The 72089-nt window shown below is 39.8% G+C and overlaps 3 protein-coding genes across 3 annotated transcripts in view; all 3 read right to left on the minus strand.

Moving 5' to 3' along the window:
- Positions 1-1298: 1298 nt before the first annotated feature.
- Positions 1299-8514, minus strand: LOC137919517 (calpain-C-like). The gene is made up of 11 exons (XM_068762613.1): positions 8178-8514; positions 6791-6860; positions 5704-5815; positions 5109-5249; positions 4620-4791; positions 4104-4169; positions 3908-4002; positions 3567-3790; positions 2996-3224; positions 2298-2899; positions 1299-1554 (listed from the first exon to the last, which is right to left on the minus strand). The coding sequence occupies exons 1-11, from the start codon at positions 8313-8315 to the stop codon at positions 1523-1525; spliced, it is 1881 nt and encodes a 626-aa protein (XP_068618714.1). The 5' UTR covers positions 8316-8514; the 3' UTR covers positions 1299-1522.
- A 4187-nt stretch (positions 8515-12701) lies between these two features.
- LOC137922698 (nephrin-like) lies at positions 12702-36399 on the minus strand. The gene is made up of 14 exons (XM_068765768.1): positions 36280-36399; positions 30486-30606; positions 29717-29870; positions 23436-23608; positions 22949-23062; positions 21404-21604; positions 20699-20853; positions 19600-19741; positions 18427-18578; positions 16514-16727; positions 15899-16114; positions 14768-14935; positions 13735-13826; positions 12702-13188 (listed from the first exon to the last, which is right to left on the minus strand). Exons 1-14 carry the CDS (start codon positions 36397-36399, stop codon positions 13111-13113), a joined length of 2100 nt encoding a protein of 699 aa, XP_068621869.1. The 3' UTR covers positions 12702-13110.
- A 12167-nt stretch (positions 36400-48566) lies between these two features.
- The window catches only part of LOC137922876 (roquin-1-like), a 24417-nt gene continuing 894 nt past the window's right edge, over positions 48567-72089 (minus strand). Inside the window, exons 2-16 of the mRNA XM_068766009.1 lie at positions 68855-69017; positions 68436-68628; positions 67654-67817; positions 66751-66888; positions 66496-66603; positions 66065-66398; positions 63276-63431; positions 62161-62284; positions 55354-56258; positions 54375-54483; positions 53624-54069; positions 52832-52929; positions 51838-51897; positions 50835-51317; positions 48567-50655 (exon numbers count right to left, since the gene is read on the minus strand). Coding sequence (XP_068622110.1) covers positions 50599-50655; positions 50835-51317; positions 51838-51897; positions 52832-52929; positions 53624-54069; positions 54375-54483; positions 55354-56258; positions 62161-62284; positions 63276-63431; positions 66065-66398; positions 66496-66603; positions 66751-66888; positions 67654-67817; positions 68436-68628; positions 68855-69016 — 3537 coding nt within the window. The 5' untranslated portion in view covers position 69017 and the 3' untranslated portion in view covers positions 48567-50598. The remainder of the gene's footprint in view (positions 50656-50834; positions 51318-51837; positions 51898-52831; positions 52930-53623; positions 54070-54374; positions 54484-55353; positions 56259-62160; positions 62285-63275; positions 63432-66064; positions 66399-66495; positions 66604-66750; positions 66889-67653; positions 67818-68435; positions 68629-68854; positions 69018-72089) is intronic.

Here is a 72089-nt window from a genome sequence, read left to right on the forward strand (position 1 = left end):
ATTTAAATACATTTTTCTTCTATTGCCAAATTGCTGTTTTCTTTTCACCTTACCATCAACAGTAAAAATACGGTACAAGTCTTTATTGCTAATGAACCACGACGCGCCCGTGATCCTACACATGAACCTGTCCTGTACGACCTGGACTCTGTGGATGACGCGGGCATTGGCACGAGCGAAGCACTTGTATGTGTAACGACGTATCTGGTTACAGCTTTGTATCACTTTATTTGACAGTGACATTTTAGCAATGGACAGAGTCTGCTGATGTCGAAGACTGCATTTTGTTGAAGGTAAGTTTGTCATCCAGGATGACACCGGTGCAATGGTATTGAGTCACCCTTGGTACTGGACAGCGCATGAGCTGGAACAGGGGAGCGGTTGCACCGCATTCGTAGGATTTAGTCTGGAGGCATTCAGTCATGGTGCCGGTGGTGACAATGGAAGTGTAAATGCAGGTATCGTATCGTCAACCAGGTATCGTCTGTGTAGAGTGTGTTCTGTGCTATGGTGCACTTGATGGCTGGATGGTGGCTTTAACGCGAAAACAAAATTCCTCGGGAATTGAGCGCCATCGCCTCTATGAATCTCCAATTTTGTGTAAGAATTAATGTTTTGTAGATTTATTTCAGGTAAAATAAGTTTCAGGAGACTAATGGGCCAATAGAACGCGAGGTTATGGTTATGCAGTGCTTCAAGAAAACTATGACAGTTGTTTGGAGAAGAATCCGTTGGTCATGGCTACGTTAAAGAGAAGAACTAGGACCAGGATTATTAGTTTTGCCATGGGAGTCCGACGTTTCTCATTTTCGTTGAACGTGACCGGATCTATGGGTTCTAGGAAGTGCTTCTGGGAGCGTCTTTCGCCTTCATGGTTCACCTTTAGGTGATTTGAATTCTCGGGGATATTATTGCTCTTTTAAAACCTCGGCTCCGCACTCCTAGTCCAGTAAGACCGGAGTGGGATTATTTAGGTGCACGATCTGAATAGGATAGCCCGCACTATAGATAAGAACAAGATTGTGTGGTATACTTACCCGCTAAAAACAATTCACTTGTTATTCTCTGCGGTGATGAGGGGCGATGAGAAGGTTAACATGGTCAGTCCGAGTGGAGGCACACGCTGCCTCCGCCGATACCATTATACTACTATGGTGGTGTTTGTGAAGCTAATCACAATTTATGGCCCTTATATTCAAATGCATTGGCTTTTTAAAAATAAAACAATAATATTTAATCACTTTATTTAACATACAGAATTTGTAAGATCTCTACGGATTTTTGTTCTTGCCTATTATTAGATATTATGACTATATTACCACAACTGCTGGTACAAAAAAAATATAATTTTATCGGTGGAACTTCCACAAAAATCATTGCGTAACAAAAGTAAACAAAACAAAGCTTAAAGTATTTAACACGTTTGAACAAATGTAGCACAAAAAGAGTTCAAAACTCTCTGAACACGCTATCGACGGCCCCGTGTCGACGCCGGGCCGAGCGCAGCGCGCGGCGCGGCCGGTCACAGCCAGAGGTCGTCGTTCTCCTGGAACGCTGTGAAGTTCAAGCGAATCATTTGAGACACCATCTGCATGCACTGATCTACGTAAAATGCTAAAGTTATAGCGAATGAATTGACTCTCTAGCATTATTATATTGTACGGGATAGTGCGTTATATGAGGACGGAGGTCAAGTTCGCCACTTAAGTCCTTTATAATAATAATAAAAGATGTTTACGACAACAATACAAGTAAATATGAAATCTATTGGTCGCGCGTGAGGACCTCGACCAGCGCCACCGAGAGTGCCGAAGTCCGAATCGTCAGGCTGCTGTCGCCGGCTAATATTACCATCTCTTTAGTAAAGCCTTGACGCTCATACGTTCATTGTTGAAACGTGACAGATTTATAATGAGCGCTCTTATAAGCAAAGGGAATCCTGAACCGCGCACTATTTACTCAATAAAAATGTTGCATGTAAATGCAACACCAAAATTAAATAAGCTTTACTCGGAAAAATTCATTCTTTATGGTTAAATTTACAACGTTCCAGAATTTAATATTGAAATTTATTATGGTGATCCCTTAATAAAGAAAAATAGAGATATTTATTTAGCAGTCGCATAGCGTTAGATGTAACAGGACCGAAAATAATTGCATACGAGTCTGGTATAGGATTATACATCGTTATTTCCTAAATGTAATTAAATAAAATGGACTAGACGCTAGTGATTAGAAAATGTGGCGGCGCATGGCTGGCTCCGGCACAGTCTGCGGGAAACAATCGCACAGCTCACCGCGGGTCCGGTGCAGCAGCATGAGCGCAGAGACGAAGTCACCGAAGCGCAGCGTGCCGTTGGGGCGCATGTAGCGCAGCACGAGCGTGGCGAGCGCGCGCTCGTGCAACGTGACGCCCAGCCGCATCAGCGCCGCGCGCAGCCGCTCGACGCGCAGCACGCCCGGCGTGCCCGGCGTGAGTTCGCGGAACACGTACAGCCAGAGCCGCAACGTGCAGAGCAGGCTCAGAAAGTCGGAAATCTCCAAGCGCCCGCGGTGGTCTCTCTCCATGGTGAGCATAATTTCGCGGCACGTGCTCATGGACGCGCAGCCCTTTACGTAGTCGTTGGGCAGGCAGTTCCACAAGATCTCCTGCAGCTCGAACAGGCCGACAGTTTTGTGTTCGTCCGCAAAGTTCAGAAAATAGGATTTGTACTGGGGGAAGCTGGTCATCTCTGAAGACGGGTATTGCCAAATGAGGGAAGTCTGCACGGAGACCACGTAGTCCAGCGCGACCATCTCCGCCGGCTCTGCAGCCAGCACGCTCAACGCGAAGTTCGCCTCGACCCGCGCGCGGTCCGTGGTCGGCACCAGCAGGTACGCGCCGGAGCAGAGGCTCATCCTGCGATCACATCTCAATATGTATCACATATCACATATCACTATACATATGGCAATCTCTAATACTATTTGCATTTATTAAAGAAGAGCAACCTACCGGGCGGTTATGTGACGCACGTTGGTGTAGTTGGACTCGAAGACGATGGACAACTTTCGGAGCTCAGAATTCTTCGCCGGGGCATTAAGCTTCTCCGGTAGGTGGTACAGCGTGAACCCGATCACCTTTGGCCACGTAGGATGGTGCTGCCTCAACGATATTACTACCTCCTCCGAGGCCAACTCCTCTTTCAACTCGAACTGGATTTGCGGATTTATGTGAAAGAATTCTGTTACAAAAAATTAATACTTTAAAAAGTTTACCGTAAATTCGGAAGTAGTCAAAAAGAGATCAAATATTCCGAAAACAAAAGACCTGCTTAACATCAATCAAATGCATATTTCTGGCTATAGATGGATGAGTGTATGGATCGATGGTATTATTTAAGAAGAAAGATAAAAAGAAGGCAAATTCCTTTCGTCTATTAGCCATGGACTGTAAATCGTTGCGATAAAGGAATCCGTCCGGGCACTGGGACCCGCACTGGGCCTTGTCGTACGATTTTCCTCTCTTCTGAAGAGAATGTTGCAAATTGAAAAATAACTGTAGGGGGTGCAGCTTGACGACTCACCCCCGTCCGTGGAGCTCGCTTTGGTCGCCCATCCGCCTGCGTTCACGCCTTTCGTCCACCTGCCGTTGTACGTGCAAACCTTCCATGGAATGTGTTTCGGGGATGATTCCGTCAAGTGAACCATTTCCATATGCGTGAACACGTCTACGACATCCGAGAACAGCATCCAAAACCCATTCAAGTGCGTCGGCAGGAGACGCTTCAAGGTCCGTAAGCTCCACCATCTGGGAAGCAGGTGAAGGAACGCTGAGCTTCGGTCCGACAGCGCCCGCGACGTCGGACGGCGTCCCGCGCAAGTTAGCAATGACACATTATAAAGACAGAGGGCACGTAGCACTTACTTTTTTTCATCAACAATAAGGTGATTAAATCTCATACTGTCTGTAGCTAAATGTCCGAATAGTACGAAATATTCAGACTTTCCACGACACGTCACCTGGAGAATATAACAAGGTTCATTCAAAGGTCAAATCGTTTGTAGCTTAAACAGAGAGACAGATACTAACGAAGGGTTTTTGAGTAAACGTGGTTCATTACCTCTTGTACGTCAAGCACTAAATAATTCATAAAAGGTTCTATTCGTCCACAGTAGCCGGTCACCGCCTGGAACAAAGGCTCATCTCAATATAGCAGCAGTGACTTAGTTACTTTGTTTTAGACTTGTATCGACATTGCGTTGGAATCGCGCGCCGGACACTGCGCTACGTATACTACGCTCGCGTCGGGAGTGCAGGCCGTTTCCGTCAGAGCCGTCCGATCAGAGGGCGTCGGACACAGCCGCGCACAAGCGCACGAGCACACAGCCGCGCACAAGCGTTCCTTTGGTAACTGTAAACGCGAACAAACTATACGACCGGATCAAGTGACAATACTCCGTCCGAATATCAGGTGTACATTCAAATGAAAATAGTCTTTAAGATGCCGTTACCATTTTCAATTTAACCGAAAAGCTGTCTGCACGGCTCCCGGTGCGCAAACGTGAATGTTACGTGTTACTAAAAGAGCAAGCTTGAATATTCTGAAATATAAAAAGGCTGGAATATTACTTTTTACCTGGCGCCTGGAACGCACCAACGTGACCAGAGTGTTGTATCGCGAAATGTGAAGGAATTCCGCGACGCCCGCGACCTGCCCCAGCGGCAGCGTCTCCGGGATGCCGCCGGTAAGTTCCGCGAGGCCGTCCATACTGTTGGCGTACCTTAGCGCGTCGTACGAGCCGTGCAACCTGCAACGCACGCGCTTTGTAAATACCAGCCTGAAACCTCTTTTTTATTCTTCGAGCTATCAATTTGGTTAGGCAGAAACAGCCCCACAAGGCAGCGCCGTCAACAAACCGAAACACGAGACATTTTCCTCCTCGATGAATGTTGTTTTGATATTTGGGTTTCAGTTCGAATGGCATCGAAACTAAGGCTTAAGCGTCACTATAGAGTAGAGGCCTGTAAGGGACACCGGTGTACTTTGACAAATAAGTCTAGCAATGCCAAAGAGTCCACGCCAAGAGACACTTGGCGCCGTAGGGAATTTAATGTTTTAACTCACTTGGCCAAGGCTTTCTCGAGCAGCGACACCCAGAGCTCATGAGTATTCGTTGAACGCAAGAAGCAAGGCAGGCCTTGGGCGGTGGGCAGCCGGTCGTCCACCGCCACCTCGGTCCACTGTTCGCACCACCAGATTTTGAATCTGAAATGTAATTAAAACTTCAGGGCCATTTCAGACGAAACATAGGAACATTTTGTTGTCCGGACATTTGGTTCTACTCTTGTCCTCCAATTTGTTTCGTTTTCTTATCGGGTACATTAGTATTGTTACTTTTTATATTTCTTGTTTCTTTCCTATTTTAACACCATTATTTTTTTTATCTAATAGATTCAGGCGTTATTCTGCGGAAGTCCATCCTAAGTAAGAAAAGGACTAATATATAGCTGCTTCCGCTATGCAGCGGTAGTCGTGCAATGTAGTGCACCGCCCGCCAGCCCGCTGATAAATGCGTATGCGGCAAACAATGCGAAACATAACTACCACCATTAATTCACTCACTCAAGTGTGACCTGGCGGGCTTTTTTAATTATTTTTTTGGTTTTAATGTGTAACTTGCTTGGAGCCTCAAAATAAATAAATAGCTGCAAGTGAGCACCTGTACACTGCGGTCGCGTTAGCGTTCTCCTCTTGCTCTGCAGACACGACCCTTTGTAACATATCTTTTTTATGGAATAGGACACCGATAGTTGACGGCAGCCACTCTGCGCCTGCGAACAACAAGTTTGCACTGAATAAAGATTTCAATTAAAACCAAATAAATGTAAATAACATTCGGTGTTTGGGCTGCGCCCGCTCATCACTTCAGCCGTCAGGACATGCGCTGTTAGACCTGGGCCCCTGTCGCAGATTTCTAATGACGCCGGTTGGAGTAGTGCGCTTGTCACTCTCCCTCTCCCTCTTGTGAGTAAAGGTTCTTCGCAGCGCTTGCAAGCATTTGTAATTCATCAATTCACTTGTTATTCACATTGTCTCTATTATTAAACTTATCTGTTCTTATAGCTCTAGCGGGCAAAGAGTACGTGAGTAATTGAAAATGCATGCACTTTCTTATGGATCTGAAGCCGTACGAATACACACTCATACATTTGTTTAGCAGCTTTTTTTAGCATTTGTTTAGCATTTGTTTAGCAGCTCAGCAATTAGCTTTGGTGCAAGTGTCAAAAGTATACGCCGAGACGCACAGCACACATTCATTACACTCGTAATATCACGTCCGATTGTAATTTGGCATTGCATATTGAATTATACACGTGTACCACATATTAAGCAATTTGTGTTTTATTTATTTGTCAACCTCTAATGCATTCAATAAATAATTAAAGCTAAAATAAAGACATTAACACGTGCACGTAAAAATATATAAAAACTTCGCAAGCTAACTTTTATGATTTGCCGGCGCGCCGGACACCGATGTTATTTAGTATACCAAGAATTAAGCATCGATTCATAAATAGTACGTTGTTTTAAAAAACAATTCCCTTGACCATCTACGCGTCTTTTGTTACTGAAAAATGATTGTAAGACGCTACAAGACACAGCAGGTAGTGATGCATTAAAACTTGTTCGCCAGGCAACACAGTTGAAAGACACATGTCGTGTACATTATAACTTCAATTTAAAACGCGGCCAAGCTAAATAATTATATTATAATTTAATAAAGCAGGACAGACAAAGGATTATACCTAGTGTGCCGGGCTCCAATTTCAAAGAATTATTCTTCATGTCTATTAAGATAGGATGTGTGTATAACTCCTGGAAACAAAAAAAAAACATGAAAATAATTATAACACAATTTAAAATATTACATAAATGTGTCATAAATTTTGCACATCGACCATTGGAAAGAGACAATCGGCTAATTTCGGCTTCGTAGAGCGTTATCTCTGTCGCACGGCTGACAAAATGTGACATGGTAGTGTTAACATTTATCACCGGGTACTATAGAACAGGACTTTGGTTAATTATTTTAAATTAAAAAAAATTTAATTATTTTTTTTTTGTTAGACCCCTTCCTTTCTATTTCAGATATATTTTCGGGATTAAAATGCGGATGAGCCGGGCCAAAGTAGTTTTTTTTTGTAAAGTAATTGACAAATTCAATATTACTAACGCTTGTCTTGTCAATTGCATTTCGAATATATTTTGAAAAACATTCGTCAAATTTCATATTTCATTATTTATTTTAATCTCGTGCCCTGCGTTTTGTTCACAACGCAAAAACAAAATAGATAATGTTAGCAAATATTTTCTAAACATCTTCATGGCTCATTATAATTCGAATATCAATTTAATGTTTTGTGATTTTCATTTAGAAACAAGGTGTCATTTTAAGAAAACTTCCATTTTATTTCACGGAATCAACTTTACAAGTCGACGAATTTTTAAATAACGTTTCTCGAGTGTTTTTATTAATATAAACAGCTTAAACTGATAGAAAGACTAGTGATCGTTGTGTTTAAATGCGTTAAATGTAGGCTAGTAAATATTATTTACATGTGGGTACATTAACATTATTATACGAACGACGGCGTCCCTGCTCGTGAGATATTTATCAAAACGTCGGTACACTGACAAAATGTTCAAATGAGATGATTCGACGGATTTTAATACACAATTTTGAAACAGTGTTGGTTTATTTCTACTATAGATTTAGTAATGGTAGTGATTATCAAGTAATATTATTTGCGCGGGGTATATATTAACAATACACACATTATGGCATCAACGCCAGGTCGCACTGCAAGTTCGCACGGTCTCGCTCTGTTAACAAAGTCGCCTTAGAACTTATACGCGAGTAGTTTCTCTGAATTAGAAAATTGAAAACTTTCCACGAGCGACATCTCTAATGACAGTCTGTTACTTTGCTAAAGTAAGAATACGTTTATAGTTTCACCGGGCCCGGAGACGCTTACACTAAACCTGTTTTACTTCGACCTATTGATGCCGTTGACGGTAGAAACACAGCGCGGACAAATGAATATTAGTACGCGGCCCTCCTAATCGATTGCAACTAGAACATTTCACGCGCGTCCTTCGAGTGACTTGAGGGAATAGAAAAAGCCAACTCACCGACGGTCTCTTCCATTCGTATACAACGTCCCTCAATTGGTTGGTGGAAATGGAGTTATTTGTTGCTGGGAAGTCCGGATCCGCCCAAGGCACCCGGCTCAGCTGATATTTTTCCAATATTCGCGTGTGCACAGACATTTCGCACCGGCTAAAGCAAAAAATGAATAAAAGTCAGTCTCTCTCGTGAAATAGAAAATTCTAGTACGTTATACACCGGCGACCAAATAACTGTGAACTGTTATGGAGTAGCGCACGCGCACGCGCACGTCCCACACTCTCGCAAGATCCACTTTCACTGCGTTCGGTACGGAAGCCGTTCAGTCCGTGCGCTCTGCGCCTCGTCCGCTCGCTCGAATGCAATCCCCGAGTGCGCGGAGGCGGCGCGCGGCGCGGGGGGTCGCGCGGGAAGACCAATTGTGCTCGAATAAACAAGGCGAACACAACATGCAATAAGATAAAAAAATTATATATTTTATTCTTTAATATATAAATATAAGAACATAATAATGTTTATGCAGTGGCGTACCTAGGGGGGGGGCGGTAGTTGCGGTCCGCACCGGGCGGCACTTAGCTAGGGGCGGCATTTTTTATATTTACTTATAGTTGTAAAAAGCAACTTTTTTATTTCAAATTTATTTTCTTTCTTGAATAATAAATGATTATTATAAGTTTAATATTTGATTTATATAAATTATGATTAAATTTATGATTTCGAATATTATTCCTCGGTGTATATAAATGCATTTTAGTGTAAATTTTGGATTCTAATTCAAGAACAAGATAATAATTTTATTTTATTGTATTCATTAAAATTCGTTGAATTCGTAAAAGGATCTTTACGACTTTGTTCGGCAATTTTTCCTAACTAAATTTTTTTGATGTCAGTTTATAAATGTCATTTCTTTTGAAAAGTTTATATGATTACTTTGAAGTGATATATCAATATTTTTTTAAATCAAAAACCACTATTTGATTGGCATATAATAGAAAGGGCGGCAAACTGGAGATCGCCCCGGGCGGCAAAAGTTCTAGGTACGCCACTGTGTTTATGTAATGTAAAGTTAACTTTGTCTACCTTCAAACATTCATAAATATTGCAGACTGTATTGAAAACTGTTAACAGTAGGTGGTCGCTGGACGCGGGCGGCGCAAGACCGAGATCGCGGCGATCTTTGGTGGGAGGACTATGCTTTTATGTTGATGATACGCTCCAATAGGCAGCAATAACTTGTAGGCAGATTTGTACATGTTATACAAAAATTATATATCATAAATGTACATACCTATACGCACATATCTCTACAACCTAGGTACATATGTGTGTTTTTATATACGCTTTGTCTATACTTTATTTATACTTCTACTGTTTCCATACTATGGTTGTCTGTAAGAGATTGCCTCGTGTGATAAGACCGCTCTTTGTACATTTTGTTTACTATTACAAAACTACTTACATTTTTCCTAGTGTGTACCATGAAGAGTGTTAAATAAAATAATGCACATTATTATACTATAACATAAGCTGCATACATATATATACGAAAAGAAGAATAAAGGCCTTGTGAAAGATTGTTATCTATTTCTCTAGGAATCATAAAGTTAGCAAGTATTTTGTAGGGACTATTTCAATACACTGTCATCTAATGTCTCTAAATTCTTACGTAATGAATATAAGAAGTTCAATAAACAAAAACTTCGTTTCGGTGAACAGCAACGATTCTAATTGTCAGTGGTTTCGAAAAACTTCTAGCTGCTGGCCTCGCCTTTAGAGCTTCTTTAGAAGTAGGCTTTCGAATCCAAATACAAAAGTACGTTGAAAATAAACAAACAAATATCGGCGCCGCCAGCGCGCCGGTGTCCGTCAGGATTTTCATTTATAACAAATATAACGTCTTCCCTCAACGAAGCTAGTTATAAAACAGCAGATGGCTTATTACAGAATAATGTGCAAAGTAGACAACAAGTCGTCTCTATTTTGACGTGCCTTGTAAGAAACCCAACTTATGAACGCAAGGGACATCGAATGGTGATAGCGTCGGTTCTGGATTAGGCTCCGAGGATCGCTGCTCACCAGAGCACCAGCTCAAACTCACCCTCTCCACAACAATTAATGTATAACAATCAGTATATTTAACAACACCATCTCGCCGACATAAGTTTCGATGTTATTACTGAATGATTGTATTTTATATTAATATTGACTCCCCCGTTTGTTATCAATTCAGACATGCCTCGGATGTTCCTTGTACGAAAACTATACGATTTTCTATAAGAGCTGTAATGAATATGAGACGTGATCGCTAACGGTGGGCTTTATGAGAAGGCTCAAGATCACCAGAGAGCGATAGAGTTTCGCTGCGAGATTGAATCAGAAATAAGATCGTCCGCAGAAGAACATAAGTCACTGACGTAACTCGAAGAATTACTAGTCTGAAATAGCACGCGGGGCACATCCTTCGCGCAACCGATGGACGTTAGAGCCTTAACGTGCGGCGACTGCGATCGCGTAGGTAGGCTTCGCACTATAAAGACCGACGATATAGTTAACGTCGGAGGAAGTCGATGGTTGCAGGCAGCGTAATACAGATTACCGTGGCGATCTATGGGGGAGGCAGGTGCTTAACAGTGTCTGTCTATCGACTGAAAATTAAAGTAAGAAGACACGGTTTGTTTCTTCTACTACAGGGCTTCTTCAACTATGGGCCGCGTAGCAAAATTCTGACAAATATTTATAAATACCATTTTATAACATCACTAGATTTGGCGGAATATAGTAGACTTGCAGCGTCTAGAACTAATATAAACAAAATTTTATAATTTTTTGTGCAATTTTTGATTTTAGATTTTTGTATGTTTCGAAACGAATTCTAAAACTATATGTTTTCATATGTATATGTATATCGTTACCTAATAAAAAAAAACATCGAAAAATATTCATTTATTTTTCTTTTATATTTGTATGGGGTCGTCAAGAAACACGCAATCATAAATGGGGTCGTGAATGACAAAAGTTTAAGAAGCCCTGTTCTACTATAATAAATTAAATATAGCTAAATGTACGCCAGTTTAATCACAAACGTCTGAATTACACAGTTCGCAAATATGCGACAACATTGTCTTTCTTCCTCCCTAAAATAAAACAATCAGAGGCGACTGTAACAGAAGCCCCGTGTCCGGGTCCCGTAGCGTCCTCTATTGCAACGCGCGCGCCTCGTCATTCCGTCGCTGATGGTTTGCTGCTCGCAAGTAGATTCGGTATATCGTTCGGATTCGGTATATCGTTCGGATTCGGTTGTCACTTGTGTTGCAGCTTACTGTACTGTACCGTTCATCATATACTGACGTTGAAACATTTATTCCAAAGATCAAATAAACCACGTAAAGCGTTATCAATGATGAAATCATTTATTTTACTTAAATTAAACTACAATATATATAAAGCGTATATACATAGAACAATGTTTACTCATAGAAAAGGTAGTTTACTAGGAAATATATGAGGTGTATCAATTGTGCGGCGGATAAAATATTTAATAAATGTGAGGAGACGCGAGGCACGAGGCACCTGCGAGTGATGCGACGACAAGACTTGGCGAGCAGATCACCTGTCGTCCTTGCTTTCGATGGAAGCGACGACACTGAAAACCTGTAATGTGTACTAAACAAATGTTTTGTAGAGAACCTCAGGCAGTCGTATAATCCGGTTGCGCGCCGTCGACCGCTGGCAGCGCCGCGGCGCGGGGCTGCTGCTGCAGCGCCATGCCGGTGACGCCACGTGCTCCGTTATTTTGAACGCATAACACAGCATAACATTAATATGACCGCGAGGCTGCCGTTCAGCGAGTGACCACGCTTCCAGGAGAAAGGTTATCGTTTGTGCACTGCGGCGTTTTATATAATTAAACTAGATGGCGCTGCACCACTTCATGCAACAACGTTATATCGAGTATTAATTACTCGAATCGACTGTACGGTCTTGTGTTTGAAAATTAAATTATTGAAAATTTATAAACGATTTATGTAAGAAGCGAATAAGTTTTCTGATGCATGATTTGTGCAGCTTGCCGCCATTTTGTTTTGGCTGTGTTTATTAAAAGATTTTTTTTCTTCTGTAAAATGAGGTCTAAGGCCGTTTTTAACGTTTTTTATCAACTTTCGATCATTTGTAATAATGACATGTTTACCTCACGAGAAGAATGTCAGAAGAACCCAATTAGAAAGAGCCCAGGTTTTATTTGGGCTCCCCTATAACGCCAGCTCACATCTTACACGGGTAGCATGCACACCAAATGAGAGAGCGCACGACACTCGGGATCGTTTTCTTGTTCAAACTAGTGCTGGCCGAGAGCGGAGCGCCGTCCCGTACAAGTCTCAACATAATTTTGGTCGCACGACGTCCACCTGCTGACTTGGGCCACTCCACAGATTTTCAATATGACCGCTATCATACAAATACATACGCAAGTTAAAAATAACGAAGGTTGTCAGGAATTAAAATAAAAACGACTTTAATAATATGCTTTATATTGATACAACGGCTACATACATGCGTGTGTACTCCATTAATCTAAGTAACATAGTGTCGGCAACGATAGTGCGCGGCGTGCGACGCAGCCGGAGGCTAAGCCGCTTCGAACCGAATTAAGGCCATTCCTTACAACTCTAATTACATTAAACAATTACAAAATTACTCAGCTATTGGTCCGCGACAATTTTTGTTATCCTCGACGTCCTCCCTGCGAGCGGTTGACAAGTAAACATGTTAGGGGCGCGCGTCGCGGCTACGCCAGAGCTCTTATTAAATAAGACAATATACAAATGTTGGTTGGCGGCGCGCGACAAATTTCAAGGTGCCGCGCGAGTGAAGCCGCGTGCGGTGCGCGAGGTGCACTAGGGGCACGCAGCCGGTGCGGGCGCTGCGCGGGCTCCGCTCTTAGACGAAGTAGGCGCGGCGCACGGGCGGCTGGTCCACCAACACGCGGCACCCGCCCGCCGGCGACGGCGTGTACTGCTGCAAGTGCAAACACCGCTGTACGACCATCGCATCTTAACAACGCAACAAACGCAACGCCCCCGCTTACAACATAGACAATCACAATGCCAATGCACAAATTGACTCTCCTACTAATTGTTGTAATTCCCTCTTCGTTCTTCCGTTGCATTACCAGAGCATAAAGTGTATATTACAAAATTCCCTTAAAGCCCATATTTTCATTTAAAATTGCTTTAAGAACATTTAGTTATTTTATACTAAGTAAATAGGGACAGTTTTAATTATCCCAAAATCATAAGCATTTTTGAACCTTCGACCTTTTTTGGTTAGTCACCTGTCGTTCCTCTATTTAAACCGATTAGATGTTTAAACCTAAAATTTGTAGCGTGTCACAACAACCAGTGTACTCTGGGCGCGGTGCTGGTCTACGGCCGATGTCTTCTCAGAATTGTATCCTGACAGTGGTACAACTATTCAAAGCTCAAATATACAAAATCTAGTGCCTCGCGAATTGCTGTAGTAATACAACTAGGCATGTGGAGAGAGAACTAAGAGCGAGCTCACGTTGGGGCAGGAGGCGAGCTGGTTCACGGTGATGTTGGTGGTGGCCAGCGCACGCTCCTCGCGCTCGAAGTCGGGCTCGCGGTGGAACGCACCTGTCAACGTCACCAATATTTAATTTAAAACACCGACTGCAATATTATTTTTATATCGCATTCTATATAGGAGAATAATAGTTCCAGGTTGCCCTTCTGCAAACACAAGACGGTCAATTTCAATAGTCTGGTGGCTTTGGTCAACCTCGCAGGGAAGGCACCGGTGCCCCTCCGCACAATGCCTAAGCATCACACACGAGGACTCAGTCTCGGCGACCTCGGCGGGGACCATCCGCCGGCAGTGAGGTCCCGCCGCCGACCAAAGAACGGAGACGAGTCCCGTTTTCACACATCACACTTTCACAATATTTTCCACTTTGTATGTATCGCAGCGATCACTAGCAAATGTCAAGAGTATCAAAAGGATCCAATTTGAACAAAACTAGAAGCAAATGTACTCCCTGTAACGGTACCCGCTGTAGATTACATATACGCTTCTACGAGAGTTCCAAAGACATCCTCATTTGAACAGGGCCCACGACGAGGTCGGTCGGATTTGTTTCGCGATCACCTGCCCATTGTCCGGGCACCAGGTACAGGTACAAGGTGGTCAGTCTGCGGGCGCACAGTGACCTCGTGATACGTTGCAATGTTCTAAGCATTAATCACCATCGCCAGTGAAATGAAGGAAATCAGACGCAAACACTGTGAGGCAGCAAAACCGAGCAACTGCTACCGGCACTGTATTCAAAAGCACCACAAACGCACACGGCGCTGCATTCACTTTAACAAAACTATTTACTGTAAAGTAATATATATAATATAATTTTTCTTTTGATAAACCTTTGAAAATGATTCCCGATAACACATCGAAGCGTCGCCGGCTTAGAGTTAGCAAGTTACTCCACTACACTGGACCTTCCCAATCGAAGCAATTCCACCTGTTCAAATGTTAGACGCACCCACTTCCTTAAGACTGCATACAGGTCTAATAGACTCACCGTCCGAGCACGGCACCACGTCCGGACTGTCGTAGCCGTGGTGATCACTGGGTTTGGAGCAGCGCGTCCAGAACAATGCCGCCAACACAATCACCAAAACCAGCAGGAACCCGGAGGTCGCCTCCAGACCCTGGTGCAACATTGACTTCCCGACGTGTTCCTTGATCGCTGCAGACAGATATATCATTTTTATACATACTAAAACATGTTTGTGTTCAGGGTGATTGATTTATCATTGATTGTAGGTGTAAAATCTTTGAACAGGTGAATGACTATATCATTTGCTTGTTTCGGAAATTATAAATAACATAATAATAATACAATAATAAAAAGAATTTTCAATATTCAGATTAATACATGTTAAAATAAGCCATCGCTCTGTGGCTTTAAACAGAAAAAATAAACTTTTGTACCATGTTTCATATTCAGAGACAACTCTTCATACAGGGTGCTTTTCGCTGAAAAATGAACTATTCTCGTATATCCACACCCCTGAAGCTTTTACACGTGTAACCATTAGTAGAAATAATTTTTTTCTTTTTTAAAATTCGAAAATCGTCAATATAAATTTCAAAAATAGAACTCTGCCATTTTAAATACATTAACTCTGTCACGTTTACAAAAACGGCTGCGAGTTAGAAGTTCGTTTAATAAATACTGAGACAAGAATTTCTTATTTAAACTAAGAGAAGAAATCTAGGGTATTTTAATTATATTACTTTGTTTCTGGTCGCGCGGGCTATTGTGCTGCATTTGTTCTCGAAACCACACTAACAGCGGAGTGGCATGCTGGAAATAGTTTGCATGTATTCTAAATTTTTGTTCAGCAGAAAACTTTCAAGAGTCAATTCTCATATAAAATCTTTTCATTAATGGCCATTACACTGCTTATCATGAAAATTGACACCTCTATATACTTCTTTACGTGAGCGACGAGCCCGTATACCCTTATTGATGTCACGCGACACCAGATTGCGTTGCATCCCATGAACTACACTGCTCTGACCACAATACCAATAATGTTCAAGCAATAAATTCTTACAGGGGAGCCTTCTGGCGGGAGTATAGTTGAATCATAAAACTTTAATTTCGGCTTGCAATAGTTAACGGGTGCGCTTATGGTGGACTCACCGGAGACGTTGGAGGAGCCGATTGTCTGCAGGTGTATAGTCTTGGGCTGAGAGCGGCCGCGGCTGCTGCTCGAGTACAGGATGGCCGTGAGGTTTCCGTCGGGCACAGCATCGTGCAGCTGGAACACGCCGGCAACGCTGCTCAGATTGTGCAACAGCGCGCCCTCGCTGCTGAACAGCTCCAGGTGCACCACCTGCGGCCGCCCGCCGTCCCATCCTGAACAATTACATAAACATGAAATTATAGTAGTAATAATTCAGGCATTAGTAGATAGGGGCCAGTTTACCAACATTATAAAATGTGTCTCAACCACCAACTAATACATCTAAGATTTAATTTCCTGTACACCCAACCATAAGTATGTTGAACTCCTGCAGCCAGGTGGCACCAGCCATTCTCTGATTGAATATCTCCATCATAACTAGCAATAGGGGATGAGAGCAGTGTTTCCATCGTCGGGTCTCCTTCATCGCAAAAGCAATTGCATGCGGTGTGCTCTATAACCACTGAGCTGACCGGAGCCTGGCTCCACGTTGGAGAACAGACAACAGTACGGCATGCACTCACGAGGACAAGCGGGGACAGATGCTTGCTGCGGTAGAGTTAGTAGCTTACCTTTGAGGCACTCGATGCGCAGGGTACGAGGGTGGGGGCGCAGCATGCCGCAGTCTGGCGGGTAGGGAACGCCGCCCGGCGTCACCACGAACACACACGGCTTGTCTTGCTCCCCGAAGTCGTTGGAAGCTCGGCAGTACAGCATCCCAAAGTCCCCGCTCCTAGGCAACCACGTCAGCGTCGAGTAGTAGCGATGTTGATGCCCTGGGACTTTCTGTGGAGACGAATCAGAACACTCAAATAAATCTCTAGGATCTCTGTAACGTTGCATGTTGGCGTTCCGTATGTCTAAATTAATTTTAACTCAAAAAAATAAAAATGAGAGAAATGCCACATAATTTGCAATACAGAAAAAAATACTTGAACATTTGAAGGGGCACATCTCAAGTGGCGTGGGGTTGTGGAAGCGTACTATCGGCCCCTTGTTTTTATAACAGACACTCCGATGAACCTGCCTGCGCACCGGCGAGGTGACGTCTCACGACCCGACGCACTCTGTTCGAGTCGGTTACGTTCACCAGCTATGCGACGTCTCACGCGCCGGGGCCAATTCGAATTTACGTTATAAATTCTCGTCTCGCTTCTTCAACTTCATTCTCGGAGCATCTTCAATTCACGAAACATATTCACGCCGCAATCTTTATATCACCTCACAACCCAATGGGGTAAATATTGAACAAATATTATACAACATTAATATTAAGTAGCGTTTGCTGTAAGTTAGAGCTCAACATTTTGTTTGTGTTCATAGTTCCATTATTATGTATTCTTTATCATCTTTCCAATTTGTTTTTTTTTAACTCCTCTCTTTTCGTTTTATAATGCTTTGAATTTTGTTACTCCATTCTTACAGTAAACAATCACATATGCTTGCAGCTTCTTCCCATCCTTCATCGCAAGCCATCTCAGTGTATACTATCAACGGAACAAATTGCACATATATTTATATTATAACTGCGACATCTATTCACAGGTGCGAGTTTTATAATTAAAATGACCTTCGGTCATTGAGGTAGCATCTATTCGTACCTCGCACTGTCACGAACACTCCCTGTCTACTATCTGTGCGCCCTGCTCTGACCTGCTGCCGCTTGACCAGTCGTTCTGATTTCTGTTGTTGCTGATTTTGCTGTTTCTTTTTTACCTTATCACTCACAGCAGGAACTGGTACATGTTTACTATAAAACTGCTTCAGCTAATTATACATCGAGTTTACATGAGTGTCATGTTACAAATAGTCATGCTTTGATACACGGCTTACTAAGGAATACACAACATTTTTTTATTAATTTCATAGTAATTTAAATTTCTTAATTATAACATAACAGTGCCTCCACATACATAAGCCAGCCTTGGGTTTTAACCCTTAAAGGAAACCTGGCAAGCAAATTTAGCACCGCAGTATACTGACAGAAATAAAACATATTGATCAGTCAAGGAAGCAGGTGAAGCCCAAGACAGATCGACAAAAACATGTGTAACTTGGAGATAATTAAACCTTTGACAAACCGAAGCTTGGCAAATGTTATTTACAGCATAGGAAAAAGAAGTGCCTGCATTCCTAATGCTCGGGAGTTTTAAATGAAAATTTCAACTTACTTTTATACCCAAATTTGATGAAGTGAAAGTCAATTCCTAAAAAGACCACAACAAACTCAGTTACATTTTATGTTATGTTTTAAATGAAACTCTGTGTCAACCTAAGCAGCAGTCAAGCCTTGTTTTGAGTTATTCTGTTTTTAAAAACAAGGTTCTACTAGAGAGAAAGTTGGCTCAATGGAAATATGAAAAATAAATATCATATCATGTTAAACAATTAAATATTAGTTACATGATTGACTCTAATCCTACAAAGCTTATTCTTCAAGGAGTTCACTCAAAACTTTAAAAAACATATCATTTAATTTCATTACCTTAACACTGGTGTACAGAGATCTGGAATCAGCAAAGGTCCAGCTGAACTGCAAGGGTTCTGGTGAAGCTTCAACAACGCAGGTCAAAGTTTCTGCTTCCCGCTGGATAGCGCCAACCTTCTCGTCCCGAGATGACAAACAAAGTGGTCGGTCTGCATACAGGAAACAAAATATTCCATCAAGTCAATAAATACTTCAAATACAGTACCAGATAAACTTTCTTCAAAGTCATTAGTATGTAGTGAATCAAAACTGAAAGGATTTGTAGGAGTCACAATATATGGTGATGGTAATTATTCACAGTGACAACTAATGTGAGTACAGTATTTTATATGTAAACAGATTTTTGTTTATCATATTCCAAAAAATCATTATGTACTGCTGGTTTTTTTATGACGATTTTTTTCAAATCGGAGCAAGTTTTAAGCCAAAATAGTTTAGGTACAAGTTAAAAAAGTCTGTTGCAATGGCGCTTAATGAAATACATCATATAAAAAGGATATCAGTTGAAAGGGGAATATGTATTGTACTGGAGCTTAAATCTGGTGAAGAAAAAGAGATGTCCACTGCACCCAAATTTCTACTATGGTTGATGGTTGAGGTTGATAAAATCTCGGCCAAAAGCATTGCATTACTATATTACATAACCCCACAATAAGTGGTTGCAGTTAAAATCACCCAAATTAAAAAAAGATCATCGCATTGATTGAGTCTGAAAAAGAGGAGAGTGGTATCTGGGAATAGGTAGCTGAGGATCCAACTAAAGTAGCTGTATCAATGTAACCAGTGACATTTTTTTACGATGAAGGATGCAACTGTTACATTGGATCAGATGGTACTTATTAAACTATTTCCAAGTGATCAGGTTGATAAGTATACCTTGAAGTAAACTTTAATATGGAGAGACCATGACGAATAACTCAATTCTCTCCAAAAGTAGTACACAACTATGAGTTGTACAGAAATTTTAAGTTAGATTTTTGTTAGGAAATAATAGTAAATATAAAGAAATATTAGTTTTTAAAACAGTGAAATAATTAATTTTCGTCATCAATTTCTCTCGTGCATGTATGTGTGAACTTGAATAAACCCTAGATAACAGACACACTTGATATCTCTCTGGTTATTGATGATCACAATTGAAAAATACCCAAAAGAAGGAAATTGACTTACATCCAACATTCAAGGTGACCCTGTCTTCAAACACAGAGGGCAGGTGGGAGTTGTGCGCTCGGCACACAAGGTCATGTGCATTGTCCCGCAGTGATGGTACCAGTGTCAGTGAAGACACCGTGTAGTTGCCATCGTGCAGCTCCTGAATGAACAATATCATAAGCTCTCGATTATTGTCAACCATCCATTTTTTAAACATTTGAAATTTTACAGTACAGTCTTCTCACTTTTAAGCAGTCACTTTTGTAAACCCAGCTCTAAAGTCTGTACTTACAGTGTAGAATGTTTTTATAGGTGAACAATTATCTTCTCTTTTAACCAAACATCGCGTTGTCACATTCGCCGACTGCTGCCAAGGATGTCACACAAACTTACTGCTAATCATTACACATAACGCTCAAAGTCTGCCGAGTGTAATGGGTAAAAAAATGTGTATACATATCTACAAACAAGTTCAAACGTATCTGTAGTTCAACGTCCCTTTTTAATTTTAAACGTATTTGCATTCGCTTGAACCACATTTGACATTTTCACATTTCGTTTGACAGACGTCAGTGCTTTTGTCAAAAAAGTCAATATCGGCTAGAAATTCTTTCTTACGAATATTTCTAAACAGTATGTCAAATTATTACACTTTCAATTTTCTTAAATTGTTTTAAAATTGATATTATGTAATGGACCTTTTATCCTTGCATTTTTGAATGTTTTGTACTTAGTAAACTCCTAATAAACAAAATAATATTCATGTACCACGTTAATCTTATTTATTTGTTAGATTAATATTCATTTGATTTGTATTTTATAAAATTATATTTCAGAATAAACAAGCTAACTGAAGAATTATATCAATACGTTTATTATTAATTATAGGAATTACATTTGTATGTTGATTTATTATATATTTTTTGTAATAACTTCGAGGTATTTTATCTTAAAATCCCTATTGAAGTCCAATTGTACAGAATGACATTATTTTCTTAATGAAAAGTCTTAATAATGATATTCTTTTGTATTTATTCCAATCGATTAATTGGTATTTGTGACCCACTCCGTAACTTATTACATTAAACTGAAGCAATGTGCGTGTGTGTGGTGGCACCTTGTGGACGGTCGACCGGAGAAGATTGTTGCCCAAGTGCCAGGTGATGGCGGGCGGCGGCACGCAGCCCACGACTACGCAGTCCACCACGCGCGGCTGCCCCGCCTCGAAGTCGTAGTTGTTGTTCAGCCGAATTTCCACCGATAGGGGCGGCACTGAGCACAAACAAAACGCATAATTTAACGTCCGTGTTCTTTCCAGAGTAGCTTCTTTGATCAAAACCATGTTACTTCTTTGTTAAATAATTTAAGTTTACTCGTTGTTTTAAAATTTTATTTCGTAAAGTGTCGAAAAGAACTACTTCACAGTCCATTCGCTTTAAGACTCATGTAGGTTATTTTTTGTGAAACTTTCATTTGTGAACATCGGAAAGATTTTCTAAAGTCGTGTATTTGTTTCGTGGTTCATCATTTATGGGGATATACCATAATCGCCAGGCATGGCACGCTTGGCGGCGTTAAGGTGCGTAAGGAACGCTGCTGAGGGCGAGGTAAGCCAACGACTAAATTGACCGATGACGCAGTTGAGAGCGCGTGCACGTTGCACCGCTCGTCGCGGCGATCTTTGAGGGCGGCCGTTTATTGGCTCGTATGACGATGATGATGAAAACTTGTTTAACTCTATGTGTGCATCGATTGCAGCTGCTGCGCGGTTGGCAGCTGATGGTGTATGGTGTATGCTGGTTGGTTTTGCAGTTGCACTCACGGTACATCTTGACGACGAGGCTGGCCGCGAGCGGCTCGGTCACGTCCGCGTTCTGCGCGAGGCACTCGTAGTGCGCGTCGAGGTCGCTGCGCGTGGCGTTGCGCAGGAGCACCTCGGCGCGCAGCAGGCCCGGGCGAGCGCTGTGCGCGCGCTCGAGCACCACTCCGTTGCGCCGCCAGTACACCAGCGTTTCCGGTTGTTCTTCACCAACACAAACACCCATTGGTTGTTCATTCAAAGTCACATTCAGAATATCTTTATACGAGCAGCAATAGATTTTAACATTATAAAAAGGTAGTTAGGTCCACTTCGAAATGAATTCGTTAGCAATCAAATTGCCCCTCTGTGGGTCGTGGGCCCCACGTTGAGAAACACAGGTGTAGACAGGCCGTCAGTAAGCTACAGCCAGCTCGGAAGACTGATCTACTGAGCTAAAAACAACAACAGCAGCTCTTTTTAAATAAAATGTTTAATGTTGATGTATTCATTATAACATCAACCATTTGAATAAGTACAACAAATCAAGTACAACACATTTCTATCAACTGAAAACTCTTGAATAGTATAATAAGATTTATTAATAAATATATATTACAGTTCAGTTATTATTTAAAACTTAGAAAAGTAAGGTTATCTTGTGAAAAATTATTATAAATGCGTACACTGAAACCCATGAAAGATTTGTTAACTTTTTAAGACGAATATTATGTGTCAACATTTTTTATGTTTTAAATTTAAGCATCTAAATTATGTTATGAAAAATGTTTTAAGAAACAATTGTCAGTTTACTAATTTCTGTTTTACCTCTGAAACAACAATGAGATAATCGACTTGTAATGCGGACTAAATGAAAACCCGGGTGATTTACGTAACTTTGGTCACCGATGCACTTCGCCTGCGGACAGTAGATGCGTCAATTTCATCGCCCACTTTATTTTTAATTTAAATTGTACATTCGTAAATAGCTATTAACAAATGGTCGCGAAATAAAAAGACCAAATAAAATATATGCTAAAAAATTGACGAGTAAATGGCTTGTTCTTTCATAACCAAAATTGTTGCAAGTCCTTCTGTACCCATACCGTAGAGTATAACTTAGGTGGAACCAGACTGCTTCATATAACATGGCTTCCTAAGGCCACCCACAATGTTTCGATTGTTCATATTTAGGTAATATAAGATGTTTTACTGACAGGACTTTTACAGCTTCGTCGAACTTTAAACTATGATGATATCGAATTTGGTTTCTGATTAGACGTGACCCACTCTTAGCAGAAGTATACAATATACAATGACCCCAGTGCTTGGATGTATATAGCACTTTTGCTACGGAAACAGTACCACCTCTTGTTTATGCGCGCGACGGGAGGGGGTGGAGTACATGTCACTTGGCTCCTTACTTCGTCATCGAAGCTCCCAGAGGTAATGCTCATGCCCTTTATTTTCTTCTGCTTCCCACCTCGCAGCCTTATGGCACGGTACAGAGGTTTCCGTGGGACTACGGTTTAAGCTAAGTAAGATTTAAAGTTAAAATAAGTTTGTTACCGTCATCGACTTCGCAGACGAGCGAGAGGTTCGAGCCCAGGCTGAGCGGCGCCACGTGCCCCTGCTCGAGCAGCTCGCCGGCGTCGCTGTATATTTTGGGTGTTCCTGGAGAATCTGTAAATTACCTCAAAGTTAATTTCAAACCCAGACGAGGACAAGGAAAATAACAAAGTTGAGCGCATTCGTTTTATAATTCAGAGGTCACACTTTCTTTCTCATAGACCACTCACACACACAATTTGACTGGGCCCGGTAACTTGACGATCAAATTAAATCTTTCTTGATCTGAGGAAGGTGCCACAACTAACTCACAAGAGTTCCTATACCGTGTTCACTTTAAAAATTGTTCTAAACATAGTAGTTACAAGAAGCCACTTCGAAGTTGTGTGATTATTCAAAATTCTATACACTGCCCAAGTTTTCATTTACAAGTTTTAATATATATAGTATATATGTTACAAAGTGCACTATATAAATAGGTACGTACCGACTAGCCTCACATTGATGACGTAGTCCTGCGAAGGCGACTCCTGGTAGTGGACGCGGCATCTGTAAATGCCGCCGTCGCGGTCGGACACGCGCTTCAGCAACAGGGAGGTGTCGTCGTGACAGGAGTCGGAGTCGCACGAGGTGCCGTACGTGCGGTCGTGGTTCACTGACCTGCAAGGAGACAAGCTAGAGCCGCGCCTTGCCACGATAGGAACGTTGTCACTGTACTTGTCGTCATGTGTATAACATAATGCTTGTCGAGTTTCTCATCGAACAGCCATTAAAAGCAGTGACTTACCAATTGAATTTGTTTTGTGAAATTATTTAATATCCAAAATATTTTCTCGTCTGATAGCCTTCAGTGATTTTCGATGAAAGTCTAGCAGGAATGTGTTACCCGTGACTCTTGGCACAGGAAGCTCGTATTCGCTTAAAGAACTGAGCGCACGACGGGGCGCTTGGAGAGGGAAGCATCAACGCGCTCGAATCGGAAGCGAGGCGACCCGCAGACCGATGAGAGTGGCCGAGTGGCCGAGTGGCAGGTGCAGTCGAGCGGGTTGGCAAGTTTTAGTGGCACCACCACACCGTCCGCTGGCGCCTCAAGGCTCCGGAGTAGGGACACGACGCCGGACATGATGATGATGCAGATATTCAGCGCACATCATTTTGAATGCATGAACTTCTCATATACATATTTAATGATAATATTTTCCGCCTTGGATGATCAAGTGGCGAATGCCGAAAGAGCCTAATTTTATAGAAATTTTACTTAAACTGAGCTCCGCCGTGAACAACAGCACGCGCAATATTACAATTATTCAATTGTGAACACTTTCACAAATATTACTAACCCTGGCATTATTAGTCAGGATGATTACGAACTTTTTAAATTTATCACAGCACTTATATCACGGAGTATATAAGTGACTCCTGTAGACACGGGGAAGGTTTTCCTAAACGGGTAATATAATTATTTCAGCCAGAGGACGCTCTGTCCCGGATGCAGGCGTCTGCTATAAACTTCCAATAGGACTGGTTAGATGCCTGCATCCAGAAATGTTGATACTTTCTTCACTAAACTTTTTCGCTCAAAAGTTTTAAGTCGTCACGTTATTTGCAAGATGTAACTTAAACGACGCAAAGTAATATTAAGTGAATAACCGTTGCATCCTCGCGCCGGTGAGTATCTGCAGCATTGGTCGAGTTGGCGGCGAGCCATGTAAAGTGTCATGTGTAGCATCAGTAGACCACTGTAACCGAGATCACCTTTGACGTCGGTGCGCGCTGGTGCCGCACGCTGGTGCCGCGCGCTGGTGTCGCGCGCTGGTGTCGCGCGCTGGTGCCGCGCGTGCACGTGCAACACTACGTCCCAGCAATAGCATCTGACTTCCTTTCGCCTCATTCAAGTGCCGATATCGATGTACAGTTACGAAATTGTAACAGTTAATGCGAGATCATTACACATCACATATATTTTTGACCGACGTTGGAAGCGACCCCACAACACACCCCGCTCAGTTTGTTCTAGGCTGTGCTCAGTTCAAGGAACTCCGGTAGACGAATGTAATCTATAGCCGATACCCTTACACGGGATCACAATTTGATTCTAATTTTTTTTTCGTGCTGGACCTTTCTGGCATTGCTCCTGACATCCACCGGTGATGACCATGAATTATTCAAAGTGCACAAAAAACAATTCAAGTTTTTTCGAATAAAATTCTTGAGTTGTGCTTGTTTTAAAGTGTCGAGCTGCGTGCAGCGCAGGCGACAGGTTCGATCGCTAGCTCAAGTGTCACTTATTATATCCTATGTCAAATAACCCTGAATAACATTTTTAATCTCATACTTTAAAAATGCCTTTGTTTATAGTACCAATTACAAATCGACTCTAGTCGATTTACGTACATTCAAAAAGCAAATTTAATTTACTACTGTTATGTACGTAAGTAATTGTTTACTTTCCACAATATCTTTGGAAACTTAAAGACCAGAAATTTAGAAGGAATATTCCCTTTACTGAGTAGAATGCTCATAAGAAATGATTTTACGGAAGTCCACCCATAAGGGCGTTTCATTCATAAAATGAGGTTTTAGAATTATGACTCTTTTACTGTTAAAAAATTAGCTGTAATGGATTTTATGAAATAACACTGGCAAAGGTAGTGCTGGCTCCACGACGGAGGCGGGGAGCCAGCTGGTAAAATATAAGAAATTAAAAAGTATGTTGTAAAATTTGCATAAATTGGTTAACTTTTATTTATTATGTCATAAAATAAATGTACATGTCTGTATATGTATGTTTTATTTTTATTAATTAATAAATAATAAAGTTATTACATATTATGTGAACCACCATGGGTTTTAACACTTGTAATAAAAACAAATACAGTGAAAAACATGAGCCAAATAATCACCTGTCTCATGATTACTATCAATCACGAAAGTTGTAAGTGGATCAATGTGTACGATTTTCTACCAAACTATCAAACGGCGCGGTTTTGTCTTTGTCTCTTAGTAGAATCAGGAAATTTATTCTCTGCCAAAATGCATATTACTCTATTTCAGAATACGTCCTGAATCAAAGTGTTTAAAAATTAATTGTTCAAACCATTTTTTTTTTGTTAAAACGTTCATCAAAATAAATTTTACAAACCACATTGAGTTTGTTGTTTGTTGTTCTTAACAGGCGGCGCGTTTTTAACTAACATTTTAAGCTGACGATCGCAGAGGACTGTGACGGTCTAATGTAATGAAGCAGCTCTGACTCTGTCGCGCGACCTCATGTGTGTGCTGCGCAGCGCGCGCGGCCGAAACTCAACACTCGAGTTGTTTTCGCAAAACGACACCGCTCTTCCTTTTGTTGCGACGACGACAATCCTCATACGTTCCGCATTAGCGTCGCTCGCGAAATTTGAACACCCTCACAAGATAACAACAAAATGTGAACTCCGCGATTTTCTTTAGCTGAACCGCACCCCCCCCCCCTCTCCTCTTCTGCCTCATATATTTATTCTTGACGGGCGCTCACCGCCACGTAAGTTATTGTTGAAGTTAAGCATAGAAGTGAAGACACTTTGCCTCAAACTTTTTACAATTTGATGGTTCTTGAAATATTTTAGGCTACTATACTATAGGCGCTAGTATTGAGGAGGTCAAAAAGTTATTAAGTTCCTGAAGCTGATGCTCGTGTACTCCGGGGTTAAGTGACCATCCATTTATTCTACATTTGGTATATTTACAACTTTCAATTATTAAACTCACTCTTAATGCCAGGAAGTGGGATAAACTTTAATTTTTTTTCTTTGAGCATAAAGTAGTAAAAACCCCCTGTGTAATTTTTACGTCATGTAGGATGTCTTATTAGTGTGCAATATAATATTAAAAATGGCTTTATGTGATCAAAACCTAAAACTCGGACGTGTTTGTTGTGGACTTATTACGTTAGAACCTTACGAGAGCTACTAGCTTTGTTATTTGAAGGACGTTCATTGAAGTTGTTGTATTCTGTGAATTCGTCTCGGAAACCTAATTTGGAACAAAATCTTAACACATTTGAAATTTCTATCCTTCTCTGCTTGTAAACAATGAGAATGAGTGAATGTTTCAAAGTGCAATAAATTATAACATCGGCACTGCTCGCGGACGTCGGAGGAGCGCGTCGTGAGCGACCAAGCTCATGGTTGAATCAGACAACAGCGCATTGGTGTGTTGCGGATGCGTATTATCCATGAGAAGCGGCCTATCTCCCAACGCGACAAAACCAGAGACCTAACCAATTAGTCTTTCCGGCTTTTACCACATCGCCGAGATAATGGCTTTTATAGTTCATAGAAAGATCTGGAATACTACGGCAACCCGTGTCGCGTGCGCCGGTCACCGCCGGGAAAATCATTTCAAAGAGGCGTGCCCGCCCGCCCAACCGCCCGGCCGGCGACGCCTTCAAGTTTCCGCTGAATGCTTGAACAGGTATGATACCAAACACGTCTTCGTTAAATAAATAATTTCAAGTTAATTACTTTGAACGTTCAAGTGGCTTCAGTAATTGTACGTCCCACTATGGCATTAGGAGAATCCTTGGACTCGATTTAATATTGAAAATATAAATAACTTTACAAAACAACGCGTTTTTAACATAAATTAATTACAATTGATGTTCTTCCTGAAAAGTATTTTAAGCTTATGTCCGGTTGCCTGTGCGTTGGTTCACAACATGCACTCACGCAGTCTGTCCATAAACACAGTTGTAATTGAAAATAAATCAAAATATTAGTTTCGAATCTAAAATCTATCATTTTTATATAATTGTTCCTTGTGTTCTTATTTTGGCGCCAAGACATGCTAAAATATTTTTTACATTAAATTACGAGACGTAGTAATAGCATCAGATACGGTTCAATTGTTGCGCGCCGGGCTGTTGACATGTGAAATGAAGCCTCCTCTGTTTGTGGCAGAAAAAGATCTGGCCGCGCAGTGTGCGTGCGGACAAGGCGACCAAAGCAGCAAGGGAAAGAATTCGAATCCTGTCACAAAAGCCAAAGATATTATCTCGGGAGATGAAGATAGCACCTAGAACCATGTCGCATATTTCAAAACACAGCCCAGGGCTCCCTGCCTGTAAGACACGCACCAGTAATTACTTAACTGGTGAATTTAAATAAAATAGGGTGGTAAAATCAACACCAACAACTCAAGGGGTACGCAAAGGGAGGTCACAAAAGTGTTGTTTAGGATTTAGAAAAATTTTACAATCTTTTTACAAGCAAGCTCTTTATGCTGAAGCTCAAAAGAAGCTTCCAAATTAGTGAAGAAAACACAACGCGAGCATTGTTCCACTTCAATGATGGTTTGGTAGTTTGGTGTGGTTTTAGCTATGAAGGAGCGACTGAGCCAAATGTTTGTGAGTAAGGTATCAAAACATCGGCACAATTGTGCTAAGATACCAATGCAGTGAAGCCTCTTAATATACCACGTTCAATAACCCAGGATGGTCCTTTTAGCGAGACGGCGCCGGACGGCATGTACGACGACGGTAGAAACGAACATCCCGTGCTCTGTCAGTGCTGAAGACTGGCCGTCATCTAGTCCCTCTCTTAATCTATTGGGTGATGATTTGTGACCAGGTGGGGGAGTAGGGCTCGCTCAAAGCGCCGCCATGAGTCCCCAAAACAATCCGCACGATTGTCAGTCAACACCTCGCCCGCAGACCGGCCCCAACGTCTAATGGACCGCATTGCAGCCGACGCGGACCGCTTACAATCAGCTTTAAATTTTTAATGTTTTTATATTACAATACATTAATATAACTAAGACACTGTAATAGTCGTAAATATTCGTACAATAAAAAATGTTGCTTTTCTTTGTAATATTATAAACATCATTTTGTTTGTTTTATTATTATATAAAAATGTCACTTGTTCAAGGATTTCGGTAGGAGTCACTATTTTTTATTTTTACGTTTCTTAAAAAATGAGTGGATGTATGCGAGGGCATTCCGGATCTGACCGATCGGGCGATGGTGACTGACGACTGGAACTATTCGCGATCGGTTGTTGCTCTTAGATTGTCGGCAAAATTTCTAAAGATAAGATAACTAATGCTTCAGAAAACTTTAATGTTAGGAGAAGAACATGGTTAAGCACTATGCACTAGTCCTATGATTATCTATACGTTAATTCATTTCTTTTCCTTTCTCTGGTTCTGTATTCTTTCTGCGGCATTACGATCCAAGTAAGTTTCAGTTCAGTTTATATTTTATTTATTAATGTGTTAAATTTATAAAATATCGTAATATGTATTATACCTTATTATAATTATAAATGCAATATACATATGTAATTATATTTCTGTATGTATAATATATTTAATTATGCTTATGTTTTGTACACTTTAACTTCCCATTACTTATACTTCTACTGTTTCCATACTATGGTTGTCTGTAAGAGATTGCCTCGTGTGATAAGACTGCTCATTGTACTTTTTTGTTTATTACTATGAAACTATTTATATATTTTCTAGCGTGTACAATAAAGAATATTAAATAAAATAAAAGAAGTGGCGAAAGTATTTTGTTCGCAGTGTTTAGATTCCCGTCGCATCTCTGTCAACAGGTAGCCGAGTCAAAATATCTACTCGATGCACAGGTGTACTTGGACTTCGTTCGATCAAAAAGTCTATAGTCAGTAACGAACTGAGACGAAGCTTTCAAGGCGACTCGTGAACTTAATTATAAACTAGGCGACACAAAAAATGCAGAAGTCGGGGACAGGGGAAGTGTCTCACCTGTTCTCCGTGTCCTCGTTCGGAAACCGATATAGGAACTCCTGGTCATTCTTCAACCAGAGTACGTAGGAGTCCGGTCCGTCGAGGAACACCTTCCCTTGACCGCAGGGCAGCCGGGCATCGCGGCCGCGGACCGCCCGCAGCACCACGATTTCTAATAATAAACATAATACTTTTTGTTACACACATTTAGATGTGAAAAAGGTGAAATTAAAAATGTGTCTATAGATTGCGTATTATATTTTAAATGGAAAATACATCAGCAACACATCTGCATCCTTATCTCACACACGCAAGTAGCGGCGGCCCAGCGTCTGCTGCCGACCGACCACAGCACAGCACACGCGCGCTGACCCTGTCCGTACTCCGCACGTATGTAACAATTGAATCATGCACTTACCCGACGTACTCATTCCGAAGCACGCGGCTTGCAGTGACGTCAAACAAAAAACGAGATACACGCAGAGTCCCATAGTAGCGGCTGAAAGAAGTTAACAATGTTAATGTAAGCTGCAATTAAAAACAGAGAGTGTTGAACTGATTGACGGCATCATAACAAACACAAATAAACAGAAGTATGAGTCACGCAAACAATTTAATAGAGTCCTCAAAGGACAGCCGTATCTGCCCGGCCGTCCAGTTTAGAAAGAGCCTCCATCCGCTAAGTTCTAATCGAGCTGGCGGAGCGCCGGCGCGTCCCCGCGGATCAACTTAGGCCGGCGATGGAGAAGTGCATTTGTACACGCGACCTCCCTTATTCGGGGCTGACTCATGCTTCGCTCAGCTCCGGCACACGCGCCTACGTAACGCACTGAAGCTTGTAACGCCTGCAGGACGCTCGTCCGGGGACTACTGGTAAGCGCCTCCAGCGCCGTCGCGTGCCAGGACGACTACCGACTACCATCTCAGATTAAATAAAAAGCTCTTAAGAATGTCCGACTGCACGAAGCAGTGTTTGGTCCCGTCACCTTAAGGTGATGTCAGATCTTGTCATATCAATATCATCAGCTTCGATGCGGATGAAGAAACGCCGTATGCATGCGTGGAACTGCGTTTTATTTGTCAAACTGTTTTTATAGTGTTATAGAAAAATAAAAACATTAGCTACCAAAACATTGCAAACTAACGTATATGAAAAACATTTTTTCACTTTTTGTATCAAAAGTATTTATATGTAAAAAATAATTTTAAATAATTTGCTTAATATAAACAATCGCATGGCAGCGATGAGGTTACTGAAGTAACAGGGACAAAACAAAACTGTTAAATGATTGTACAGGGTCTGTGTGCCGGCTACCCCTGGGTTCCGTCGGTATCAGTCCGCCGTCAGCCACCCTATTCTAGCCGCGAAATGGACTGTCCGCAGTGTCGCGCTAAACTTGTCTGAAACTAATTCACTTCTTGGCTAATACAGTACCCGAGGATCATTCTTCAACGCAATAGGTTCGAGTTTCAAAAAGCACGTTTTGAAGTTTTCTGTATATTTTCAAAATTCCCAAAATTCGTCTAAAAAGTTTGCTCATTTGAAACAAACTCGATCTCTCAATTTTATTAAAAATGGAAAATATTTAAAACCGTGCAAAAATATGTGACAATTTTAAAATCATAGACAAAAAAATGATTATAACAATAAAACATATTAAAATATATAAATAATAAAATCCACGGATGTCGCTCAGCTGTTAAAGTGCATATTCATTATTAATCTTTAAGGTCATACTATCTATAATAATATCGCAAAAATTTTATTTATTTTTAATTTGAAATGAAATAGATTTAAGCAGGCAACTTACCGTTAATATTTTCTAAGATGATAACTATTTATTGAAATTAATAAATCGTAAAATTTTCCAGGCGCGTGCGCCTCCAACGAAAACTTTATTTGAAATAAACTTTTTGCCTCTGCTATTTTAATGCCAGGTAACGAAGGGCTTTCGTACAATCGGCTCCGCATTGTGGAGTCGGATTCTTTATTTATTATTATTTCTGTATTTAGCTAATATAACATCAATGAAACTTTTATGCCATTTTTTTATATAATCCTCTTTTAGTAGGCAAACTATTTTTAAAGTTGATATTAGAGCAGACTGTTCTACTATGGTAATTTAAACTAAGAGATCAATTTATTCTTTTTATTTTTTTTTAATTCACTTAACGTAGCATTTAAAAATTATTTAGTCTCATAATGTATTTAAAACAAAATTAAATTTAAATTTTATTTCCAATAAAAATAATCAATTGAAATATATTACTATTGCGATAAAAAAGAATAAGTTATTTGTAAAAGTTTGGGCATAACGAAGTATATCTTTTCCATATTATAATAACCATCAGCAAACATAAAATAGGTTTCATTCCATACTATCCCAAGCGACGCACAAGCCCGGGGCTAGCTCAGATTAATTCATAATAAAATGCCCCATTGCACGTCGCGCTTGTGTCATTTAATAGTTTGAAAGTATTAAATAGTAGGCTCTAATTTCAAAAGCACAAACTGTTACTTAGAACGTTTAGGTTTGGGTTCAGCTGCGACATCATATACCACTCTAAGCTGGTCCGCAGCCTACAACTGACCCTGTGAGAGAGTAGGTCAGCTAACACTGGACATCTAACGCGGGGGTGTTTTCTAGTTCCCCTAGGGCGGCGTATCGTTAGTTCATTAAAACCCTTTTCATTAAACGTGGGTTCGTGCAATTTTTGTGTTCTGAAGATTGCCGCGCAGTCTCGTGATTAGACTTTATTATTTGCATGGGAGCGAGCGACATATGTATGTCATGTTGAGTCAGCCTGTAAGTCGGCAGCCGCAGGGAGCCGCAGCTTTTTTCCACCACGATCGGTGTTCCCCTACAGGAACAGAGCCTTTAGGGCTCAGCTACAGCAACTCCAGGTGGTCAACGACCAATCGACGCGGTCTAAGACCATTGCAACAACGCATACCCTGGGTCAGTCACACAGTTTGATTTAAGAAAGAAATTTTATTTACAGAATCACAGGTCAGAGGTTGCTTAGCTTAAAACCTCTTTTATTCTCTTGGGCTCGCGGGGGAGTATCAGCTCGGGCCGCTATATACTAACATTTCTTGTATCTCTCTTATAAATCTTTTTTTATAGGTCGCAGAGCCCATATCGTATATACTCCAGTTTACCCCGGAAAGTTTCTAGTCCTTATATGTTAATCCCGTTTGCTCTGTTAAGTTCAGTAGTAAGTCTTGCTAGAGTAATTACAATTTACTGAATTACCTGAAGAATTTTTCGCAATTTTCCGTTGAGACATCCGACGTAGGTTTATTGTTATATATGTTTCTCTTAACTGCGTTAGCCCGGACTGCGCGGAGTATACAAGCGACTAAGACTAAGGGAGTCCTGTTCATGCAGTGTCCTCGACAACTTTATCCATAAGAATGGTACATCCGTTTATGTGTTAACATACAGAGGATACTAAATTTTGTTTTTGATGTATGAATATGCTATTTTAATAATAAAGCTTAACGGTCACGGCTTCAAAAGTCCACAAACCCTATAGCGCCGGGGTTCTTCCATTAGTATCACCCAATTGTGACAGAATCCGCTTTATAATAAAATTACGATAGACGGCACCGCGTTACTCCTGGTCTTTTGTGATAGAAATTACTGTTATCTGGTAAACAAACGAACATGAATACCACAAACCTAAGTTAAAAAAGTATAACTAGACACATAACTATGAATATATTTATTTTATATTCGACAGAAGTAGGCGGGAGAGGTATAACGGTTCAATCTCTTTATAGTCTGCTAAATGATTTAAGGTTCAGGAATCATGAAGGAAAAGAAAGAGCAGACATGATCTCATTTCTGGAGCTATAGTCCTCAAGTCTGCCACGCGATTCGTCAGACAAAAGCACCCGCACTCTGTGCTACTTCTATGTTATTGCGAGGAGTAAAGGGCGCCTCTCCAACCATCAGTTACATCGAGATCCTGCTCTCATAGAGTCAGTATGGCTGTGTCATAATATGTATATTGTTTATTTGGTTGTATTATGTGTATTTTGTTTATGAGCTATTAAATCAACTAGGATGCTATGTAATGCGAGAGCTTCTCTTCCGAATGTCAAACCGACAACAGCCATCGTAATTCTTATTAATTTCTTAAATAAGTAATTTTAATGTAATAAAATATAATCGAATAAATCAGTTGACTTCCGCCGCATACGTGAAAAATTGTGAAAACGAAGCCTTATCCGATGTTGGTCAATCAATAGGCGTCACGGACGATGTCTCCGCAGAGCTTGCCTGTCGCTGATGTATTATTCAGCAGCGTGTCGCTACGTGTTTGTTGCGGGCGCACAAACCCTATAGTTTCGCCACCTACTCGGACAAAAGTCAAGCTGCTTGTTAATAAGTTTCAGTCGGAACAGTCGACTTTAAAACAGATGTTTCAAAATTGACTTATTTTAAAAACTTAAATGGCTTCACTGTTAGACTACTTTGTAGAACATATTTATATTTTGTAATTGTTGACGACAACCGTGGGACTCTCGCCTCATGGCAAATAATTCGTACTCTACCAACTGTACCTACCGCTACGAGCTATTTATTATTTTTATTTCTTTACAGACACTAACACAAATAAATTAGTCTTATCGTCGCATCACCTATTGTCTCTTGTTTATCTATTATAGGCGAAGCATTTGATCTCTGCCTCGCCTGATCGTAGGCGAGGTCTACGATGCTACACGCTTGCCTATAACAAACCTATTCACTCTCTTTTAAAACTTCTAAGTTATAATTGTCTAGAAACAATGACGCCAGTGAGTTGTTCCACTCCTTGGCTGTTAACTATAAAAGTATTAGCAAAACGCTTAGTGTGGCTGAAAATAACTTCAACCTTTTACTGATGTCGAGAGTCCGTACGTCTTGTTCTCCGATGAAAGAAAGAAGGCGGCGCAGATTAAATTATTAAATGTTGAAAGTGTAATCTTAACTTGGCTTACAATAAGTCTGATTATGCTTGAGTAATAATTTGGAGTATGTATATTGTGATTACTATTTCTTTCCTTGCAACTTGATATTTCCTCAACAACGTTCTTTCTCTACATTGATGTGGGCTTGTCAATAAAATTGGAGGTGCATATTGGGAATTTCAATCTGAGCAAATCCGACATATCTCGTCGTTAGTGGCAAGAGCACCCGCTCTTGCCACTAACGACGAGATATGTCGGATATATCCAATGTTATTACTTTCTTAACGACGAGATATATCCAATGTTATTACTTCCACGTAAAAAAAATGAAGGCTTGCTCCCCGACACGATCGAGAAAACCGTCGCGGCCAGACAGTGCTACGTGACTTGCTACCTAGCTGTAAGCCAGTGTAAGCTGCAGCCCCGAGAGCCTCGGCTACGTTTGTGATTGTTCAAAAGGGTGAGCGCTCCCGGCTCGCTCGATTACCCTCTTTACACTTTGAGGTTCTCGTTTGCTTACTTTAATCCTCATAAAAAGTCTCTCTTATGACATGATTTAATTTAAAAGGTAAAAAAAAATTTAAAACGCTTTTTCGATATGCACGGATTCGAGGGATGCTTGAATTTATGTTAACAACATTACTACTAAATTATTGCAGAGCGCCGCGGGGTTGAGTACAAACTGGGAGGAGCAGTCAGCTACCAGTCATTCGACGATCGACAAATATTTGAATAATTTTTCAAAACTTTTGTTTTATGTCATTCAATACAATATATATCATCAAAACAACATAAAAACTCACTTATTCTCTTTCTTTAATTTTACTCTAACAAAACATTTTAAATAAAAATATAACTGTAAAAACTAAACTCTTAGCTGTTATGGTACAATTTAATTTTTTCACACGCCTTCTTACCGCTTCCGTTAAGTGGCAGACTTTTAAATATAGGGTTAATAATGTTTCGGTTTGATTTTTGTTTACATTATTACTTATTCTATTTATTTATTTTTAATCTGTCCGGTCCTTGGCTCTAGTCTAATCTGGTCTACTCTTATTTCTTATCATTAATTATTTATGTCACCGTATCTTTATTTTTATATCTTCCTTCTCTTTGCCTGCTTTCCACATTATTGTGGAAAGCCTTACGCCTTCTATATCTACTTTATCTTTTACCAATTAATCTACCTTTATACAATACTATTAATACATTTTATTTATTATCTCATTTCTATTATTAATAATACAATTAGATTGAAAAACATTACACTAGTTTACTTTCATTTCAATTAAAACTTATAAACACAATTTATTTCGAGAAATACATAGGTTGCAGACATAGACACTTTATTCTAATTTATTTATAAAAATAGATAAAAACGCAAACCTAACATATAATTTTGTTCACTATTCTTATAGTAGATAATAAGATTTTCAATGGTCTGTCAACCACTCAAAACTTTGCAAGCTTCGGCAACGTCGCGCCGCTTATATGTCCCTGTCAGATATTAGTTTCTCATTAAACATGCATACACTTAACAACTTTTGATTATTATTCTTTTTAGATTTGTATAACTACATATTGCGTCGTATTTATTGTAAAGTTTTCGTGTTCAGCTCACAAGTGCCGATGCGATGCAGAGCGCTCCTGTGAAGCTTCGCACGAACAATACCGAGTTTTTGATTTTCGCGCGCGCTGCGAGGATGTCCGCCCCCTTCTGTCCGTTCAGACGCAGCGACATGCCCCCTGAGGCGAGGGGGTGAGCTTTTAGCTGCTAAAGGTGTTCCAGCTGGTCGGAAGGGCGCTCACTAATTCAATTATTGGATTCGAACGAGCCACACGTTGCCAGTATGCGCGCAAGCTCCAGCGCTGCAAACTCCGCGCTGACATCATTCCTGTGGGAGGTTAAATTCGTATCAACACTGCGGTACGACACTGCGCACAGTCAGCAGTTACTTTGTCTCGTGTCGCATCGTGTTCCTAGAATTATATCGGCCAGTGTAACAACTGTAATATAATATTTTTCTATTTGCATAAGATCTGAATTGTAATAAGAGTTGCTGCATCAGAAAACATACACCGGACACCGCCCGCCTCGTAGAGCGATTAACATCGAATTTGAAACAGATTTACAGCGTTGCAAAATATTGAAAGAATTTTAAAAAAGAAGGGAAGTTAAAACAACTACACTGTTATATTTCCCTAATGGTTTTCATAAAATAATCCGCGAGTAAACAGGACCAACGGAACAGTTCTTTTCTGAACGTATTTTTAACATCCCAACAGTTAATTTTAAAATTTTGCTAAATTTGTTATATAAATAGATTATATAAAAACTGAATCTTAAAGTCGATACTGAAAAAATTTCTTTTGCGGGATGGATGGAGCTTCTTCGAGTCATTCTACAGTACCTTGAGAATGAATAGAGTACCTGAAATTCTTAAAAAATGTGTTGCATGAGGTTTCTTTTTAAAATAAACTTCATTGCAGTCGCCTGCGCCGCTTGCAATATGCAAAACGCGGAAATAGTTTGGCGGACAAGGACATACAAATGCTTTTTATCTAGGCTCCGTTTTTGAGGCCTCTGGCTCAACCCCTATCGTGGATGGACGCGGTCTTCATCAGAATTTTTCAAATATTTATATTTATATCCATACTCATATTTCATCCTTCTCAATGTCTTTCATTCTTTTCTCTAGTTCAATGTTAGATATGTTCCAAAATTTGGCGCCTTCATATCTGGAGCGTCGGCCTAGTCAAAGTGACGGGAAATCGCTCGATGCGGACAGATAGAACAGGTCGTCGTAGCCATCTTTGCAGGAAGCTCGCAGGTGTCTATAGGGTGATGTGATAATAATATTTGGCTTTGTAAATGAAACAACATTATTTATTTTTATTACGTAAAGTTGAAATTATACAGCGGAGGACTCTATCGAGAAAAAAAGTGTTTTTAACTGAAAATATTGTCAGTAATTTCCATGTATTACGGTTTTAAATTGGTATAACGTGGCCAACAGAAATCGGTCGTGGAAGGATAAAAAGATCGTCATCAAATTGCAGGTCGGCGAGACAGCACATGTTTTTATAAATTTTTTATAAGTTCACGGCTGCGGTCCACGTGGCCGATGCATTGGAGCAATGTAAAGGCGATTGTTTATGCGCATACTCAAATCCACCCTTAAACTGTAATTTCATAATATATACTATGTTATATCACGGAACGACAAACGCCGAATGAATCAGAACTATTATTCCGTGATAGCGTTTTAAGAATGTATGAAGTCGCAGTAAAACCTATGAACTGATGCACATTGTTAAATTTTTCTATATTCTGACACTTATCAATGCTCCACTAACCGTGTTCACGCGTAAAACTAATTGGTTCGTGAGTAAGCCGGTGTTTTCCAACCACTTCGCGTCATGCCCACTTAGCCTTTCTAAAATTCTATTGGCCTCCTATACAACATACACAATTATTAATATTAAAAAATTGAATTGTTCAATTAAGAAACTTAAACGGCAGATCTTTAGGAAGTAATTACTAGGAAATCTATACAATGCATATATTTATTAAATTAAACGACTTTTACAACAGGTTTGACGGACACTTATTTCAAATTAACACAAACTGAATACTGTGAAACAAATCCGTTGTTTCAAGTGATACTAAAAATTTCGGGGTTCTCCGCGTGGCCTGCCCCCAGGAAAAATTACTTGACGACGCTAAACACCTAGTTGATATTTTACATTGTTTCAAACCTAAAATTTTTACCGCAAATAATTAAGAATTTGCTTTTATCGCTAAATTTGGCCCGGAAAGAAAAAACAAAACTAGCGTCGAGTCCATTTTCGAATTGCCCCTTAACAATCAAATCGCCCACTTGTGGGGCGTGGGGTCCATGTTAGGAAACACTGGACTAAAGTTCTTCCCAGAGTGGAGATGCCTGCAGCGTAGAACTTCTGCCCGCAAGGTGAACAGCCTGACTTCTTATGGTAGTCGGAAGACGCTGAATGCTGGTGGTTTTGAACGGTTTTATTTGAAATCTTTGCGCAAAGCGTGCAGTCTATAAGACAGGACATTCATATGGGGACAGGCTTCCTTCCTTTGGTTAAAATGGTGATTAAAAGATAATGATACCTTTCGCGTACATCGTAGTTTCAGACCATAGACACTCACTGTAAGGCAAAAACCGCTTCTAAAAATATCTATGGGGAATAAAGCACAATCGCAAAGCTTGGCAAGCAGGTTGGCGATAGCAGTGTGGTCTTAGTATACGCAGAAAACGCAGCTGCCCATCGTCTGGAAACTATTCTGTGATCTGTGGCATTTCTTTATAGCTTCCAACCAATTTTCCCTTAGAGACTTCGAAACAAGAGAAAACAGGTTTTTTTTATGCAAACGAGACAAGGTCAAAGTGTATACCTGTAAACGATAAAAAAATGCAAAAACTGTTAATTACTTAAGATTGCATCCCGGGAATCTAATCCGCGACGTAACATAGTACGATTTAAATATTTATTCAAATTCATGTGTGTGCAAGAATGGCATTACAGATAATAAATCTCTTTTGTTCTGCTTTACATGTGTTGTAATCACTGCAAGCGGTGTGTTCCCGAGCGATTCAAGAGATTGCCGGTCGCTTCATTCCCAACGCGGAGGAGTGACTAAGTGACTTACTTCTTTGTGGAAAGTCCACCCCTTCAATGTTTACGGCGTTCAGACTAAATCTGAACATTTCGTTGATCGGCTCAGCTCGGGGACTCGGCAATTATTTCATACTTACTCTCCACTTTAGAGTCAATCACAGTCAACATTTTGTACGTCAAGACGTGTGCTGAGATCCACTATCGTGGACCCCTATTTTCATTTCATGGTTCCCCGAATTTTTTTTCGTAGACGTAGACCCTTTGCAGGTTGTCATAGACCACTAGGGGTCGATATAGAACACTTTGGGAATCACTGTCCTAGAGGGTCCATCTACCCATGCCATGAGTGTGTTGATACGACTTGCTTCGACTTAAAGTAAAGCTATACGAGTTCCTGACGCATCCTGGCGTGGGAAAAGCCCTCGATAAATTTTTTTGCGCTTTTATTCTATGAACTGGTTGTCGTTTTAGCCCATAGACCTCCACAAGGCATAGATATCTCTGGAAACTCGTGTATGATCAGTGTAAATCTTATATAACTAATGCAAAAACTGTGAATTGTACAAGATTGCATCCCGGGAGTCGAACACGGAACCCACGATCGCAAGTCTCAGTCCTCTGCCGCTGGACTGTCGGTACTGTTTTGTCCTTGATAATTAAATTAAGAATTTTTTTAGGGGAACAGCTTGTTAATTAATTCATAAGTTGTTCCCCTAAAAAAGTTTACTTTCACTGCAATAGGATGCTTTTTCTCATTTTATAGATTTTTAAATTTTGTTTAGCGTTAATGAACCGTTGTAGCTATCGTTGGGTGCGACGTTTGCTTTGCAGCGGCTGACAGTTGGATAATAATACGATGATGAAAAAGATCGTCGGAAGATGCTGAACGCAGGGTGCTACCTACGGGCCGTGTTGGAAAACTTCGAGAAAAGCCCATGTGCAATTGTGGATATCCTACGTCTGAAATAGGCTAGGATCCCTAAGTCCATACTTTAGGTTAGACTGCCGCTGGTAGATAATGCGATTCATAACTACTCAAGAGCAGCAAATGTCTACCTCAAACGCATTTAATCTCTCATAGAATAAACAAACAAAAATAAAATAAAATATAAATATAGAATCCTGTAGAGAATGAGATGGAAGCGAGGCGATGTACGAAAGGAAAGATAAGAAACGGAATGCAACACATTGTGAAGGGAAGTTAATAGAATCAAATTAAAGATATTATGAAGGATGAGAGAGGAGCGTGACAATATGATATTAAGTGAAATATTACTAATTGTATAAATAGTCGCTGCTTTAACGCGGTTGGGGAGAATGAGAGGTGACTAAAAACTAATTTGTAGACGAGAATAGAAAACCAGACTTAAAGTAATCATCTCCTGATGTTGCAGATGCTCGAAGTGCTAGCCTGTGCACCTCCGTATCGCCTAAACTTATAAAACCAATGAGTAATCACATGTTAATATGCGGAGATTAGTTTGAAACGATTGCTTATGTTCGGGTCGCGCGGGGTGCGTCCGCGTGGCGGGTGGCTGGCGGGCGGCTGGCGGCGCGGGCGGCGCGGCGGGGCGGCGGGGCGGGCGGCGCGGGTGACTCAGGCGCGTGAATCACTCGCTCTATTTGCATTCGGAAACCACCGCCCGGGAAACAATCGATAGCCCCTCACTAGCTGCACTCGGGGCTACATACATCTGTTTGTGCGTGAACACTCCACCATCTGTATATATATATATACAGGGTGTTTGATATAGGTGATAAAACTTTGAAGGAGCGAATGTACAACTCTTTCATAAAAAAGCTTTAAAGTTTTTACACCTAATTCCAATCATCCCGTATAAAGCTATCACTCTGAAATATGTTAATTTATTTTTGTACTTAAATGCGGCAGGGCAATAGCTTCTCGCAGTACAAAGCCATAATAAGCATAGATATTGAACTAAAATTAATTGTAATACGTAGTGATACAAATCACATTGTTATGTTGTTCATTACATCAATAATGTATTAATTGACAGCAGATGAGCTTTACATTCACCCGTATAAAGCTTTTACGTACGTGACCGATCACCCTGCGCGCGGCGCCGTGTGAAACGCAACTTAAATTCATTATTATGAGAAAGTTCCAAACTATATAGAAATAGTAGGCAGCTCAATAGACTTCGCGTGTCCGAAGCTACTGTGTCTAACAATAAATGAATGTTTATTCATTTATTGTTTAACTCTTTCAGAGCTGGCGTACACAAATGTATACATAAAATATAAAAAATTTTTTTGGTATTTATTTCGCTATAAGTGCAATTGAGAACGCATCTGAGTCCACATTAAAAAACTACCAAAATTGTTACTATTAAGAGCGATCTCTTAGCATTCTTTGTGATTTTTTCGACAAGTTTCGACCAGTGGCCGACCGAAGTTGGAGCTGTGTTGGTGAGCTCGTCATTTTTATTTTTATAAAGTAGGAAATAGCTAAATATACGCACTGCAATAATACGAATCTATGTGTTATATTCCTAAAATTGTTATTCTATTTTTGTATCAATTATCACAATTATTATATATGGATACAAACGACAAAGGCATTTTACAAAGTTCGACCAGTATTTGATGATGTTAGGTATCGATGTTTAGAGTTACCGCTTGAAAAAGAATTTAGCTTTGATGAGCAAATAGTTCCTTTGACTAGGAAACATGTTGCCAAGCAGTATATAAAAGGTAAACCTTGTCTAGGGGGCTCAAGATTTTTTTTTTATGTGATAAACATGGACAAGCCTATAATTTTCTACTTTATCAAAGCTCTAGTCTAAAACTTGATTTTAATATGACAAAAAAAATTGGACACGGTGCAGCTATTGTCCTTCATCTCACAAAAAGATTTTTCTTATTATACTTTAAAATATGTTCCTCATTTTGTCGGATATATATAGATGATAGGAAGCCTATGTTACCTTTTATTTTTTTTCATATACCATCTTATACGAATATTTTAAATCGGTGTGACTTGTAGACACATTGAAGCCGGTAAATTTGCACACGCGCGGCGCGCGCGCCGCTAGTCGCGTCCGTTTACAGCTCACGTTGACTTGCATCAGCTAAAAAAATGTTTTGAATTGTTGTCTTGAGGACGTATCATTTTGCATAGGTATAAACCTGTTTAATAGAAGCACCTGAAGAGATTTTATTTCACAGTATTGATTAATAGAAAAACTTATTACTATGTTTATAAGTCGAAAACCTTAGAAGAGAAAATTCTCTGTCCTGGTTGAAATGGTTTATTTTTTTCACGCTTTCGTACCTCTACTGTCAAGCGGTGGAGACTTTTAATACGTAAGATTTTTACATTATTTCTTATTTCCCCAGACTGCCCGGCTTTTAAGCTCTACTTTACTATTTCACATCACATCTTCTGATGATCTCATTTAAATTTGTAATTAGTAAGAAAGTAATGTACAGGAGAGGCTGACATAAATATGTCAGCCTCTCCTGTACATTGTTTTTCTTCTTCTCCTTCCGCTCTGCTGTGGAAAGCCATTCGGCTTTTATATCTACAATACTTTTTGTTATGTAACGAAAGTGTTTTGTGCACAGACACGAGCGACACGCGACTGCTCCATAAAGGTCCGCCTGTACGGAGTGCACGCATCTGTTCCCGTTACGAGTTACCTGCATATCTATGCGACGCGGGAATAACATCGTGGAAGGTAGACACAGTATCGCGGCCCACAAATAACCGTCTTGTTACATTTCAGCCGTTACACAAAGCCTGTCGTCGCCGAACTCGCGGGTCAGCAAGTGGCCGATAACTTATGGTTCCAGTGGCAGCTATAATGTGTTAACGTTTGAGTTTGAGAGTTTTGTGCCAGTCCTGTTCTCAAGTTTGGCATTATATCAAAAGAGATACAACTTTTTGTCGGCAAGCATAACATCAAAATGTATCTACATTTGTGTTTACTGTAACAATCTGCCGTTAGTAACCAAGTATAACGAGCGGCGGCAGCCCAGCTGCAGAGGACCGGGACTTGAGATCGTAGGATCGAGTCCAATATCAGAGATACAATCTCATGTAATTCACACTTTTTTGCAATCATTACATAGGATTGCCACCGCTCTCATACGAGTGTTGGTTAGAAGGTGGGCATCAGCGTCTTCTACGTTTCAATGAAATATCTGTCGAAAAAATATCAAGTCATAAAGTTTAATTTTTTTTTGTTCTTTTATTTCAGAATTTAAAAATGTTAATAATAACTCCGGACTAGTAGTTAGTTAATTAAATATGGACGAGACGCAGCCGATGGCCGAGGTCCGTGTCACTCCTAACCAAGCAGCTGTCAGAGGTGCTGCGCTTCAAGTTGCAGACGTCTGTATATACCTGAGGCACACCGTCCGGCTCAGTGAGTCCAACTTCGAGAAGGAGATCACTCGCCGAATTCAACTCGGATGTGCAGCATTCGGGAAGCTTCGGAACATCTTCTCGTCCAAAATACTATTGTAGCCTGAAGACGAAGATCTTTGACGCGTGTTGATGAAGTACGGATCTGAGACGCGGTCGCTTACGGTGGGCATTATGAGATGGTTCAAGTCCATGCAGAGAGCAATGGAGAGAGCTAAGCTCGGAGTTTTGTTGCGAAATCGAACCAGAAATGAGGAGATCCGCAAAAGAGCCAAGGTCACCGATGCAGCTCGAAGAATTGCTCGACTGAAATGGCTACGAGCGGCGTACATCGCTCGTGCAACGGATAGCTGTTGGGGCAAAGAGATTCCATAGCGGCGACCACGAGCCGGCAGACGCGGCGCGGGTGTGCTGCCAGCTACGCGCACCGACAACCAGATCGCGGGGAGACGCTGGAGATGCTCGAGGCGATCTTTGGGTAAGACCTATGCCTTGCAGTGGTCTTCTGTCGGATGAAAACATGAATAATAATGATTACGTATTAAAGTGAAAAACAATAAGTGGAAATACAAGTGGCTTTCTAAATACGATTTGATCTTTTTGAAACTGTTTCTGTGCCGACATCAATGATTAGCGTTTTCTTTTAAATTACCACTGAAACTTTTAGAATTGATTCATGTAGGAACAGAAGTGGTTCCTTGTCATCTTAACCTCCAAAAAGTTAATTTCATTACGAAACAGCACACACGTGCAAATTGGATATCATCTTCCGTAAGTAAATCAAATCATTTCGGTTATTGATTGAGACTCATGACGTCAGTTCGACGGCGCTATTAAAGAATTCATATGCGAGTCGCAAATATGACGTCACTCGCGCGGGAACAGCGCGCCGGCTCTCTCTGCCCGCTGGCCGTTGGCCGAGTGACCAATCGATTGTTATTTATCATTTGTCTCTCGTTTGACTAAACAAAATCACACTAACAATTCACACTAACTCTTTAAAATAGAGACAACTGTAAGATAGACAGAGACAGATAAAATAAAATTAATTTAATAACATTGTTATTAACACGGCGTCAGCTACAGCAGGAGAACTTTGTTGGAAACTTAAATCAGAGTAACTAATAAGGGTTCTAACGCACTCTGATCTCAGAAAAACCCACATTGAACTCAGAGGAACAACAGGGCGATAGCGACCACAAGAAATGGTCACTGTCGCCCTGTTGCTGTCCAGTATTCAAATTAAAAAACCTTGTAATGTTAGTAATTGTTCCACCATCATCTCATCAATCTATCTCTCGATATACATCATCTCATAATACAAATCAGTCTACCAATGGTTTGTGCAACTTACCCGGGCCAAGGGTAAGTACTAACCAACCGTCATCGAACAAGAATCTTACCACGTGAGGCCAGTGACCGTTTTACCAATCGGTCACAACACAACACGGCTCCACCTTTGTGCTTCTCACAACACATCCTTCACCAACGCATGTCCTCTTTATCCTGAAAAATGCTCGCTCCGTCTGCCCGAATAAAATTTGGTCTTTCTTTTTTCCCTCTTGACATAATCAGTTATGGAAAAAGTAAAAATAGCATAGCGACAATACATTGTCAGGGTGACAAAAAAGGTTTAATATATTTAATTGCACTAACCACGCGTCTAGTCAAGTCTAGCTCTTGTTATTGTTTTGTGCGGATTTTAATGTCATAACTGTGCACGCGCTTCTTATCTGTTAGTCTAATAGAATGCATTTACAATAGTGCGATGGTACAGCCGCGGGTGTGTTCCATAAATGTACACCCGCGAGTACAGATACCGTGAACACGGAGTGCTAAATTATATGGCATTATACGGGATACGTTACTAGGAAATAAAATAAAACAGTCATGTAAAAAATACAATTTAATTGAGGTTTTTGAACGTTTAGATTTAAACAATGGTTAACAAATCATGTAAAGGTTTAAACAATGGTTACAAGAATTTTTAAATTATTAATATTAAATTTAAATTATAATTTATTTTTTTTAATTTTCCCTCGCTCGGCAGTTTTTAAAAGCTTCTTCAATCCAGACGGACACGCAGCAGTCGCGTTAGCGATGTGCTTCTTAAACGTGAGACTTCGTTGCACAGACGGATCGACGTTCATAAAGAACTCGCAAGGCTCATTTTCTTTCCTTTCCTAAATATTCAGTAAGATTTGTGAAATTAAATGTCACGTTTTTAGTGCGTGTTGAATCCTCTTCTTCAATCGGCTGTGAATTTAAGATTTTAAGATAACTTTTTAATTGGTCGATTTGACGGCTTTTACAAAGGATACTGGTTTAGATGCCTATTGGAATCCTTTTATTATTGTCTGTACTTATTAAATCTGCGAATAAAAATTTTTTTAGCCAAACACAAAGAAATTGGATTGCAGTTTTTAATCCGCGAATCGTGGAAACGCGATTAAGGAAAGCGCGAATAAGGAGCAATAAGGATAGGGAGGAATAATGATAAGAGGGAATGATGATAAGAAGAAATAACGAACACTACACAATACAAATACGATGTGCAACTATATCGTGTAAACGTGAGCGGTACACCATTGTCATCCCTTCTCCAAAAGGCAGTTTTAGCGGTCTCAGATCTTGACCCACAGCAATCATTAAGTACTTTGCTGTGTTTGCTGCTACCTGACATTCAATGTCCGCACACTGTGTTTGCGTCAAAGAATCAGTGATTCATCACTGGCGCGGGCTGGCCGCGTACTTCACCGCTTGGTCAACGCGCGAAGTATTTGAAATAAACAATAGTGGTGTTCACGGTTCCCGCGGGGCGTGTCCGCGGCTCTCTCACCATCATCATCTCTCATCATCGTTTCCGTCACCGCGCAGCTTCACCGAGTGACAGCAATGTATTTTCACAATTCCCCCTCACACGCACACTACCGTGCGATTGTAATAAGGCGTAAAAGCTTTTGATGTGTGAATATTCTCTTCATTTTCTCTCAACGCGCGGTGCACCCTATCCGAAGGTCAACGATCTAAGAGGTAATGAAATGGTGTATTCAAAATTTGAATTTCAATACTACACATTAAAATTAAATATTGAATGTCTGTCCTTGTAAAGTATGCTGCCAAAAGTTATTGTCGTGTCGAATTTTAAAAGACCAAAAAATAAAGCGGCATGTTCCGAAGTGATCACATTGTGCAGGTGTTTGAGAATGTGTCAACGTATTACAACTTCTTGCCGACCAATGATGTATATATGTGTTTAACGCTTCAAAGCTTTCACATTTATAAGCAATCATTTTGTAGAACACGTGATTAGTTCATAAACTATGGTAATCAAATTACAATAGGAGTGTGCGTGCCTAATGCACGATGGCGGGCGCGGGCCGCCGGCGGAGTTGTACATTTGAAATACAATATGTTTGGTCGCGCCGGAGCCGCGCCGGAGCCGCGCATGCACGCGATAGCGCGCTGTCATCACTCGCCGCAGACGCGCGCCTGCGATGCAACCAAAGCATTCCACTGCAAACACTTTGTTCATCACTATTTGTCGTAGAACAACATACGCCTGTGTGCAGTTCATACCGATATCTTATTGCACTTGATATAAACACTTATTTGAGATAATCTGGAGTAGGGATGAAATAGTGCATTGTTAGGGCAATGTTAAAAACAAAGAGGACACCATTGGTAATTAAAAAAATGATAATAATTAGTTAATTTCAGCTTAGTTGTAAACAGTTTAAGATTTAAGTTAGCAAGTAGCTCGAGAGACTTGAACACCAACATGCAGAAACGTGAGCAAAAAAATGTTCGGAAATATTAAACGTAATTGTAAAAACAAAGGCACGGACGCTAATGTCTGTAAAATATAGTTCCTAATGAAAAAAGTTTTTTATGTAAATGATTTAATAAAAATGTTTATTTTTAGAATTTGGCCCCAATATCGGACAGTGTAAACAATGTCTCAAGAGTGTAATCGCGAATTGCTTTTGTGATGTTAAGAAAATAATTTCCCATGAATACGATTTTATTTTGAAAACCAAGTATTTTAAGCTACCTGGCCGCTGCGGGCGTCGCGCGCATTAGATAAGTCATTGTAGTTTCCACAAGGTTCAACTACTCGGTCCTTGGGTTCAAGGCTTTAATCTTTTTGTTTGTTTTAATTTAAACTGGCCGATTATACGAATACGGATGGGCAACTTTCTGGAAGTGAACGTTATGATCGGAAACAATTATGTTTAGTTCCTGAATTTCATTTACATTGATACTTATTTCTTCAAGCGTATTAATGTGAAGTTCACACGCGCGCCAGGTCGGCAAGAGGCGACCACAACTGGTTCGTCGCTTTCTACTCTACAACGAGAGTCAAGATTAGTTGTTGCATTTTATCGTTATTTTAACAACAAAATATATATACAAATATATCCTACAAGGCTGATTTGGTCTTACGGTCTATGAAATTGAGCCCTTACATGGAAATCAAATTGTAGCAAAAAAAACAACTGAGATGACAACTTGATCTTCATATGTTTACAGTGATGCGGGGAAATGAATGGAAAAAAATTAACAAAATCCTTACGACAATATTAATAATAATATATTTAAATAAAACTTTATAAAAAAACAAAACAATCAAGGAGGAAGGTGCACGCAGCGCAGCCAGACTACCAACAATTACAAACGAAGCGCAGATGCGCGCGCGCACCCCGCCTCCGCAAATATTCATTACATCGACATTCATTTATTGACAAATCAAGATTGCTGTCCCGATGCACTTTTACAAACACACGGCCGAAGGATACAACCCCGCGCCGGAGGCCAAGATACTCTAACACAAAAATCAGTGCTCTCCGCGCATCTTTACTCACTTTTTTAACAATACCCAAAAAAGTCAGTTTGACTTTCTTTAATTTCGTTTCACATACAATTATATTTAACGGTAACAATTTCTTAAAATGTTGCGACTCTTTATCTGATATAATCGGAATTATTAACAGTTGCAGTTGCCACCCCCCCACCTTTGTTTGTGACATACGTATGAGCTTTACATTATACTTTTGGGCAACATAGGTACATGCTGAATTTCAGTCCTAATGTTAAATAAATAATCATCTGTAATTATAAATTCCAATAATAAATGAACGCGCGCGTATAAGTTGACAGTTTGTCGGCGGGGTGGTATCCTTCAACCGGGACGATCGCATAAAAAAGGTTTTATTTAGTTTTACATTAATTTCATTTTCTTAGAGGCGCAGCTCTGAATCGGCAGCTTTTAATAAACCTAAATAAATACATTTATGTATATATATATATATATATATAATTCAATATTAGATTCTACAAATAGAAATCGAAAATTTTAAATAAACGTATAGTTGGCACGCTCGCGGCGCACGCGCGGGCGTGCGGGACGCGCGAGTGCGCGCAACTATCGCGAGCTCAGTTCACATTCTTAGGGTCTTTAAACAGACCATATAATATAAATATCATTAACTTTTCCTTGGAAAAATAAAATCCACCAAATTTAATTGATTCACTTATACTCGTACAATTAATTAAATAATTCAAAATTACATCGTCCGGCTACGAACGCGTCCAGCAGGGACAAGAAATCTAATAGTCCATTGCATGAGAGACACGCGCTGCGCGGCCTCGCATATATGACTCCTTTAAATCAACAATCCCACCCTCGGGAGCATCGGATCGAGCGCGTATAATATCCATTACAATCACACACACTTGACAATTTGGTGGACAATGAATGTAGAAAACAATAAAAACATCAAACAATATTTAGCGAAGAAAATGAAGGATCGAAATGTTTAACAGCCGAAGCGTAGGCGCGCCAACAATTAATTGCAGCAGCGCGTCCTGTTGCAGTCAGGCGCTGAACAACGAGCCCGGCACGGACGCGCACCGGTTGAATACATATTTTATACAAAGTACATTTCATAGAACGCGCGAAACAATTCCACAGTGTTGAATTTAGTTAATTGCATTGGAATTTTGTATATATATATAGCTATGCAGGGTACAACTATAAGATACATCACATGGATCACAGCGCTACTATTCAGTCCAGCGGTGGGCACTGACACGCACCCGAGTGTCCGACATACAAATCTCGCAGACTCAAGTAAACCTATCTCATTGTAAGCTCTTTGACGCGCTGTGTCTGCGACACACGCCTTAAATCTAACACTTAATGCCACGTGGACAAGCTGCCCGGATGTCGATCCGGCCATCGATGCGGTGACACGAACAATGCCCGCAATGGGCGGCGCGCACGGCGCTCTGATCGGCCGCCAACGGGACCGGAGCGCTAGCACCGACGTCACGTGCGCGAGCAATTACCAGCCGAGAGTTTGCACACGACACCTAATGAAGCTAGTGGCGGGCACGCGCTGCGGGAACTTCTTACGGCTAAAAGGGCAGTTGAAACTGTCAGTGGATTCACAACAAATCATTTAAACCGATACGGTCAGCTGATCGCGAGGCAAAACTTAGAGTCCGAAGGTGCCCGGCGCAGCGGCCCGCCACCGTTCATATCAATTGCTATCTACGATAATCGATCGGAGGCAGATATGCCTGCCGCGAACACAAATCAACATACATCCAATCTCATAATCCTTCACTCTTTATCCACTTTACGCACTTGTGGCCAGACCATTTTCTTAGGTTAGCAGTCAATATTTTCAGTCAAATTGAAAAAATATATATTTTGGTTTGGAGCGGACAGCGGTTAGCGGTTAGAGAAGTGCTCGTGATCGTGCTCGCGTATTCACGAGCACAAACACGAGCACCGGCACTTTCACTAGCACATGCACGCCGGCGCGGCCGGTCGGGCCCTCCTGCGCACTAGGGTCGCAGGCAGTGGGTCGCGACCGACGCCGCGTCCGGTCGGCTCTAATATTCTTTACATATTCGTCGCTCGAGGGCCCTCAATTGTTCCTCTAGCATCTGCTGAAACATAAGACACGGTCAGTGGATGCCGACAGCCTGACCCGCGGCCAACTCACTCCGTCCCTCACTTCCGGCGCCTTGCATACAGCCTCCATACAGCCTTCATCCAGCTTCCATCCAGCCGCCCGCTCGCGCACCGCACGCAACGACCACTAACGCGCCAACGACGCACTACTTACTTTGTGGACGGGGCACGCGCACGTGTCCTCGTCTAACTTTCCTTCTTCTTGCTTCTGCTCTACGCTTGATTTTTCTTCTTCCTTGTCCTGACCGACACTCTTTTTTTGCGTGTCCTTGTCCTCGACTTTCGGCGTATCCTTCTGCCAGAATTTCTTCTGGACGCGCTTGTCCTCGACTCTCTGCGTATCCTTCTGTACGACCTTTTTCAGCGCACCCTTTTTCTCGACATTTTGCACATTCCGCTGTTCATCATTCACCTGCGGGTCCTTGTTATCGACCCTCTGCGCATTACTTTGTCCCTCATTTATTTGCGGGTCCTTAACTTCAACCATCTGCGCTTCTTTCTGCCAGAACTTTTTCAACGGATCTTTTTGTTTAATATTCTTCATGAGATGCTTGATCTCCTTTTGCACGCCAGACGTTACTGACCCCACGGCACCGAACGCGCCCGCGGCGTCGTCCGAATACAGCGAAGTAAACTTCTGCGAACAACAACGCAACGTAACCATGCTATCAAGCCGGCTTGTCCGACTTCACTCGTGAGACTAGAATGAGAAAACTAACTGTGATTGTGTGGCATATGGAGTTTAACAATTGTTTAAGAGATTAAACATTAAAAAAAATTGTTAAAATGTACTCTGTCGGTGAAGGCAAAGTGACGAAGGTGACGCAAGAAATGAAAATAAAATATGGAAAGTAATGAAAGAGAATGTGAAGAATAAAATATGAGGGTGAAAATAGAAGCGAGCGAAAAGTTTATCGGAACATATAGTCCCGGCGTACGCGGCCCCGGAGTCTGCAGCTCAGTGGGGCTGCTCTGAATCCGCTGGAACGGTCACAAGTTCCCCGCGTCGGATTTGCATCACTGCGTCTCTACGGAGATCACGGTGTCCACGTGTACTCGTGAGTCAGGATATTAAAGTTCGGCAGCGACGCAAATGGGTCTAAGTAAAGTTTATGCTGCAATGTTGCTTCTAAACAGAACAGGCGCGTTCAACTCACCTCGCTCTCAGTGACAATCTCCATCGCGCTGCGCATTTCTCCTAACAACTGGGAGTGCGTCTATATGAAACAGAATTAAAACTTTTTTTATCAGCCGATAGGCGCCCACTACGAACCACAAGCCTCATCCCCCTCCGCCCCCTGACATAGTCACGGTGACCGGACTTGCGCTGCTCGCGTCCTGAGACCTCCCGGCACCATAACTAAGACGTCGGACCGCTGCTAGGAGAACCGGAGAGTAATGTCATTTCTGTCGACTTATTTCACAGAAAAACCTATTGATTTGTAATCGCTCCGGCATTGAACATTTGTATACTAGACGGCAAAAGGTCGACAACGAAGGTGAATATATTATTGATTAGAAATATAAACTCTTTAAAAATGTATTCGTGTGAATTTAACTAAAGAAAGCGACATTACTTTCGGGCCCCGTAATATTTTTCAATCTCAATCTTATTTTTAACTCTGGTCATGAATCCTTATTCTAAGGGTCTTTGACTAAAGTCTTAGTTGTCTTTTATATTTCAGCGCGAAGTTTTGAATTGTTTTTTTTTATTATATTATACAAAACAAAACTAAGCCTTTTCCTTTAGTCAAAGTCCCTCCGGATAAGGATTCATGACTAGAATTAAAAATGAGATTGAGATTGAAAAATGCTTAATGAGACGGCAATACGAAGCGGTCCCTTTGCTTCGGCACTGAAAGTATGGATACCGGGGTATTTAATATACAACAGAGAAGCGCACGGCGCGCGCCGTGGCAGCCCCCGGAGCGTCTATAGCCTAGTTCTTTCCCAAACAGTGAAGGCATCTGTAGAGTTTTAATATAGAGGAACAGTGCCAATCGTTGCAGCATATTGTGATATAGTAACATTGCATGCACATTGCAACTTATCACTCAGGTGAACGCCTTCCGCGACAGGCCCAACATCACTTCGACTAAGAGAAACTTGTGAACAAAGACAAAAGGCAGTATTTATCGATGCGAAACTCACATCACTGTTCGGAGTCCAAGTAGAGTCGAACTGCCTCGGAGTCGGCAGCCGGTCGAACACGTACCGCGGCCGGAAGTCGTGGTGCTGGTTAGTTTGTACTGGAGACAACAAAGTTGCATTACACCGCGCATCAGATAAACACACACGCAGGGCTACCTTCACATGATAATCCAACTAATGTACACGTGACACTGGTGTAGGAGATATTCAGTCGCCATAGTTGGACTCTCAGAACTTTGGGATAGCCTCTCTGTTTATAGTTTATATATGTAAAAACATTGAGTGATGTACGTTCAGCTCGTTTGCTGTTAATCAATGAACTGTACGCCCTATCCAAAAATAGTTATCTAACATTAGATCAAATAGTACGAAAAAGCTTTTTCAAAGTTCAGATTACATTCGATGTTCCTATAGTTTATATTATCAAAAGATATCGGCCTGTAGTAGTATTAAATTACCAGATTTGGTGGCCTTCAAACTCAACGCAATGGCAACAGACAGGAATGGAATGAAATGATATATTTCGATGCGAGTAGAGACCACAAGCTTCACATGGACATTAACCTAGCGAGCAACACATTGTCGAGTTCAAAACACACGGACAGTCTGTTGTACTAACCAAGTGGCTAATATAATTTGGACTACAGAGTTTCTTGCTCGCGTTAATTTAGGCAAACCAGTGTAACGCAGGGTAGTTTCTCTTTTAAATAAATTAATGTTGAATATTAACATGTATTTTGTATAGCCCTTGGACTGCTCTGTTGTATTATTATTGAAACAAATAATGCTTACTGTCGTCATAAGAGTACTGAGCCCTCTTGGACGGCTCGCTCAAAGGACAAGAGTACGACTCCTGCGCCGGCTTGTGCTGCGGCATATTTCTCATGTTGGGCGATAACTCCTGTACAATATTTGATGACACATCTGGTATTAAATTAGGTGGCGTCTCCTGAAATTTATTGGACGGATAATTTTGAATAACGTAGTTAGACGGCTTCTGCGGAGTATTGTGGCTGATATTTGGTGAAATATTGTTTTGGGGTACGTGTTGCGGCATGTTGGGGAAGCCGAAGGGCTGCGCGCTATTGACGACGGTCGGGTACCCCTGCACCCCTGACTGCAAATAGTCGCCGCGCGGGAAGCATATCCTTAAATTAGTCGGCACCAGCCCCGGCTGCAAGTAGGGGTTCAAAACCGCCATCGCAATTTGTCCTGACACCATTATAGGTGTGTAATGTCTGCAAATGAAAAGATATGTTTTAATTATATCGGTAATATTGAATACGGTAAATATATTGGAATAACTTTCTATAGATTATGTAAGATCGTATACAGGGATCACTTGAGTATTTTATTAGAAAAGTACCCCAAATGCCCGATTTTACACAAAATAAAGCAGATCAAATAGAGTTTCCTTATAATTACACTATCCGTCTTAATGCCATGAGAGATCAGTCGTTAAATCAGAGAAGTCGCGGTTCCCCGTGTCGGATCATGAGAGTCCTCATATATATGCATAAATAATAATAAGAGAGAATCGTACGGCAGACTGGCATGATAATTCGCGTGATTCTCCGACGCGTAGTCAGCAGGAGGGTACTGTTGCACTGGAGCATCCTGTGGATTAGGCGATGAAGGCATCGCCTGTTGAGCTGCGGACAAAAACATTGGAAATATTATAAAAACTTTAAACTAGACATAACACATGTCTCAACATATGTAACGTAGTCTCCGACGCCGCAAATAGATGGCGCCGGTAAAAGCACTCGGCCTGGACTAGTGGGCCACCCGCCTAATAAGCCTATATAATAAGGATCATTACAAGTTTCCGCCTTCAGCATTATTACATACACTGTGAGGACGTGCAAAGGGATCATGATCCTACATAGACAAAAGTTGCTTAATAAACTCTATAGCACATATAGGATAAGAAATGCCTCGAACATTATTGTGGTGTATTGAATATAAAGCTTGGTAATGTATTCTTTTAACAGTTATATTTAGGATTTGTGAAAAATAAAACCGCAGTTCAAATGTATCGAGTATCTTGAGATTAGGGCATTAGGAACTTTTGTAACCCAACATACTATACAAGTAATCATTTATATAAATAATATATGTGTACGTATGTCTGATTATTGACAGCCTATATATGGGAATAAAGTACTTTTCTTAAACGCGACTTGATTGCGATTGGTGCGACCATTTGATTGCCGGCAGGCGCGAATTGTATCCGTGATTTTCTTAACCGAAGACCTGATTCAGAACATAGTGAACGTTATGAACCAACATTAAATTTTAATGTAAAATCACAATATTAAGCAGTTCGTAAGACAAGTTGGGGCCGTGCCGTGTTTCTAGCTACGGCAGTCTGCTGGAGATTGTGACGGCTAAATACAACATTAAACTTCACCTAAAACCTAACAAACAATCCGGTATATTGTATGTATGTCAAATAGATATTGTACAACAACCTCGTAAGTGTATATGGTATAAAAAATTTAATCCGAGATTTTACTTACACAGCGCTTGAGAGTTTGTAGGCAACGAGAAGCAATTGGGGGCGTGCTGTGACGGCGCGTGCGGAATGTTCTGCGGCAGCGAGGAATAGCTGCCTTGGCCACCTGGCGGCGGGTAGAACATGTTTCCATTCGATGCGCCGGGCTCGGAACTAGCTCCCGGCCGCGTATAAGAGAAGATGCTTTCGTTGGACGCTCTCGGCTCGGAGCTTGCCCCCGGCCGCGAATATGAAAAGACGCTCCCTCCTCCATGCATTGCCCCCGGCTCGGAGCTAGCTCCCAGTCGCGAGTAAGAGAAGAGGTTACCATTTGATGCTTCCGGCTCCGAATTCGATCCCGGCCGGGGGTAAGCAAAAAGGCTTCTGTTAGACGCCCCCGATTCGAGGCCCCGCCCCGGCGGCGGGAAAGCACACTTGTTACTAATGAACAAGCTCTGTTCGGGGGCCGACGTTGGCGGCATATGAGGATAGGGTTTTGCGTTCTTCATAAGTTGCGCGCCCTGTTCAGCGGCCGACGTCGGCGGCATGTGGGAGTAAGGTTTGCCATTGTTCATACTGTGCGCACCCTGCTCGGCGGCCGACGTCGGCGGCGGGTACATCATGGGCTGCACGTTCCACACGCCCGGCTCTGCCGTCGGTTGCGGCGGGTAGGGGAAGAGGTTTCTGTTCACCGGTCGCCGCTCCACCGTCGCAGTCGGAGGCGGATAAGCAAAGAGCACTCCGCGATCAGAGGACATGTTCGGCGGCGGGTTTGGGTAGCGATTCCCGTTCGTAACGCGCTCCCGTTGGCTGGCATTCGGCTGTTGAGCCGGGAACGAGCGTCCGCCGTGCCGGCCTTGGTTCATGGAGCCAGGTGTATACATGTTTCCGTTAGTCATGTCCGAGTTTGTGTTCATCAGCGCTTGAATTCTGGAAAGAACACTGTCATGTCAATATTCATCCGAGATGCCGCAATTCTTTTAAACAAACTAATCAATATGGTTTTTCTTAATAAAAATAAATAAACTTCTATTTAATAAATACATGACCAAAAAGCCAAACATTACATACGTTCGCTTTGTGAAATATATTACTTAAAACTTGACAGTGTAGCCGTGCTCGCTAACAACAGTAAATTAGTTTATTCCAACTGAACAAAATAAATACGAAGCAAGAATTAGGTGATGGGGTCTGTGCTTGTAATCGCAAGACGGTGCACACAGAGCGACGCGAAGTCGTAACCGACAACGTTCGCAATGCATTCTCTGCTCGAGTTACCAAATTTTAAAACTTTAATTCCCATTATTTTCTATTTTGTAATCTTTGAATCTTCTATAAGTAATGGGGTAGTTGAAAGAAACTTAAATTGGAGCCGCCATTTATTGATAATATTTAACATAAAATTACACTTAGACGAAGCAAGATGCGTCCTGATATTTGAGATGAACAACCTTTTCATTAGTATTGTATCTTTCACAGATAAAATAAGTTTCTTCAACATTGTAACTTATGAAAACTCTTCGATTGTCAGCTTATCTATTTATTTTTTAATCCTATTTTATTTTAATATGTTTATCAACATGTTATAGTGGAAAATAAGCAGGAAACAACTCCAAAACACATTTAATAAACTTTAACACAGATTTATACATGAGCACTTTATCAGATATAGCCTAAATCAAAATAATCAGGCGACGTCACTGCCAAGGATTCTTATTTAAATATTAGTTTATTGAATAATAGCCTTTTTCCGCAAACTTATTGGGCAGTCTAATAGTATTATTCGACATGTTATAAAATCCGATTCCTTTTATTACAAATGAATTTGAGACATTTTGCAGTCGCTACTTTGTTGCAGACAGTTTATCACGGTGCCTTATAAACTATGTGGCCCTCCTAGTTTTTGAAATTTGTTATAATTATATAGTAATAACGTAGTTAGTACATAAACTTTAGTAGAGAAAAAATAAAAACGCCCGATATAAGCCTTGATTTAGCCGCAGATTGTCGAAGCATTTTTCTATTTGTTATCCATCACAAGTGGAGAAGGCGAAAGGTAATCTTTAAGCGTGAAGACGTATAAATAACTCAGGCCCGTAGCTAAACATTGAAGCAAACCCTGACGGCAACGCCTTGTCTCGACTCGTACGGGGGTCAAGCAATGAAATACAACCTTCCATAAGGCTAGCCTAGACAGAGGCATTAGTGCCGTGACTTGATTGATTCAGGTGCCACAATCAAAAATAAACTATCCGAAAGTGGATAGAAATTTCCATTTAACACTCAGCAGACATGATATTTTCTTCGCAGATATTTATCGCGTAACATAAATAATTTATTTGGCACTGTTACTATTTGTTAAGATATTCCCGGAGAAACATCATAAGGACATTAACAGAGCAGCGCGGGCTATATTTAGAAACCAAATATACACAGCGAGCAATATAACCAAGTGCTTTCCCGGTGCTACTGCTTACCCTGTGACTTATGTTGTTTTGGGCTAATGTTCTATTAATGATTTGTCGTGTGGAAATAATTAACACTTTGCGGTCGATGCTACCATTGCGGCGGCATTCGAAAGATGTAACGTCGGTATCGCCAGTCTGGCCGCAAGATGTCATTAAAAGGAGAGGAAAGATTTCTGGATCAGTAGAGTTGAGATCACTAGAAAGTTAGTCACACAATGTCGCAAGTTTTATTTTACAATAAAAAGAACTGTATGTATCACCAAATTTGCGTTCAAAATTTAAATATATTTAATTTTAAACGGTTTAATTCCCAAAAATGGAAGTTTAGGAATGATTGCGAAGATGATGAGATTATTTAGATTTTGAAGATATAGATAGTTCTTCCTAAGTATTGACGGTAACGCGGAGAATAGTGAAGATGATGATGAAGAACTACTAATTAACACAATAAATCAGTTTCAAGAAAATCAGTGCTGTCTAATATCCATAAATTTGCTTTAAATCTATAAGGGAGAAATAACTTTGTAAAGCTAATTTTTTTCAGACTGGCTGGTGCTCTCCGATCGGCAAATATACCTGTATTTGCCGATCGCTAATAAAATCTATTTCACTAATATCACCTTATATAATTATTATTTACAATAAAATTAAAATAGAAACATAACATTTAATACTATTGACTCGTGTTTTATTTAGATAACATTTGATTACAAATAATAAACACTAGAGCCACATGTTACATTGTTTTTAATGTTTTATAATTTCCACGATGATCCAACACTACTGATGTGACGTTTTATAAGATGTGCGACAGAGATAACGCTCTACGAAGCCGAAATTAGTCGATTGTCTCTTTCTAAAGGTCGATTTGCGATAAACCAGAAAAATACATAGTTAAATTTGTAAGCGTCGTATTTTGATATATATTACAGTGTGTACCCTTGCTTGGCTGGAAACTAGGGCGGGGTAAGACGTCAAATGTTTGACTAAAAACTTTAAAGAAATTTTAATTAACCCTGTGCTACGTGTGCAGAAAGAGAATTATTGTTTTAATAGTAATAATAATACTTTTTAATTTTCGCATTACAATTATTCCATCTATTATCACCGTTAGGATCTTTATCGTGACTTAATGAAAACATGAATTTAAAACGGGCTTAAACGCTGAAGTTGTTCGTTTGTTTTGCTCGTAAAAAGACATTTGATGATTTTATTCATTTATATTACAATATATAAAATGATATTAAATATTGTCACTCCTTTTCCTCTTTCTCATATAAAGAACATAGCAGAACTAATCAATTGCTAACATATGTTAACGGGTATCTACAAAGGCATTGTATTAATTGCGAATTATTTATTTAAATTAGCACTATTTTAATATATTTAATTTTAATTGGACATTATATACTTTAGTGGACATGTCAATCTAATCAGGGCCATAAATATTCGCAGTTAAAACATTTAAAAATCATCATGGTGTATGACGCCAATCTGCAAAATTGTTTACACGCTTCCGACTTATTTCCGACAAAATATTAGGAAAGACCGGAAAGTAACGTCGTTTCTGTCGACATATTTTACAAAAAAACCGATGAATTTGTTACCGCTCCGGCATTGATTTGTATACTATATGGCAAAAAGGTTGTTGACAACGAAGGTGAACATATTGTTGATTGGAAACAAAAACTTATCAAAAATGTAGTAGTGTGAATTTAACTTAAGAAAGCGACATTACTCTCGTTCCCCCGATATAATGCGCTGTGCTAATACCGTAAGGCGTAATTTTATTCACCACCATTTTAATCGCCACTCGGTGTTTGGCACTGGTCGGTGTGACATCTGTGGATACCCCGTGGAGGGGTGAAACACGTGTAGAGTTAATTAACGGTGGTAGTTGTATTTCGCATTTATCAGCGGGCCGGCGGGCGGTGCATTTCATTGCACGACTACTGCTGCATAGCGGAAGTAGCTATATATTAGATCCTTTCTTAGTTAGGATTGACTTCCGCAAGGTAACGCCTGAATTTATTAGGTAATTTTAATCGCCTCGATAAGACTGTCGGAAAACCAGTGGTTTCATCATCATCACAACGCTTCAGCTGACAGTTGGTAGCTGCAGTGTCATATTCAAATTTACCGAGCGGTGATTTGCATCTTCATGAGACCAGTTCAAAGGAAACCCTTGTGACAGCGACCTGCCGCCTCCGATAGACGAGGTTTAACGCAACTATGACGAGCAATGGCTTTTCCTCGCGTAAGAAAAAAAAACAAATTGGCTTTCATAAATTTATGCGCGGTGGTGTAAAGGCATCTTTAGGAATCATATGTGTCCTACCAGGTCCAGTAAAAAGCGGCCGTAATTCCATGTCGATTACTTTTAATTAAATTTTTTACGTTTGCCAGAATGTCTAACTAAAATTTTCAATTTTCTTTCTCATTTAAATTCCACAATCAGTTATAACAATGATTGTCTAGTTTTTCCTTATATACGCGTTATACCATGTACCACACGGATACTATTAAAGTAGCTTTATTTACTTTGTTTTACGATCCAGTACCCTGATACCATGTCTACAGGTATGAAGGTAATTTTTTTTTATATGACAATAAAAATACAATGTTTTTCGGTAATGCACCGTATGAACTAACTTGTGTGTATTGATGCTAACATACACTTACATTATAAGGCAAATAAACTAAATTTAATAATTTCACAATTAGTTAGCTGAGATACATATTGCATTTTTTTAATTTTCGATTTAATTTTAACAGTAAAAAAGAAATACCTATATTTATACAATTATAATTTTTTGTCACGCAATTTGCCGCAGGTTCCTTGTGCATAATCGTTTAGTTTATATATAAAATTTATGCCTCATTTAACACATTCCACCGCCATGTGGGGCGTATACGACCCACGGTGCACTTTCCGTTCAGGCGATTTGCAGTTCTCATTGAAAAGCAAAGTATTCTTAAACAAATGTATTGTAGGGCCAAATGTGCATATTGAAATTTATAACTTTTTCCCGCTAATTGTAGGTTTGCAGTATTGAAAAAGTGTAAAGCATACGTCAAAAATTGCCGCGGCACGAAACGTGTTATGTGTGTTATGTTTTTTGTACACTTTTCCTTATGCGAGTTCAGTGTTATTATTTCGGTGTAGGATATTGAAAATGTGGTATTTTTAACTTTTAAAATATTTGCAGCACCTAAAGCCATTGTAAAAAAAACGTATTTTTTATGTTAAATATTGATTTAATGATTTAGGTTGCGTAATGCTGTTATTTTTTAGAGAAAAATGCAGTTGAGGCTGTTGGCGTGTTGTTGTGTTCAGGGTGGACATGCTCCATCAGAAGTAACATTCATAAATTGATTTCAAAGATTCAAACGTATTGATCTTGATGTGAGAAATGATGGACATGGACCACCAGAAAATTTTTGAAACCGGAAAACAAATATTATTGAATGAAGATAAAATTAAGAGAAAAATGGCAAAATGTTAAAGAATAAACAACAAACAATTTCTGAGCGTTTAAAAATAATATGAGAGTATATCAAAAAATCAAATAAAAAATTGTTGTTTAATTATTTAGAAAACATGAAATGTTTTATTTCCAAATGCCGGAGAAATGTTTTAAATAACTTTTCAAACTATAAATAATGTTAAAAGAATTCAATAAAAATAATAATACATTTCATGATTTGCCAAAGCACTGGACGACCAAAAAAATGGCGGACGCCCGCGCGACCTACGAAATTATAAGGAACACCGGCCGAGCGATATATGAACAAAGTTGTCAAATTAAAACAGTTCGCTTTTAAAGCAGAGCATGATAAAACTATTGCTTTTAATTTCAAAAGCACAACTCCGCGTGCTTGACACTCGCAAACACAAATTTCACAACAGTATTATATAACATCATTTTGATAATTTAACTATTCAATTTTAACTAACTTTGATTTTAATCTTTTATTGTAAAAGAATAATAAACCAAGAAGAACATAAATATGTTAAAATATTTTCCGACCGCCATTCTGTTTTACCGTCGGCTTCCGGCAGTTAAATAAAATGGGCGTGGCTTTAGCTACATTTCAGGAATAACATAGTTTTTATTAAAAGTAAGTTCGCTTAAAACATTGAAATAAGAGCGGCACAAATACGTTAAATCGTGAGAATTCCAGTTCATGGCGATGACAACAATGAATATTTAAAAAAAAATAATAGATCGCGCCGGCTAGGCATTATCAACATTTCAACTGCAGGAACATTAAATAGTTATTGCTTTCGCCAAAAGCCATGACCCGTAATATGCACATACAAATAACAATAAATTGATAGGTTTCATAAAATAGGAACTTACCTGTTTAGTTCCTCATCAAAATGGATGTATGTACACTCGTCGCCGTATGGACAGAAAATCCTAAATGGCGATTCGCGACATATGGGCACCTTACATCCTAGGTGGGCTAAGGTGTGGGCCGTGTCTGAAACAAACAAACAACAATAAGACTTCATTAACATAAGCAACACCGGACAGACAAATTCCATTTAGAAAAAGGATGAAAGCAAAGGATTGCTGCAAATCAGTGATGAAAACGCAGATGATATGGTGATAATTACTAGATGAAACACAACAACACACTAACTTAAAGTCAATCAATTGAAAAACAAGGAGGCCGCAGCTCAATTTAAAGAAACACAACGTTCTCCGAACATAGTTAAAAACAAAACAACATTACATACACCTCTAATATTAGAAACCGCATGTTAGGATCAAACATATGCAACACTGCCTAAACCCTATAACTAATATGGTTACACTTATACATACTATTAAAAAAAAAAACTTATATGTTTAAAACAGTCCGTGGTTTCTAGGAACAGCTATAAACAAATTTACACAGTATACATGGTTAGTTATGTTACAATGAGAACCTATATATACATTAACCACTAGCATTAATTGATAGTTAATACATAACACACAACACATTTGTTACTCTAGCGTTCTTAACTAATAATGTATCTTAAAATACATTACAATTTGTCTTTTAATACATTCCAGACTGTTCCTTACAACTAATACAATTTAACACAGATAACATCTAGAGAGTATTCTTGTAAATTATAAACATAATTAAATATATCAATAGCAGATGTCGGTAAGCAACAATATAACTTAATGGTGAGTGCTATAGCCACCTAATGTCTTTCGCTTAAAACAAACAAAAGTACAAGAATGTTTTAAAACAAGTTATTCAGAATCTGAAATGATTTATCACACATTGGATGTTAAGCAAGCCGTGTTAGAATATTAAATGTCTGATTGGTTTCCCGGAGAGCTATGGAACGGTTACAAATCACTTTGATAGCTCAAATGTTAGTTGCAGTCGATTCAAAAGCAATGTACAAGGCTTGGAGCGCGAACAGTGCGCCCGCGCTCATTATGTAAGAGGTGGGTCGCTTGGAACTTACTCGACTGCTCATCACACCTGTCTAGAACGGACACCTTTGGATTGCCTCCGGAGTCCCTCGCGTGCGCCTGCTGGACGTAATGGATCAGTCCGGAGACCACTTCCTTCACGGAGGTGACCACCTCCGCCAACTGTTGCCACGACGGACTCTTCGCGTCTGCAAAGACATAATGGTGTCATTATGTGATCATAGCTCGGGTAAAAATTTCGAAGCCCAAGTCTCTGAACACACCGATGCACTGTGTTCTGTTTACCGCTTCGAAAAATTATATTCAAAATTAATAAGATAACGTACAAAGCTAAAATAACTCGATGGCTTTCTCGTGGCGTCCAAATTGTCCAACGCCCACGCAAACAGCGTACTTCACAAAAGCTTATATCATTGAAAAGAACTTTATAAAAAGACATTATTAACATTTAAAATATATATAAACACATTATGTTAACTTAGAGAAACAATTAAAAGTTATATATTTCACTTATAAAACTTTTCTAACATGCAAACACTTTCCTCTTGAAGCGCCCGAACCGAAAGAACTTTAGCGAGACAAAGTCAACTCTGACCGCAGCTTCGAGTCAAATATAATTATTATTATTAAAATTGTCTGGCGCCAGTCGCGGTCTCACATAAAGATAGTCCGTAAATAAATTATATTTTAATTGTTCTTTTTTAAGAGAGACATTCGTTATAATGTGTCTTTAAATATTTAACTAATTGTAAATTGATTGGAAAGGGACAATAGAAAAAAGTCGTTTGTTACGTTAGTTTGCAACCGGAAGTGCATTAATATTAACGAATAAAATTTCAGCGTTGTTATAAAAACAAAATACTTTTAAAAAGCAGCATATTTATGTCCAAAATTTGTTCTTTTTTTAGAAAGACATTTTTTAATGTGCTTTTATATTTAATAAATTGTAAATTGACTGAAAAGTGACAATTTAAAAAAGTCTTCAATACGTTAAATGTTGCAACCGAAAGAGCCAGTAAACAAAGCACATTTATGACTAGTTAAAATATGATTTTTTTAAATTAACATATCATCATTTATGAGGTTTTTTTCCTTAGAGTAAAACTACATGTACATTTTGTAAATCGACATGGAGACATGGTACGATCGTAATTAATGGGATACGGATATAATTTAATTTAGACCGTTGGGAGACGCGGAATGTGCGTCGTATAGATGGACGTCTATTTAGCAAAACGAGCTTGAATTATTTTCAATTTCAGCGTTATCAAATTAAAAACTTATGAAATTTACTTTTAATTTAATCTGTATGACGTGAAAGCTACTTTTTGATTAACATATCGCTTTGCTGTTTTTTTAAGCGCTTCGAGTTTTATTCTCTTTGCTGTTTCAATACATTAAATGTTGTATATAAAATGTTGTAATGAAATTGTGTATTTATGTACAAACTTGTAATAAAATCCCTTTTTGTGTACGCCATTTGTGTCTGTTTGATTTTGACAGCATTGAAAAGGTTAAATTTAAAAAAAGGAACAAGTTACTGCAATATTGTTTCGAGATGTTTACTATTAAATTTCATTTAATGAAATTAGTGAATATCATCAAGAAATTCGACATATTTTGAAAAAATTCACTTCAAAGGAAAAAATGCAATGCAAGCCGGGAATTTTTTATATACAATTGCAACATTAGCATAAATTTAGTAAAAGCATTTTCCAGCAATCGGAGAGTTTTAGTGACAAACATGCAACAGGTTGGAAGCTCTTTGATTAATATGCGACTTTATTGCCGGGCAGAGCCTTTGGTTTGAATCTCTATCTGAAAACTTAAGTTAATCAATGAAAAATGGTGTGGTCTTCATCAGTTTGGTAGAGATGAGAATGCATCTACCTTACATGCCATATATGCTACAGTAGACCTTGTGCCTCTTTCAATCTCTTCAGAATTCTTTAGTCAGTGTCAGGTTGACATCAAAGACTGCCACAACAACTTGTAGCGTTTTTTACTACAAGTCTCAAAATGTCTGCAGCAACTGTATCATGTCACTATTACAAGATGGCAAATATTATTTCATAATGGCATCTATATACTATAGTGAGATGTAAATAAACTTTGAAAAAATATTTCTCAGGTTCTCATAGAAAATACAAGAGCGCATACCCCATATTTATTACAAAAGCAACTCAGTCAAATCTGTCCATACACAAAGAATTTTACATGAAACTATAAAATGAAATAAAAAACATATGTTTCAAGGTTTTATTTCAAAAAATATATTTCAGAGAATCCAATGGAGTAAATAAATGTGAAAGGCATCTGATTCGTTTATTTTTAAATAAAGATGATCTGGCAACATTTAGATTTATTTATACAACGAAATTCCTTTGGCACTAACTACTTTAAGGCGCCAGCTATATGAGTTATCTTGAATTCATGCAAATGAAATAATAAAAAATCCATTAAATGAAAACAGTTACCAATATCCATCGATTCTATCTCAATACAGCAGTGAATTAGAATAGGAAAATGAAACCTCATCTACCTTTGCAAACACTGCTGTCTTAATGCAAAGCTCCAGCGTGCAGGGGACGGTAACGGTATATAAAATAAAACATAATATATAACATGCACCTTTATCAGATGGATCAAAGCTGTGTAGTGGTTGATGGCACAGCGGCGCAAACAGGTCCTCGTCGTTAAGCAAGGACTTGTCATCGAGGAGAACAATGAGCAGTGCATTGGGTTTGTTTGACGTAAGCATTAAAGCAAATGGCAGCGGGTCGGATGGAGGGTGACATGCGACACCCGACGCTGGACCAACCTGGAGAAGAGTCGATGTTGGCGAGGCGGTCGAGGTGCGCGCTAAGCAGCACGAGGTGCGCCGGGTCGGCGGTGCGCTGCAGCGCGATGAACAGCTCCTGCACGGACTGCGCGAACGACTGCGGCGTCTGCAGCTTGTCGATGATGCTCTGCATGTGGCTCTTGTGCGCCGAGTCGCCGTAGAGCAGCGCGCTCCACTGGTCGGGAGCGATGCGCAGCCCCGCCTCCGTCGCGATCTGCACGATCTGGGCGTCGTGCTCGCGCCGCAGCGCCTCGTACGTCCGGAACTCGTCCTTCAGCTGCATCAGCGAAGAGTCACACTCGCGCTTCGACACCTACGAACCCGCGCGAACACAAAGGTCACTAATCCGCCCTCGCCACACCGCCAGCTCAGCGGGGCGCGCAAATGTAAATAATTATCCTCAGCCAAACCTTAAAACAAGAAGCTCTGTACAGTAGTTGCACTACGTGTCCTATGCTGGTCTTGGAGGCCTGAGGGAAATGCGGCTCCAACCTTTGCACTACGAACATCACTAACACCTAAAAACACAAACGAATCTGAATACACCATCTGTACACGTGTCGCGTCGTTCAGATAAATTAAACGTATGTAATGTTGTGTGTGCAGAGAACAATAAACAGTGTTGGACAATGCCAAGAACAGCAACCGGGTGACCATAAATGTACCTTTCTAGATAAAGCCGAGCCATCTTCTAAGGCAAGTAAAACTAACTTGAGAACCTCTTCCTGCATGGCCGGACCTAGGAACTGGCAGCCCCGTGCTCTTACCGCCGCCCACAAGTTGGCGCTCAACTGCTGAGGGTTCTGAAACAAAAATAGTTTTTACGTTTTTATTGTTTTGCAATAGTGAACATACTTAATATGAAAACACTATATTTTTTTAGTTTCTTGTGGCAAGAAAAAATGACAAATGAAACACCCAGCTGTCAGAAATTTATAACAATCATTGTTTATTATATATATAATTTGTTTTTTGTTCAGTTCGCTATTGTACAGTTGCAGATGAATAACTGTTGATAGCATGAAGTCTATTGTGCTGGCATTATAACAAATTTGCTACATTTTTCCAAAGTTTTTCTCAATTATTGTTAAATTTTAGTGTTCTTTTATTGATATTCATGCCTCACTCGGGGATAGGCCTCCTGTAGGCGCTTTACCTCATCTAATTTCATCCAAACATTCCCTATTCTCATCAGCCCATGTCTTCTAGGTGCATTGAAGTTTTGTTTTTCCTGGTTCTCAGCAGTCTATCTGATATTAGTGTAGTGTAAAGTCACCTTTGGCAGGTATAAGTCTTTGCTTATTAAAAACATTTTATATTCCTGTTGCTGTTTATTTGAATTTTTCTTTGTACATATATATATATATATATATACATAAAAATATATATAATAAGTTTATGGAAGTGTTGTCATTTATGGAGATCCCATTTTTTTCATTCACTTTTAAGTTCTAACAGTACCATCAACATGATAAAGGGCAGCTCACTCTTTCTTGCTAACCATGCGGGAAAATCGCAAAGCTGCAACTATATTTTGAAAGTTCAAGAAAGAATTCGAAAGAACCTACTTGATGCTGCAATATAAGTTCAGTGACAGTCCTCTCGCCCAAGGATCTAGCAGCTCGCGCAGCCCTCCCGCGACCCTCTTCATCGATCATAGCACATTGTAAGAGAGTAACCAGTTTTCTTTGCATAGGTCTTGAAAATCTGTTAGTGCTCAAGCTGGTACTGGCTGAAAATATTTATGACTAATTTAAAATGAAATAAAAAGTTGGAAATAGTAGACAAATTTAATTCTAAATAAGCAACAATTTTGTCAAAGGAAGATTATTGAAATCTTATCAGTTGATAAAATATACATAGTCATTCTATGGCTATTGCATGTGCACTTTTACAATTTGACCCAAGAATCAAATGTTTGTGCCATAGCACATTTTATACAAGATCACACATCTTAGGGATAATGTGTTCGCCTCCACACTCTTCCAATCTTTATTAAATCATGCAATTTTACATTATTTAAAATAAATAGCCCCATAGAGTTGCTTTAGCTTCTTCATTGTCTGAAGGGTTTAATCTGAGCAAGTTGTGGACTTTGTTGAATTTTTTTTAATAAGACAGTCAAGAGGCCATCACCGGAAGTATTTCTCCACCAGAATGCCTTTCTGCAGAATCTGATTTGAATATGAACAAAGATGTTCCTTCAGCTTGCGGTTATATAGAGTATGGACTCAGTTCACATAATTATTGTAATTCAAATTGTACAAAGTAAATCACTTATGAAGTCACTATAATAAATACTCAAAAAAAAAACTCTTATGGTTTACACAAATAGCACGCAAACACTCACCACTTCCACAAAGTTTAAGATAAACTGCAAGCTGTTCCATGCACCGCACAATGGAGTCATACGCCTTTTTGTCTTGCTCTGGCAATGCTTTGATACATGGCGGGTGATGGGGGTGTTCTGGGGGTGGACATCCCGCTAATAGTAGAAGAGCTGTATTCACTACTAGTTCCTCGGGTTCCGATTGAATTACTGTCTGCAAAAAATATTATCCAATGAGAAAATAATCTATATAAATGAAAAACGTAACTCTCGTCTCTAAATAGAAACGTAAAGATTAGACGGTCTTTCTGATCAATAAGTAGCGAAATTTAAACAAGTTGGCAAACAACTTGAACGTTTTGGACAGTGATGTTAGTAAAGATTGGAGCAAATTAAATATTAAATGTAAATTTTGTAGTCTGCATGTACACCACACATACCTGATCGAAGGGACATTGCTTTTTGTGTAAATTTTTGAGGCAGTGTTTGCAGAGTGTGTGGCCGCATCCTAAGCTGATGGGGCTACGGGGCGGTGGGCCAAACTCTCGGCAGCACACTGGACAGTTGAGGTAGTCCGTCCATTGCGGCGCCTGAATTGGCATTCTGTAAAAATGTTATAATCATTTAAAGGTTTTTAATAATAAATATTTTAATAACTGTAATAGTCAAACCAGCACTAATGAAAAAACTGTTTACAATTTATCTATGTCAATGACAAAGTATTAAAAATCAAAATCGAGGAAGATTGGAATTTTTTTTCATTAAATTATATAAAATTGACTAACCTACAGTATTCTTATCATTTAATACTATGCAAAGTCAAGTTCGTTGGTAACTGCATTTTATATGCGGCCTCAGATTATAAGGCGTGGTTCACAAGACATGCAAAACAAATACAAAGTAGAATTACACCAATGTACAGAATAGAAACAATTTTTATTTTTAATATTATTTTGTTTACTTGAAAAATAATACACATTTTTAATACATAAGACTTACAAATAAATAAGTAGTTAATTTAATACAGAGTTATTATTTAGCAAATTTTGGGAGAAATGGGTTTTTCGCAATCCCATTTTGTTAAAAAAAAATTAATACACACAAGTCTTATGTTAGGTTACTACAATGCAATAAAAACACCTTAAATTAAATTATATATATTGCAAAAGTCTTCTGCACTCTAAAAATAACCAATAATACATGATTCATAACAATAATTATAATAATGTTACAATTAGGTAGCAGTAGTCAAGTAATATTTACAAGAAATACCAATTAATTACATTGATCTTCCATACAACTACAATTTATGTTTGATTATTAATAGTTAGTAAAGCATAGACCAAAATTAATACTTGTATTGTAATTATTATAAGTACATGATTATTTTAATCGTCCCAAGCATAAAAATGTTAGCTTTACACACTATCCTTTATACTAAAAACATTAAAGATAAGAATAAGTCTGGAACGAGGGTGTGGCTGCCTATATAATGATTCTATATTACAATTTGCACTGATTGCGAAACAACATAATATTTATATATGCCAGCGGTTCCCAAACTTAGTTAACTCAGAATCCTCGATCTTATAAGCAATACTTCCCAAAATCAAAATAAAATATGATTTAAGTGATGATGTGAAAAAATTGGTTTTAAAGCATCCCAATGAATTATTAACAACGCAACTAAGTTCTAGCATATACAAGCCTTTTGAATCTACTTTTTCCATTGTTCTAGCAGAGCTAGAATACCAATACAATAGTGTTTGTCTTCTAAGGCTTCCTCTGATATATGACCAGATATCATTGACTATATATAACATAACTGCTCACACCCTAACCATGTGCCTTCCAACAGAACAAGTATTAATCAATCACAGCGCAATGTCTGGTGAATATAACAGCCAGTGAATATTCTAGCCTGGTGTTTTACCCTCTGACAGTTAGGCTATTTCTCATCACACTTCAACAAGATTAACACTTTTCAACAGTAACAACATCTGCAAGAGTGAGTCATAGAATTCATAGACTTCTTTGTCCTGTTCAGGATACTTGCAAGTCAGGGGCTGAAACACAGTATTTAGATGCTCCAAGTATACACCAGCCTTTTCACATTCAGTTCTTGTTGATTTACCATCTCTCATTTTACTTGGAGGTATATGTAGTTCCAGCCTCAATATCTTTGTTATCTTCCAGAACAAGTAGTTACAATCTTAGTATGGAGTGAGGTTCGCTAATTGTAAATAATTTTGAAGGCCATCACTACCAGTTTCGCAAGTCATGCATTTAAGGTCTTCAGAGGTCTTGCTAAAAGGTTATTTTCATTGCAAGGATATTTTGTAATATGCAATTTCTTTCGCAGGAGCCTTCTCTCATTTAGTGTTTTAACTTGTTATATTGATATTTATGTTGTTGACCATAGTACATATGTAAATTCTTCTACTACCAGGTAGACAGATCTCTTTTTAAATTTTCAATTTTCAATTTTGTAGTTATTTCTTTCCATTTTGCAGCTTTACAAACTTTCTGTAGGCTCCATCAAGATAACCTTCCAGTAATAGCCAATGACTACTAGTCAACATGTTCTATTTCTATTTGACTTGACGCTAATGCCTTTTTTGGGTCTAATGGCCAATAAGCAGAAACACCATGTGAAGCACATTGCAAGTTTAGATTAAGTTCACTCATGTTGTATCTATTTCACATAATACTCATCTCAATAGCATCAAATAAGTCAAAGCTGTTCCCGATGATGGCTTTGTTTGGTTTCAACAAATCAATACAAATAACACCAATTTGGTCACATAAAATGCACTACATAACCTTGGCAGCATGTATATTAATTGAAGTTGATATTGTATCAAGATAGACCTAGCAGTCTCCAGTATTAGCCTTGCTTTGAGTTGCTGTAATGAATTCATTTATCATCACCATTTACATACACAAGGAAGCACTTGCTGATTCTTGAATAGTTGTAGTAGTTATTCATAAGAGAATAATGCGGCTCTGTGTCACTTGGCTTCAAACCATAGTAACAGAAATAAGCTTCTCTTCTTATTTTAACTCTTTTTCACTAGTATGTCTTAACTTTTTCTCATGGAGAAATCCTACATGGAACACTCCTCGGATGCAATACACAACATACAGTACCGGCTTTTTGTTAAAACTATGGCATTGCCTTTAGTGGCGGCAGCCTAGTGACAAAACTTCTTGACATAGAGCTATCATATACACACTAGATCTAGCTCCCGCACCATTGAAGGAAGTTATATGTGCGATGGATCACCTCAAATCCATATCCAAAGCCATTTTATGGGGGTTGTAGTAGGACATGGTACAGCCCTCTCCATCATTTAAGTCTCCAATTGCAGATAAGGAACTCAGATGTTCTTTCTCTCTCCTCAGCCTTATTTCGCAACATTACTTTTTCACAGAAGTTTATACCAGCGCAGCATCTCATCCTCTTCACTACCACAATTATGGCATATGGTTGATAAACTTCTCTTGCTACTTCCTGCTCTTGGATCGCTTAATATTGTTTCCACCATTCTAACAGTAACTGTTGAGTATAGGACCACAGTAATTCCAGTTCATTTTGTAGGGTTCAATCACCAGCCCAAAGCTCCATGTACCATTCATTGACCCAGGCTTGTGGTCGGGCTTCAAGATTCCATG

The sequence above is a fragment of the Battus philenor genome, unplaced genomic scaffold (genome assembly GCF_028537555.1).
Source record: "Battus philenor isolate CCGP_79_NKW_IND1 unplaced genomic scaffold, ilBatPhil1.0.hap1 SCAF_1, whole genome shotgun sequence".
Classification (NCBI taxonomy): domain Eukaryota; kingdom Metazoa; phylum Arthropoda; class Insecta; order Lepidoptera; family Papilionidae; genus Battus; species Battus philenor.

Bases quoted from the DNA above. Each gene is read 5' to 3' on its own strand.
- LOC137919517 (XM_068762613.1), bottom strand. From the start codon at position 8,315: ATGTCTGTGCACACGCGAATATTGGAAAAATATCAGCTGAGCCGGGTG. The intron at 3,225-3,566 runs GTGAGTCGTCAA...TTTTTGTAACAG, and splicing joins AGCGAGCTCCACGGACGGGG to AATTCTTTCACATAAATCCG. The intron at 1,555-2,297 runs GTGAGCTGTGCG...TGAACTTCACAG, and splicing joins GCTGCTGCACCGGACCCGCG to CGTTCCAGGAGAACGACGAC.
- LOC137922698 (XM_068765768.1), bottom strand. From the start codon at position 36,399: ATGTCGCTGCGTCTGAACGGACAGAAGGGGGCGGACATCCTCGCAGCG. The intron at 16,728-18,426 runs GTAATGAAATTA...TCGTCTCCACAG, and splicing joins CTCTGTACACCAGTGTTAAG to AAAGTCCCAGGGCATCAACA. The intron at 13,189-13,734 runs GTGAGCTCGCTC...TTGCACTTGCAG, and splicing joins AGCTCGCCTCCTGCCCCAAC to CAGTACACGCCGTCGCCGGC.